At 39.1% G+C, this 55,137-nt stretch overlaps 1 protein-coding gene across 1 annotated transcript; it reads right to left on the bottom strand.

The window, feature by feature from the left end:
* Positions 1–21,451: 21,451 nt before the first annotated feature.
* Chmp4c (charged multivesicular body protein 4C) lies at positions 21,452–51,490 on the bottom strand. Its single transcript, XM_042680673.1, has 5 exons — positions 51,108–51,490; positions 29,916–30,093; positions 25,133–25,247; positions 22,980–23,136; positions 21,452–22,329 (listed from the first exon to the last, which is right to left on the bottom strand). The coding sequence occupies exons 1-5, from the start codon at positions 51,295–51,297 to the stop codon at positions 22,265–22,267; spliced, it is 705 nt and encodes a 234-aa protein (XP_042536607.1). The 5' UTR covers positions 51,298–51,490; the 3' UTR covers positions 21,452–22,264.
* Positions 51,491–55,137: the final 3,647 nt, after the last annotated feature.

Raw genomic sequence — 55,137 nt, 5'->3', positions numbered from 1 at the left:
TACTATCTAGGCAATAGTTACTCTGTGTCTTTGATATGACCTACTTTCATAAATCAATGAACATAATAGTAAAGGTAAAATAAGTTGAGTTTTAAATGCTGACATGTTTATCATCTCTAAATAAAAACTGCTTGTTCCAAATGTCAATACTATTTAAAAGACTTCTCATACCAAAGGGAAACTGTTGTAAAGAGCTATAATCACTTATGTAAAGTAACACAATAGCCTTGGTTTTAAGAGCCAATTCATTAATAATAAGATACTTGATCCAGATTTATTAATTTGTTATACTCGGTTATTTTCCCATGCTTTTCATCTTAAACCTCTACCTATAGATTTGGTCAGTTTGCCTTTCAGAACATTACCCTTTTTGTTAATATAACCCAGTCTTTGGAAAATAAAATGTTAGACAAAAAAGAGAAAGATTGAAACCATCTATACTGCAGTTTCCTAACTAGCTTGATTCCTGGCATTGCATCTTTATGTATATTTAAAGTTGTTCTTACACTGTATCATGGCTATTTTTCTTTCTTAAGAAGCCAAGTGATGCACTTTATGATCATTAAACTCTTTTGTGCCAAGTTTAATTGGTAGATTTCTTTAGTAAGTGGAATTAGCTGAATAAAATATGTAGTGCCTTTACTATTTCACTTTGTACAAACTTTTGTGAGGGTCTGTGAGCCAAGTTTGTGAACAAAAATGTCTATATTTCAGTTTTGTGTATAGTTATTGAATGTGCCTTGTTTTGTTTCTATAGTTATGTGAAGTTATGTGGTTATTTTCTGTTTATACTTTTTGCTTAATGATATTGGCATTGTAATTGTACTATCATTTGGGAATCCTGGTGGTATATTGAATTAAACTCTAAAAATAACCTTAGTAAGGAATACAATAACAATACTTTTTTTTCTTTACTATTTAGGAGTTTATAGTATCTGAATGAACATGTCACATTGTGGTTGTTTCAAATTACACTGACAAAAATGAGTACACCCAGTGGCTCTTGTTAACTTCCAGTCTTACAAAGGAGACTACTTGTTACCAAAGTATCCAAATTCTAAGTCTCTGTTAAAATGTATTAGTATGTTCTGAATCAGAACATTTTGAACAAAGTGTATTAGGAATGTATTTATTATCCTTACTCAGAAATGAATATAATAATCTGGTCTGTGTATTTATTTTAAATTATTCTAGGTGTTCCAGATAGCTTAAAAAGAACAATCACTGAATATCATTTGAGTCTAATGAAACAAAATGATCTTTGCCAGATTCCAGATATTATAGTGCTACATCTGTTTTAAAAGTACCCAAATACTTATAAAATGTGGCTTTTCAGAAGATCGTATTTAGAGGTCTGGATGGGCAGTGAAAAATTGTTAATTAGCTAACACATTATTTATATTTAGAATTTACCTTTTTTTTACTTTTATAATGTGTTTTCCTTCCAATATTCCATTCATTTAATAAATTATTTTTTCATGATAACAGTAGCTGTGTCACTCCAATGTGGAAAACCATTTCCTCCCTCTACGTTTTGCATTCTCTGTGTCCTCTACAATGCTTACTGGAGATTGAATTTTGTTAAGATTTGCTTTTCACAGGTGTGGGATGAGTCTGATTTACTTTCTAAGTTGACACTTTACATCCCTGATCTTCTTTTAAAACTTAGTAGCTGTGAGCAATATACTACAGATGAATTTAGTATTAAAATAACAACTTAAATGAAACAGAAAACCTTTAAATCTTGTACTTCAGCATTTAAGAATTAATTCACATATTGATAATATAGTCAAAAGTTAAATGTTTTGAAATGTGTTTCATCTGCCTACCACACCAAGAATAGCCACATAGAACATATTGATTGAGGAAACTTCCCCAGATAAGTTACATAGTTCAGTTCAATTGTCATATTCAAAGGAAAGAGTGCATTTAGATTTAAAAATAAGTCTTCTGGTTTTGAAATGGATTTTATTCCTTATAAAATTGTGAATTGTGCTAAAATGGATGTGTCCATCCTTTAGATATCCATAATACCTCAAATGAACCACTGCAGTAATCTTTCAACTGATTTTCTGAAGGCCTCTTGCCTTTACCACAGTACAATTCATTCACTATGGTAGTAGGTTTTGAACATCTTAAGTCACATCTTGTTTTCTCCTCTTTCCCTAAAGCTTTTAAAGAATTCCCATCATGCTGTAAGTAGGATAAAATTCAGACTTCTAAAGCTGTGGCAGTGGCTCAAGTGGTAATGTGTCTGCTTAGCAAGTGCAAGTCTCAGTCCAAACCCTAGTATCACTGAAAACAAGACTGTCTTACCTGACATCCAAACATGGTTTCACTTCTACCAATTGCTCTGATTGTGATACCAACCCACATGGCTGCTTTAGGCTCTGCTCTGTCAAGCTCTTCTGCTTTCCAGCCCTGCCACATCCCTTGACTAGAAAGCTGTTTCCAGACTCTACACTGGTGGCTTCTTCAAGTCATAAGATTACTCCTCTACTGGCAACCTACAGTGGTCCTCAATCACTTAATGGGCTGGTATGGCTCAAGTAGTTTAACCTGTGGTCAAACTTAAGTTCCACCAAAAATTAAAATTGAAAATTCACTGAACCTCAAATTGCTTATTTATATCGTATGTCTGTATCAGAACCGTCACTCCAGGCTTTATGCTTTTTGCTCAGCCTTTTTGCTCCCAGTCCAGCTTTCTTCAATTGGAAACAGTCTCTCAGACTTTTCTGCCCTTGCTACCTTAGAACCAGGATCCTCAGCCTCCTGTATAGCTAGGATTACATGCACAAATCACTGATGCGTAGATTGTTATTTATTTTTGTTTGTTTCCCAATCCCTTTGAAAAGCAAGGCCCTGTCTATTTTCCTCTAATCTGTGCCTTTCTCCTAGCCATTCTTAGAAGATAATATCACATAGTATGTGCTCAACATTTATGGAATTGCTAAGATTATAAAAGCATGAACTGAAGGTTTATTAGAGAAATTAGAATTCAATCAACTACAAAAGATATTTGGAAAGAAAATGTAAGTATTGGGGATTGATATTCTGAACTGTTGTACTAGTAACTGAGGTAGAGATAAAGATGAAGGACATTTAAGACCACAGGAAAGATCCAGTTTGGGATATGCTGAATTTGGAATATTGTGAGCAAACCAGGTGAGACTTCAGTGCACAGTGGTAATATAGTAGTCCAAAATTCAATGAAAAGGTCTTAATAGAACCGAGCTCAGAATAATAAAGAGGTATTCCTTCTCTTTATTTTCTTTTTTCTTCTCTTGCCCATTGTACAGTGGTAAAACACACACATTAAGAAGTCTTACTTGTTAGCAGGACTAAAAATCAAGAAAAGAAATGCCTGATTCCACATGTGTCAAAGTGACAAGCATCGTGGAAATATGCCTAATGGGCTCAACTGTCTTACGCAGTTAACTTGCTTTTCACTCAATGAGTAATTTATTGTCACAGAAGATTGTGGCAATCACACAGTAATAGCATAATACAACAAGTTTCACCTATGTTCTTTGCTTATTTTAGTAGTATATTGTTTTTAGAGCTAAATTTAAGAGACATAGTAGACAACAAAATGGAAAGTTTGTTCTCACTAGTAATCAAAGAAAAACAACCACAACTTCAAGAAAGCTGTCTGTTCAATTGCAGGAAATTTATTTAATGGTGTTTGTAGTGTAATAAATGATCTCAGTGAATTGCTGGTGGAACTGTGTAAGTTTATTTATTTAATTTATTCTTGTCATTCATGGGCTTGAACCCTGGTCCTGGACACTATCCCTCAGCTCTTCAGCCCAAGGCGAGTGCTCTTATCACTTGAGCCACAGCGCCACTTCCGGTTTTCTGATGGTTTATTGGAGATAAGAGTCTCTCAGACTTTCCTGCCCCAGCTGGCTTTGAACTGCGATTCTCAGATTTCAGCCTCCTGAGTAGCTAGTATTGCACGTATGAGCCACCGATGTCCAACATGAGTTGGTTTATAAATGGGAAGTGGACCTGGCCCTCGTGACTCACTCCACAAATCCTAGTTACTCAGCAGCTGAGATCTGAGGATCATGGTTCAAAGTCAGTCCAGACAGGAAAGTATGTGAGACTCTTATTGCCACTAAACTACCAACAAAGCCAGAAGTAGAGCTAGTGCTCAAAGTGGTAGAGGACTAGCCTTGATCAAAAGAAGTCAGGGACAGTGCCCAGACCCTGAGTTCAAGCCCTGGGACCAGTATACACATATACGCATGCGCACACACACACACACAAGGAATGAGGTGGGGAGAATTCAGTCATAATTAAGAAAATTGAGGGGAGGGGTGGGTTGGCAAGATGGAGAAAAACAAAATAACATTTCTGGAGCTAATCTGGCAATATAAACTACTAGCTGCTCCTAATGCTCCCATCCCTCAACCCAGCAATTGCACTTCCACAAACACAGATATACATGAGGTGTATAACGATTTGTGACAAAGGATATGCAATATACTTACCATAAATACCTCAACATTCAGTTTCTAGGAATAAATATTTTTTAATATTGTAAGGCATACAAAAAAGTAAACTCTTCATGAAGCAATATTGCAATATCACACCATCAGCTGAAATAAGCAGGTTACAAAACTAGCTTTAACTTTATAAGTGAAAGTGTTCCTTTGTAGAAGGAATAAATACAGTAGTAGCTATGGTTATCCCTACCTGATGAATTAGGAAAATGCTTTTCTTTTTTGTGAACCTGTTACAAGTATATTTTACTTTGTAATTTTGAGAAGTTGTTTTGCACTAAAAATTATTTTAGCTAATAATTAATATGTATATTGCCCACCTTCTGTTTAATTTACAGCAAATTCTTCAGCATGTCTCCTGTTAAAGGAAGAAAAGGACACCAAAATTACAGTATTGGACTGTGAGCATGTAATACGCAGAGCTCAGACTGCAACACAGTAATTACTTATAAATGGGTAGAACTTGATATCCAATCTCCTCCACTGACTAACTACCAGCATTATCGGTCATTCAGCAGTCTCTGTAAAGCTCAACTACAGTGTAAATAATTTCTTAAACTGATATTATAACCTTAATTAATCATGCCCTTCCATTCACTTTCCCTGTATTATAAATGGCAATGGCAAGGGACTCTCCAGTTTAGAAATGGATTGCATTGTAATTGCATTTTCAAGGAACACATTCAATAAATGGCAATGATTAAACTACTGTGCTTTTTGAGTCTAAAAAATACTGGAAATTCGTATAATGTTTCCAATAGGATAAAACAACTTTGAACTAGTAAGTAAGCATGAATAAAGCAATCGTTTTACTTGGACACAGCGCTTGAGGGAAGCAGTTGAGAGACCAAAGGAAGATGAGCCTTGTAACAACTCTAATGAGGAATTTTAAAGTGAACTAGCCCAAACCCAAAGGCTTGACATCTGCTAAAAACTCCTAGCTCTGATCACCCCATCTACATATGCGAGCCCGCCAAGTGCGACAGAAATGTGTGTGCCTTAAGGATTTGCACAAGTGAAGGACGAAGCTTCCCAAATCCTCCCAGGGTCTTCATGTTTACCTCAGCCAGCTGAGGCTGGTGGTCACTGCAACACACACACACACACACACACACACACACACACACACACACATACACACACACACACAGGATCATAAGCGTGCCACAGGTGTACTGTAAGTGTGGCAAAGTGTACCTCAGTGTACCTGTTCAAAGGAGTAAAGAAGCCCCTTCCCCTTCCTCCCTGTTAAATGTGCTGTTAGGCTGAGTGAGGCCACCCAGCTCTGAAGACTCTGTCTAGAGCGCAGAAATGAATTACCTGTCATTCTGTCAATTCTGTGCCTGTGTCTTCATACCGGCAGTAAGCTAGGCCACAGCCTGAGCAAGAGCTTAGGAGAGGTGCTACGAGGTTGGTCTTTCTGTTTGACCTACCTCTGTTAACCCCTATTCTGGTCCTGGGAATTGAAGTGAGGGCCTCAAGCGTGCTAGGTAAGCTCTTTACAACTTAAGCCATGCCTGCACCCCTTTTGTTTCTGCTTTAATTTTGAGGTGGAGTCTCCCTATCTTTGTCCATACTGCCTCTTCTTCCTGAGCAGCTAGAACTATAGGCATGCACTATCATACCTGGCTTCTTATTTATTCTTATTAGTCAAAGTAAAAGCTACACTTTTGCATAAAAGGAAATAAAATTTCCTATAGTAGCCGGGCGAGAGAAGACAAGAAATGTGAATTTTCCTTCAGATGAATTAAATAATGTCTGGTAAAGGAAGAGGAAGAGGAGGAGGAATGGAATGACGAGGAGGAGGAGGAGGAGGAGGTGGTAGTAGTGGCTACACCAGAATGAAAACTCAAGCAATGAGAGAGCAAAAAGGTGACCAGAGAACAAAGGTGGATGAGTGTGAGTCAGAAAAAAGAAGAGGGCACTCAGTCTGGAGGTTTATAATTCACATCAACAGCCATTTATTCGTTAAACACGTAGTGACTGGCATATTGTTTAGCAGGAACTTGAAGGAATTCCTTTTATATGTGAACAACTTTCCATTCAAAGTGAGACTTGCATTCTATGTGCTGAAGGATATAACATGTTTAAAACTCATTTTTCAGATTGTTGACAATTATTAAGGTCTGATATCAGTTACAGGGACAAATATTTATAAGATCTTGCTTGGAATACATTTTAAAAACCTGTTGGTGTTTACCTTTCCGACTTTGATGGCTACAAAATGATTCTTGTTTTTCTCCATTGCCTAGTAGATCAAGTGCTTTCTAAGCTTACCTTTGGCTAATTCTAATTAAAATTAGACTTTCATTCTTTACTAATTCTAGACACACTTTAAAATCAGACAGACCTACGTTTAATCTGAATTCCATTTCTTTCCGAGGAGGGACTCTCAGCTGGCATTTCTGAGGTAGGAAGAGCAGCCACCAAGCAGGCCTGTTGGAAGAATGTGGAAAGTTTTAGAACATGCTGGAGAGAGCACGCCCCATCGACTGTGGTGCAAAAAGTAGCAGCAATGGATGCCAAGCAGATGCTGGGGCCTGCCTGCTTTCTGTCCCCAACACCTTGTAATCTGTACACAGTCAAGCATTTAATCCGCAAACATGCCTAACCGTCTCTGTGAGGTCAGCCATGTGTTTCTCCCTGTCAGATGTCTATGCTTCACCCAGTGCCCGCTGGCTACACTTACAGAGATAAAACAGTTCAGTCACAGTCTGGAGCCAAGCAGAGAAATTCTCCTGCAATACTGAGTTACCCATATTCAGACCTCTGTAAGCTTACTCAGTGATGGCAGAATAGATATTTTCATGGTGACACTTTTTTTCTTTTTCTTTTCTTTCTTTCTTTTTTTTTTTTTGTTGGTCATGGGGCCTGTTCTCTGGGCCTGGGCGCTGTCCCTCAGCTCTTCAGCTCAAGGCTATCACACTCTACCACTTGAGCCACAATGCCACTTCCAGTTTTTTCTGCTTATGTGGTGCTGAGGAATTGAACCCAGGGCCTCATGCATGCAAGGCAAGCACTCTACCACTGAGCCACCTTCCCAGCCCCTCATGGCGACACATTTTGAACAACACCAACTTGAACAATAAATTGGAGTTTTCCCTATCACCTTTCTGATTCACTGAGCATACTGGCTCTTTTCTGCTCATGGGAGTGTTCTAAATACTTCCCTCCCTCCAAACTTTGACATAGGACATGCTCTCCACATTTTCTTCCTGGAGAAGAATCACACCAAAGTTTAGCCAAGCACTTCTCCACTTCCTACTTATGTGGCCTTTCCAATATATCATGTGTCATTCATGGAAACTCCCAGATTGTTTTATGTGAACTGAAAGTTAAATTGCAATTTCCCACCAAAGAACTCTTGATACTGTGGAAGGACACAAAGAACTAAATGAAGCTGACTTATTCATGATCAGGTATCGAATTATTTTAAATTTTACTTCTATATCCTTTTTGCTTTTGGTTCAACTCTAACCTTTAACTGTATCAAAAGAATGTGTATGTTGATTATGTGTTGTTGAGATATAACAACATGCTACGGACAGCTCTTGTTATTTTCAAGATACAAAATAATCACCATGACTAAAACCATATATCTTTGTACATGTGCTTTTCATTCGATTGCATAGAGAAGTTTTTGTTTTTTGTTTTTATTGGGGAGGAGTTGTTTTGTTTCTGTTTTCTTTTTATTTGGGGGTCTGGGTGTGTGCAGGTCCTGGGGCTTAAACTCAGGCCTAGGCACTGTCCCTGAGCACTCTACCATGTGCGACAAGCTCAACTTTCCGGCTTTAGAGTGGCTTATTGGAGATGAGTCTTATGAACCATGATCCTCAAATCTCAACCTCCTAAGTAGCTAGGATTACAGGTGTAAGGCACCAGCACCCAGTACAAGGAGTTTTTAACCTTAAAATATCTTAAAGTAAACATTTGAGCAACTTTATTCTACTCTTTTTTTCACTAGTTTTGATTAAAATTGAAGTGTATTCTCTAAGCAAGTCAACTACATTTTGCAACATGAAGTAATAATTCCCTTCCATGCAACCAACACTCAGGACATGTGGACATTTCCATCCTTACATGTGGAATTTCTGAGAAAATGGTGGCGATTAAAACATAAAATGTGTGCTAGATTTCGCTTCTGCCTACAGAAAGATCTCAGAAGCATTTTGGGAATGAAATCCTTTTTCTCAACACTTTGTAATCTGTAAACATACAAGCATCTAATCCCCAAATATCACTGGCCATTTCTGGGTGGTGGTCCATGTGCCAAGGACCAGGACACTGGTGACCCTAATTCTTCTCCTGTCTCCTCTATCAACCAGTCCTCCCTAGGAGCCCTAAACTCTGCACATGCTCTGTCTCTTCTCCGTATGTGAGGGGCTAGCTCCACAGCACCTGTTCTTTCCTCTTGTCAACTCACTCCTTATCACCTTCAGTCTAGGCCCAATTATCCCCAATTATCCCAGCACCATGTCAAGATATTCTCCACAGGACTCCGCATGGGGCTTCATAGACATCTAACACCTATGAACACACCGAAGCCAGTCTTGAAAATAACATTTTTAATTGAATATTTGGAACTCTTTGCCTCAGCCAATGAACACTTTATTATCCACTCACAAGGAATGAGGACCTAGAAACGTAATACCCAGCAGTACTTCAGAGAGCAGCCAAACCACACTGACACTCAGCACTCCATTGTACTCCATTTCTTGCACTGGGGTTCCACAGGTCTCCTGCAGAGTTCACCTCATTGGACTCAAACCTTAGGATGTTTATACCAGAAGGCGCCAGGCAAGTCTTCTGCTCCAGATTTTACAGATGAAACCTCAAGCCAGCATAGCTAAGAAGACAAGGAGTGACAGAGCATGATAGGAGACAAGGCTCTTTGGCTCCCTACTTATTCTTAGTTTCTTACAACTCTCTCTTGCTTTGTATTACAGATATATAAAGATTTCATGGATGGTGGGTTCTAGGCCTGATCTGTGAAGGATAGTTTCACCACAGCTGAAGGAGGGAGAGTTCTCAAACCACCACTGATTCCGGATTTGAGTTCTACCTTTGGGGCTACGTTAATAGTAAGCCACAAGACATGTTTGAAGGTTATCAAACCATTGGTCAACAACCTCCACCCTGAGCCCACGCACCTCCCTGCAGTCAGAACTGCAGCCTGAGCCAGCAGCTCTTACGCTCCACAGCCTCTAAAGGAAGGCCTTATCCTGAACCCACCAGAGCACCCTCAAGTGATACAGACGCACTATGGACAGGGATAGACTGTGTGAGGCTGGGACTTGAGGGTCAGTCAGCAGAACAGAATGCCTCCTCCATGTGAAAACCCCAGCAGACATAGACAGTGGGGTAAGACACTCTTCCCTCCTGCCTTGAAGCAAGCAGAACTCCTTCATGACAGTTTCTCTCCTCTCAAAGCCCCCTGTCTCCACAGTCCATACTCACTTCCGGTACCGGTCTCTGAAAACGGATCTTCACTCCTGCTCTTCCGCTTCAGCAGCCCAGGGACCCAAAGGTTCTTCCTCTTCTCTGTGTCACAATGAAACGTGCTGGGAGTGAGAGCAATCAGTCAAGTAGTTGCTCGTTGGCAATGGTGTGACTTCAGTGAGTTACAAGCACCCACCTGGTGCAGATCCACAGCAGGACAGCATGGTTAACTCGTGCCATTCATAACGGGATTGTGTCCTTTCCCACTGGGAACAAATAAGATGAACTTCTACTTCGGATCAGTCTGCAGAGATTCCTTCCAAATTCGGGGCAGGACAGACTTCCAACACTCAGAATATGAGGTAGACGAATAAAAAGGAGAAGAGGGGGCTGGGAAGGTGGCTCAGTGGTAGAGCACTTGCCTTGCATGCCTGAGGCCCTGGGTTCGATTCCTCCGCACCACATAAGCAAAAAGAAAAAAGTCGGAAGTGGCGCTGTGGCTCAAGTGGTAGAGCGCTAGCCTTGAGCTGAAGAGCTGAGGGACAGCGCCCAGGCCCAGAGTTCAGGCCCCACGACCGGACCAAAAAAAAAGGAGAAGAGGGAGCGCATACACTCAAGAATTCAAGGTATATCAGACAAAATTAAGAACAATGAGAGAAGGGGTGAGTAGAGAAGAGGTGGGTGAGAGCGTTGAATGGGTGACGCTGATCAAGATGCATTGTATTCATAAACCGCTTGGTTAAGGGACGACTCCTTTGTACAACTACTTAAAGATAATTTTTTTAAACAAATTTAGAAAATGAATGGAAAAGTAGTAGATAAAAGTACATGTGCCTATAGAACACACTTATCCTTGGTCACAGGCCCGGGGAATAAAAAGTTAAATAATTGCAGGAAGTGGATGGTTGCTTGGGAACGTGTAAAATGATACTTTTAAACTCCTCACCCTCTTTAGGGCAAGTTTCTCTCAGGACACCAGTACTACTTCACTCCACATATTTGTTTCAGCAACTCCTTCACCCAACTATATAAAGCGAGAAGACTCTAGTTTTCCACATATTATTGAGTGCATACTAATTGCAGTGTGAGAAGAGGCCATGAGCCAGGGCATACACATGGCCTTTAGAGCTGGAAAAGGCCAGTAAACAGATCCTCCCCTTCCCCCACCCAGAATGCAGTCCTATCCATCCCTTGATTTGAGGCCCCTGAGATCCAGTGTATTGGACTTACACCTACAGAAATGTATGATGGTGGCTCTGCGTCATTTTATGCTGCTCTTTTCAGTAATTGATTTCACACTAGTAGAAAATTAAATACACAATCCAATTTCTAGCCATTCAGAATCCAGACTGAATCTCGCTGAAGTTCCATTTCCTCATGTACCGAAGTAGGAAATAATAAATGCTCATCTAAGAGGAATCTTGCAAGAATACAAAGAAGAATGTGGACACTAGGACAATGCCTGGAACCACTGAAGTAAGGAAAGCTTTTCTCTGAATCAGTTACAGGGTGAGATACTACTGAAGAGTTGTCCACCAGTGAAGAAAAGAGCCATTCCCTCTGGGACTGTTAACAAGCCACTTCTAGTCTCCTGGGCATGCCTAAACAAGATCATTGTCTTCTATAAATTCCTGGAGAACATAGTAGATCTTCCAGTAGATCAAATCATCTCCCTGTTACCATATCCCGGGCTACCTGTACTGAGGAAAACGGGATCACTTGTTTTTCTTTTTTGTTAACTCTCCTATTGTTTGTCACCGGAAGTCTCCCTTTTGTAGTCTGCATGTTACAGTGGAAGAAGGAGGCAAAAGATGAGGTTTCCCACGACTGCAGACACTGACTCCATTAAAGCATATGGCCTGCTTTCTGGCCTCATTTACAAACAGCGATTCTCCTTCCCCCAAATTTCAATTAATAAAATCCAAACCATTATCAATTTCCCACAGGAGATAACTGCAGAGAAATTTTGTTGGTGCCACCTTAACATTTGCTATGGGTCTACCCTGCCGCCTAGTGGCAAAGATCAGTAATCTCATCCCATTCTGCCTGAGCCCAAAACTACCAAGGGAGTAGGCAGGAAGCTAGCAATTGAAATTGCTAACGTGTGAGCAAGTGACTGACTGGCTCGTTTTATGGGTTTGCCTGACCTAAACAAAATATATTCCAAGAGGATTTCTTAAAAGCATGATATCCTCATCTAAAATGCTACACTGGTTAAATCAGAATAGGCATCCCAACTTCCACTCCAATAGCCTAAATAGACATATATTTCTCTCATGGAAGAATATTTTAGTGAGCTCTCCCTTTTTTACCTCCATAAGATAAGAACATGGAACATCGAACCTTTATCTCAATTACTTTTGCAGATCTGTGACCAAAATATTTTCTGAGACAACTGGAAGGAGGAAATGTTTTCGCTCATGGTTTTAGAGACTGCAGTCTACAATCCCAGAGTCTTCGTTGCTTTGGGGCAGGAGCTGAGTCAGAGCATCCTGGTGAGGTAGCAGGGAAGGAAGAGGTTGCTCTCCTCATGGGGACAGGAAGCAGAGAGTGAGGGAAAGGCTTTGGGCCAGGAACGACCTTCAAATACACACCCCAGCGTCCTATTTCCTCTCGTTGTGCTCTACTTCTTTTTCCGTTTCCACTGAATCCTAAAGTTCCCACCGTCTTCCATGTTCCTATCACCTCCCAAAATAGTTCCACCAGGCATTCTACTCTAGCCTGAGAGAAGCAGTTCATATGTAAACCATCATGTCCAAACTATTGCTTTAGCAAGAATGTTTGAGCTTTAAAATATTTTCAGTTAATTCACTGCCATGTTTAACTTCTTTTCCAATAGGGAGCCAGCTATGCGGTGTTGGCATATGCCTGTTTTTAGCAGGTGTTAATAATTCTCTCCCAAAACTAATATATTACTCATTTCTTTTCCTCACATTCTTGGTTTTGTGTGTGTGTGTGTGTGTGTGTGTGTGTGTGTGTGTGTCTGTGTGTGTGAAAACCTTACTTTTGCTTTGGTTCTATTCCTTTTATTTTTCTCCAGCTAATTTTCTAAGAATGGTATATTTATAACTTTTATCACCTGATTGAAAGAATAAAATTCTTGTTGATCCCTATCTTCCTTCTGAGGGAAATTTTGATACTCTGAGAGAAGTGTCTTTAGTTGAAGAGTTTAAAAGATAAAGGTGGCTGCTTAGTTAGCCAGAAATAAGATATATTAACATATTACTAAAACTCACAATAGAACCTTCCTAGATTCTCTCTTTATATACATCCTCTTGTTTGGTTGCAATTCATACTAACTGGCTGTTCACCGGTTGTATTCTCCTCTGTTCTTCTCTCTGCAGTGCTAACTCCCTGTCTCTAGACTCTGGCTCTTCCACAGATCATCCTAAGTGAACACTTCAGTTTCAGTCTTCAAAACCAAGTTGAACCTCTTCTTTCCACCTGAATTTGTCCCTGCTCCAGACGTTGCTCTTCTCATAAAGAATGCCACACCTGTGCTAGGTGCCAGTGGCTCAGGCTTATAATCCTATTTATGAGACTGAGATCTGAGGGTTGTGGTTCAAAGCCAGCCCAGGCAGGAAAATCTGTGAGACTTTTATTTCCAGTTAATACCCAAAAAGGTGGCAGTGGTGCTATGGTTCAAGTGGTAGAGCAAAACACTCAGAACCTAAGTTCAAGCCCCAATATTGATGCGCGTGTGTGTGTGCACCCCCCCCCACACACACACAGAATGCCACCCGCCTCTGCTGCTGAACCACCTGGAATTCCAGGGGACACCTAGAATTTCCTCTCACCTTTGGCCTCCTAGAAATTCCACTCTCCCTTTGCCATGATGATACTGTATCCTCTTAGCTGGTCTCCTGATATTCCCTTTTCCCTTTTCCAATCTATTCTCTATTTGCGGAACAGACTGAACTTTATAAAATGTAAATAGGTCACCATTCAAAATATTTCATTGGCTGGAAAAGCTATATCATGCAAGGAAATTCAAAAAACAAACAGGAGTAGGTACTCATATCAGATGAAGTAGGCTTTAAAAATTTCATAAAGAGCCAAAGAGAGTCATTATATATTAATAATATGGTCATTTCTACAAGAAAATATAGAAATTGTAAATACATATACCCAATACAGAACTTCCACATACATAAAGCAAATATTTGACCTAATACACTAATGCTGAAGAATTTCAATATTCACTTTCTTCAATGGACAGATTATCCACACATAAAATCAACAGAGGAACATCAGAAATGAACCATACTACAGAATAAATGGACCTAACCCACATTTACAGAACATTTCACCCAACAGCTGTATAATATGCATTTGCCACCTTAGTGCTCAGAATATTCTCCAAGTCAATCCTCAATAAATCTAAAAGCATTGGAATCATGGCACGTATCTTCTCATACTACAATATATTAACACTCCAAGTTGACAGAAGATAAGAAAGTACAAACCAATGTTAAATGGCAGGCTCTTATATGACTAATAAATTAAAAGAAAAATTAAAAAGTCTACAAGTTAACTAACACGGCACCACACTGTTCCAGAATCTGTAGACAATAGCGCAGAACAGCAACAAAAAATATATGAAATCACTGTGGACAATAGTGTACTTTAAAAAAAATTAAAACAAATGACGATGCCCAAATGTATGCAACCTGTCAAAATTGAATCAAAAATGTTTCCAAAAATTAGGTATAGATATATGTTAAAATACTAAAGGGTGTATATGAAAAATTCACAGCCAGTATCATACTGTAGGGGGAAAAGGTGAACACTTTCCTTCTAAGATGAGGAATCAGACAGGCATGCACACTAACTACCAAGACTCTCATCTAATTAGTATTAGAAGATGAATGAAGCAAATTGGAAATTATGAAAGTTTAAATTATCTATGTTTTCTGTTTACAAGACTAATATGCCATCAAAATTGTCAGAGCATATGAATTCAGTAAAATAGTCGAAGACAAAAATCAGTATACAAAATCAATAGCACACCTAATTGCAGCAGTTCAAAACTATAATGCTAGCTACTTAGGAGTCAGTGATGAAGGACTGGAATTGGAGGCCAGGCCAGGATAAAAGTTCATGGATTCCATCTCAACCACTGTTTGAGCACAGTGGCTCACCTGTCATCTATGAAGAAACACACATAGGAAAATCTCAGCCCAGGCTGGTCTAGACATAAAGAGAGACTTTACCACAAAAAAACAATTCAAAAAGGGGCTGGGGGCATGGCTCAAGTAGTAGAATGCCTGCCATTCAGGTGCAAAGCCGTGCGTTCAATCCCCAGGGTTGGAGAGTGGGAGAGAAAATAGTAGCATTGTTTTCAAACTGTTTAAAAATCCCTCTCATAATAGCTACACAAAAATTAACATTTAAAAAGAAGTGATAAGCTGGGCGCTGGTGGCTCACGCCTGTAATCCTAGCTACTCAGGAGGCTGAGATCTGAGGATCGTGGTTCAAAGCCAGCCCTGGCAGGAGAGACAGTGAGACTCCTATCTCCAATAAACCACCAGAAAACCGGAAGTGGCGCTGTAGCTCAAATGGTAAAGTGCTTGCCTTGAGCTCAAGAGCTGAGGGACCCCGCCCAGGCCCAGAGTTCAAGCCCCACGACCGACCAAACAAAAACAACAACAACAACAAAAAAGAAGTGATAGAATTTTACCATTAATTAAGTAAATTACAATAAACAGAGGAAAAAATTAGAGAGGACACACACTAAAAAAAGGGTAACTTATCCTTTGTTTATGGATTGGAAGAACATTGTCAACATGTCCATGCTATTTAAGGTGATCTATAATTCAGTGTAGCTCTCTTCAAAACTCTAGTGACATTTTTTACAGATACTGAAAAATATCTTAATTTACATAAATACAAGCCAGGTACCAGTGGCTCACACCTATAATCCTAGTTACTCGTGAGGCTGAAATCTGAAGATCATGGTTTGAAGTCTGTAAGACTCTTATTTCCAATTAAGTACCAAAAAAGCAGAAAGTGGCGCTATGGCTCAAGTGGTAGAATGCTAGCTTTGTAAAAGCAGCTCAGGTACAGCATCCAGGCCCTGAATTCAAGCTCCAGGACTGGCACAAAAATAAAATTACATGAAAACAGGGCTGGGAAGGTGGCTCAGTGGGAGAGTGCTTGCCTCGCCTGCATGAGGCCCTCAGTTCAATTTCTCAGCACCATACAAATAGAAAAAGCCGGAAGTGGCGCTGTGGCTCAAGTGGTAGAATGCTAGCCTTGAGCTGAAGAGCTGAGGGACAGCGCCCAGGCACAGAGTTCAAGCCCCATGACTGACAAAAAAAAAAATCAGACATGAAAACACAAAAGATCGGGGCTGGGAAGGTGGCTCAGTGGTAGAGTGCTTGCCTTGCATGCCTGAGGCCCTGGGTTTGATTCCTTAGCACCACATAAGCAAAAAAGAAAAAAAAGCCAGAGGTGGCGCTGTGGCTCAAGTGGTAGAGTGCTAGCCTTGAGCTGAAGAGCTGAGGGACAGCGCCCAGGCACAGAGTTCAGGTCCCACAACCAGACCCAAAAAAAAAAGAAAAAAAAAAACACAAAAGATCCAGAATACTCAAGCCATCCTAAGGTGGAAAAAAATTACAAATGAACAAGCAACGCTAACATAAAAGAAAGAAAGAAAAAGCTTAGACGTAGCACAATGCCTGACTTCAGACACACCAAAGGTCTATAGTTATTAAATCAACATGGTAGAGGTCTAAAACTGACTCAACAGGCCAGAACAGTGAACCCAGAATTAAATCCTCACTCCCATCGTGCCAATAATATACTATAACATGGAGAAAAGATAGCGGTGCTGGCAAAATTGGATCGACATATGCAGGAGAATAGAACCAAATCCCTTTTTTCCACCACCAACAACAATCAACTCAAAATGGATCAAAGAGACAAACCCTAAAAATGAAACTATACAAGTGTTAGCAGAAGTCCTATCTGAGAGCTTTGTGAAAAATAAACTACATAGAAATTATGAAGCTGGAAAACATAATAATTGAAATGAAAGTTTCACTAGAAGGTATGATAAGATCAGGGAGCAGGCAGAGAAAGAATCAGTGGACTTGAAAATAAGACAAATAAGATTATGTAGTCTACCAGGAAGAAAGACAAAAATGAACAAAGCCTTAGAGACCTGCATAAGAAATATCAAATATCCCAACATATACATAATATTAGTCCCAGAAGGAGAAAGAGAGGGAGGGATAGAAAGGATGACTGAAGCTATAACGGCCAACAACATTCAAATTTAATGAAAAACATAAATATTACCAACTAAACAGCTATGTCTTTCATCTATAAGAAGAATGAACTCAAAGAGACATTATATTCGAAGTATCAAAAGATGGGTATGAGAGATGTACAAGAAACCATGTTGAAAAACGAACTTTACAATTTAGGTTGGGAGGGGGAGTAGTTATGGAGGAGGGAGGGAAGAGATAGTAGGGGGAAAACAAAGGAGGAGGCAACAATGCTTGATAGGAAATGTGCTCATTACCTTGCTCATGTCACTGTAACCCCTCTGTACAGTATTTTCACAATAAAAATGTATTTTTAAAAAAGATGGATGTAATGGAGCTAAATAATAGAGCGTGTGTCCAGCAGACGCAAGGCTCTGAGATCAACCCCCACAAGAAGAACATAATACTGACAAAGAGAATTTTTAAAGCAGGAGGAATGAAAAGACATCTTGTGCAAGACTTCCTCAATAAAAATTAACCATGAATAAAGGTTCAAGGTCTTGGCATTATTAGCAAGTTGGTGTCTAAGAGAACATTTCACATTGCCCCCATGTGGCAGAAAGGAGAAGTACTATGTTCTCAAATGTAAGAAGGCAAAAGAGGATAATGGTATGAATACTATGTACTCACATGGCATGAGACTTGGAAGGATAGGCCGTTCTCCAAGTCTCATTTTAAAGGTGATTAATCCTGCTTACAAGGGCAGATTCCTGATAACATAAGCACTTCCCCAAAGGCCCCAGCATCTCTTAACTATCACCAGAATTAAGTTTAACATGAATTTTGGAGAAATATACAGACATTCAAACCATAAACACAGCAAGTATTTAATATTGATTATGCAAGTAAGTTTCTATATGTGCTCTCAGTCATTCCCATAGAAGTGATGATTAAAGCTATACAGAGACTAGAAAAGGGAGGGGCAAAGAACTAAATCATGGAACATATGGGAAAGATTCATGTTTATGAGGCAAGAGAAAGAAAACAAGATATATATATATATATCATATATCATACACTCATGTGTATACTGAATATACAATATTACAGTACTTCTTCTTTATGTGTGGGAAATATGCTAAGAACCCCAATGGATACCTGAAGGTGTGGGTACAATCAAACCCTATATATTCACACCAGTTTTCCTATGCATATCTGCTTGTAATCAGGTTTCATTTTTGTTAGGCTCAATAAAAAATTAACAATAAGAACTAATAATGAAGTAGAACAATTATAACAATACAACATCCTATAATAAAATCACCATTGCTGCTACTCTTGCCCTTTGAGACCATCATGAAGTAAAATAATGGTTATTTGGATAAGAGAACTGTGATGCTGTGACAGTTGGCCTTAATAATTAAGATGACTAGTACAGGTAGCCTCTGTAGCCTGGATACACTGGATAAAGATGATTTATATCCCAAGAGAGACAGAGCAAGATAGCTCTGCTTTATCATGATACTAAGAACAGCATATAAGTTAAATATTAGGAATGATTTCTGAAATGTTCCCTTTAAGATTTCTGGACTATAGTTTACCTACAGACATAATTGAAGATGTGGAGAGCAAAATCAAAGAGAAGGTGGTGATATACTTCTGCAACAAAAAGAATCAACTACGTACATGCCATCCCTTCCACACTCCACAGAGCCCCAAAACTCAAGTTTTTCTGCTGCAGAGAAGAGACACTTCACCCTCCTGACATAAATAATTGAATAACATACTAGAAACAATCCAAAGAATCATTCCTAATCAGAACCATGTCTATTTGCACAGTATTTGTACATCTCTCTCTCTTCTAAATAAAACTTGGTTGCTTCGTCCTTCTTAACTCTTTTAATGTATACTGTCTTTTTCTTCTGAAAAAATAGCTCATGTCTTTTATATAGTGTAAGCAAGCTTTTAGTAAGCCAAGAAACAAGTGATATAAAGGGAAGCTGAAAGTGGCCACAGATTTTTTAGCTACTTAAACAACACTTTCTCCAACAGAAAGATTAATGCCTACCCCTCTGTACACTATTTTTACAATAAAAAAATAAAAAAGGAAAGCAAAAAAAGAAACATTAATGCCTGTCTTAAATTAAGGAATTAGGAGAAAGAAAATGAAGCGATAGGATAGAAATTGACTAACATTTCATCAATTCATCTCCTAGGGCTGTAATATAATGGTACCAAACCAAGTTATCTTTATTAGCCTGTCTTATTTGAGTCCCCTTCCCTTTTTTTCTTTGTACGGACTTGCTAATTTTGATGCATTATCCCATTTGTTTACTAAAACTCATACCCTGCTGATCTATAAGCTATTTCCAGCTCCTATTTTAACTAAAGAAGTCAGTGCTAAGACTCTCTTTGACAAGAAGGAAACAATGTTGCAGTGAGGATTAAATTTTCTCAGCTATTGAGTGGACATCGATATTTTTCATTGATGGGTTAGGTTTTAGGCGATCATCTTTTGTTGACTCTTCATTAGGTAGGATCTCCTTGATTTCAGCACTTTAAGTCCCTTCCCTTCCTGCTTTTGTTTAGGAGGGTCTAAATGGCTCGGTAGATACATGAGCCAACTTTTTATTTTGTTTCATCTATAGTACAAAATTACTTTCTAATGTTTTAGCATACTTCATTCATTATCTGCATCCTCCTTGATAATGAGGAGTTTGTCCAGGATTAATCAGCATAATTGTAAACAATCACGTGAGTGATTTCTCAATAGCTACCTGTTTAAAAAGCAAAACGAAACCTGAGATAAATCTCCAATCATACATTTTATTGAACAAAGTACATCTAAATTGTATTGCAATATGTAACCAATATCAAATTACTAATGAGGTATTATACATTCTTTTTATTGTACTAAGTCATTGAAATCTAAAGTGTATTTTACACTTAGATACACACATCAGATGTAAATTTGCTCTAGAAATCTTGATCTAGGACTGGGTGTAATGGTTCATGTTTGTAACTCCACCACTTGGGAGGCTGACACAGTAGGATCATGAGTTCAAAAACACCCTGGGCTTACATAGTTCCCCATCTCAAAAACATCACCAAACAATAAAAAGTCTTGGTCCATACATAGATTTCATAAATTTTACGGGAGCAAAGGAGATTCGCATACCCACATTGTTCAAATAATAAGGTTTTCTAGTAAATGAATCAAGACCCAATTTTTAAAACAGCATTTTGAAATTAAAAGAATGTAATCCTCCAAGTTATACTTCCTGTGTAGCTGGGATAACAGTTCCATGGTCACCATGTTCAGCCTTTCTTGCTTGATGGGGCGTCTCATGAACTGCCGCAAAGTTACCTCCTCTGCAGGACTTTTGCCTCCAACTTCCCGCAACCCAGCAAGAAAACGGGGCCGTCTGGGTTCCCCTTTCCTACGCCATTGATCTCCTTCGCTTAGGAATCACCATGCAGTCATTATCATCGAATATCTGAAAACGGTTGTTTTATATCAACTTTGTCCGGTTTCTGGTTATTTAAGAGCAGAGGTAAGTCTAATTCCAATTAGTCTGCCAGAGTCCAAAAGATATAAAATTTAATTGTGGTTCATTTAATAAATATTGATTGAATGCCTGCTGTACCTGAAAAATGGCAGAGAACTAGGAATGAACTATTGAACTACAAAATAAATGGTGTCTGCCCTCAGGTTACTGCAGCCTAGCAGAGAAAAACAACAATAGTTAAGTAATTGCTCAAGTGAATATGTAATATAAATCATGAAAAATGGTCTGAGAGGGAGCAGAGTGTGGTGAATAAAATATATAGTGGGGATATAATATATAATGGGAAGACATAACTTAGACCAGGAATCAAGAAAAGTTTCCCAAGAAAAAGGGCGTTTGAACCAGGATCTAAGGAATTAGAAAGCTGTGGAATTAGTGATTTGTAGAGCAGGAAGATTCCCAAGAAAACAAAACAGCATATGCAAACCACCTAATGGAATCATTAGAGGGTCATCAAGTCCACCCCTTAAACTGTGCAGTACTAAGACCAGCACTCAGGTAGTTTATGGCATTGTGCAAATGACAAGGCAGGGACTGGAACCCAGGACTCTCAGACTGAAATCTTTGAGACTAGTAGTCTTTGTATTCCACTATCACTAAATAAATGGATAGAATACCTGGGTGTTTTATATAACAACATTTGTAATTGTATGCTCATACATTATAGAGGGTGAATCATTTTATAATTTATTTTCCTTGAAAAAATAATCATGGCCAAAATTTTAAGATAAATGTTTAATTGCCAATCATTTTATATACATTACAGCGTGTATTCTGTGAAGTATTAAAAAATGTACAAGAGAACACAAAATAGTAGAGAATGAACAGGCACAGATGAAGCCAAAACAGCATCATAATGGCCTCAAAGTGGCAATACAGCTCCTAAGTGGCTCAATTACCCCCAGGAGAGTCTCACTCAGCGGTGGAAACCATTAGAGCTTTCAGACATTTTGGGAAGTGCATCTATTGCCCCATTCCAAGCTTAATTGGCATAATAAATGTCAATTAGAGCTGCTTTAAGATTTTAAACAGCAAAACTCAAGTGAAGCTATGCATGTATAGACTCATACAAGACTTCTCTACAAGAAGCCTCTTCTAAGAGAGGCTAAAGAGTCTGTTCCTGGGGTATTTACATTACCTGGGGTGATATGGACGCACTTGGCAAACTTACCTTCACATAGAAATTTTCCCAGCTATCCTTTAAGTATGCTGCATAAATGGCTTATAAATTGCTATATGTCTAATATATCAGCAGAATTCAATTCCTTTGCACAAATATATACAGAATATCAACTATGGACCAAAACCAGAAATTCCAAACACCCTGCCCCCCATCTGCATGCAAGGCTCCTCTCCCATCCTACTAGGAAGTCCTTTCCTAACTTTTCCTTCTGAAGCTTAAAAAACAATATTAACTGAGGATGAATATAAAATAAAGTCACTGTTTACTTTTAAATTTGGCAAAACTAAACATTTTTTTATGAATAATTGGTTCATTTTGGTATCCAAAGGAGAAGAAAAAAAAATCCATTGTAGTTTAAGTAGCCCAAGCTGCTAACTGTTTGAACTCATCATCGTCCTCTTCTGCTCTCTTAGACGAGGCTGAAACATAAAAGTGATGTTTAAAAATTAGTCATTAGTATCACTCATAGTTTCACCATGAAAAAAAGCAGGTATGAATTACATACAAAAATACATTTATGAAAGTTGGCACCAGTGGCTCACACCTGTAATCCTAGGTATTCATGAAGCTGAGACCTGAGGATTGAGGTTCAAAGCCAGTCTAGGCAAGAAAGTCTATAAGATTCTTTTTTTTTGGGGGGGGAGGCCGGTCGTGGGGCCTGAACTCTGGGCCTGGGTGCTGTCCCTCAGCTCTTCAGCTCAAGGCTAGCACTCTACCACTTGAGCCACAGCGCCACTTCCGGCTTTTTTCTTTTTGCTTATGTGGTGCTGAGGAATCGAACCCAGGGCCTTGAGCATGCAAGGCAAGCGCTCTACCACTGAGCCGCCTTCCCAGCCCTATAAGATTCTTATTTCCAATCAGCCAGCAAAAAGCTGGCTAGAGATGTGGCTCAAGTGGTAGAATGCTAGCCTTGAACATAATAGCTCAGAGACAGCACCCAGGCCCTGAATCAAGCCCCAATACCTGCTCCAAAACAAATTTATTTAGTAAGTGAAATATAAGTAAAGTGATCGGCTTGGTTATATTGAAGGAATTATGGGAACCTAGGTAATGGTGCTGGGTAGCAGACCTGCTTGGGATGATGGATGTGCAGAGGAGGGCATACTGTGCTTTCTAGCTGGCTGTGCTGGAAGAGAAGAGGAAGGCACATTTGGAAGCTGGATATTTGTCATCTTCTGATTTAATTCCTCTTGCTCCAATTCTTCAAGCTCTGCCATCAACTCATCCTGAACACAGGAGAAAGAAAGAATTACAGAGCTAACGTTTCAAGAAGTGGGTTTCCCTAAACACAATAATGAGAACATCTGCTACCCAATTGATATGTGAGAACCCAGTGAAATGGAATATTTATTTTAAAACTAAGTCTTTGTTGCAACACTGAGCAATGATTAAAAATGAATATTTGAGGTTGTGCAAATTTGTTGTAGTTAATCTTATAATACTTCAGTAAACAGCCATTCAAGTAATTTGTGCTAGCTGAATATATAATCTCCTCAGTTTCTGAGAAATTTACACCTTGCCTGTCATTATTGCATTACATTCTTTTCTCTTCTCCTGATGAGAACCCATGAAACTAATTGTAGAAAATAAATATTTTTATTGGATTAATACTACTAAAATTAAAAAAAACATCCAAGCACAGCAAAACTACGGTGCATACAAAAAAAGATTTAGAGATATTGTGGTTCCTTTGTAAATCATCAAAGTCAATATAAATTGTACTTGTTTGGGTTCATCAAACACTTCTTTCGTTTCATAAATTGTGTTTGTTTGGGTTCATCAAACTCATCTTTCCAACAATGATCCCAGGGTTAAACCTTAAACAATTCCCTATCCAAACACAGTATCCAAACAACAGTTACTTGAGAACTTCCAATACCAGGTCTGAGCTAATGTAAGCAGTTCATATCTACTGAGCTCTGTGAGTCCTTGGGTGGAGATCAACTCCCCTCAGAAAGAGATTGGGTATCAAAACTGAATTGATTGTAGATGGATCGTAACAAAGAAAAATTACCTGGCCTTACAGGCCATACAAAAACAAGCCATGAGGCCAGGCCCTGGCTCATGCCTGTGATCCTAGCTCCTCAGGAGGCTGAGATCTGAAGATCACTGTTCAAAGCCAACCTGGGCAGGAAAGTCTGTGATACTCTTATCTCCACTTAACTACCCTCCAACAAAGCCAGAAGTGGAGTTCTGGCTCAAGTGGTAGATCCTTATTCTTAAGCAAAAGAAGCTTAGGGACAGCTCCCAGCCCCTAAGTTCAAGCCCCAGGACCACTGTGCTGCATGCACATACACACACACACACACACACACACACACACACACACACACACACACACACACACGCACACACACACACACACACACACACACACACACACCAGGACCACTGTGCTGCATGCACATACACACACACACACACACACACACCAAAAATGAAGAAAAGAAAAAAAAAACTGGCCATAGGATGATTTGGCTGGCACATTCTATTTTTGCCAAACTCTGGTCCATACCATTTTAAATAGGTGATAACTGTCATTTTGTAGGATTACATGGAGTCACACTTTATTTGCTGGATGTATTTTGTTTACTATCACATAAAAGCAGAAACTTGGATTCTTTGCTGTGTTACTGGAACATTTGGAAGGGTTTCTAAACACGTCCTGCTCCTACTCATGTGTGCTTTGAGTACCAGTGAAATTCACAGTGCAAACACCACCATTTAATTACAGTCTGCCTGTACTATTAGACTGATTAATCTAAATGGAATATGTGTGTTAATAATAACACTCCAAGCCTATCTTGTTTCACAGTCTGCATAATAAACAGAGGCAGTCTACCCTCTAATTTAGCAGACACAGAGAATGATATGTATTCCTTGCAGGGACACAGCCTGCTTTCCTTGTCCAGATGTGTGAACACAAGATGCCTCATAATGGGGCCATTTACACTCTAAACACCAAAAGTCACTAACTTCATATAGTCACATGCTGTTTTTTTTTCTTAATAGCTGAAAACTTAATTAGAAGGCTGTTTACCAAACTCTATTAATCTTTTCTTTAAATCAGAGCTATCCCTCCTATGGGAAGTTTGTTCTCAACAAATAGCGTTCATGCAAGAAGTAATTAAGAGACCTGCCTATTGTATAGGACAGGAGCTACCTTTTATTGCAGGGACAATACTTCCTGAGAGATACTGTCCCTTTTATATCATCACCCACCTCATCAAAGCCATCGCCAAATTGAACCCGTTCTGAGAATGCTTCTGAGATTTCTTGGGCGATATCCTGTTGCTCAGTGATGTCTTGCATCAAGTCATCTATTTTGTTCAGATCCCTGGGAAATAATATTTTTTGAAAATGTTTTAGATTTTCATGTACAATAATGAATCTAGATATAATGTCATAAAAAAAAAGAATCATCTTAACATAGTCACTTAGTGATTTCTGTACCACAATAAAAAATCCTGATAATAGTATTTATCAACTTTGATTATAATTTGCATTTCAAAAAACTTAACCCTGAACATGCACACATATTTTAAATATTAAGTAAGTACCCATTACCTTTGAGAGTCACTCACTACATGATAAATTATTTTTTCATATTCATAGACTCACTTGAAATTTTGTCTAGTAGAACATAAGTAAAATTTAGATATATTCTGCTGTACATCAACTCTGCAGGGGATTTGCCTGGATCTCTAAGGACCACCATGACTCATGACTAAGATTAACTTTTTTGGGGGGTGTTAGTCATGGGACTTGAACTCAGGACCTAGGCACTTGTCCCTGAGCTCTTTTGCTCAAGGCTAACACGCTACCCCTTTGAGCTACGGCATCACTTCCTTTGACTGCACTCAAAGAAGCAGCAACTTCAGCAAAAGATGCAGGAAGCCACACAGCCAGGATAGACAGCTACTTCAAAGTCCATTTCTAAGCCGACCTCTGAACTGTTTCTTTAATAACTTGAATCATTCCTTCAACTCTGGACCAAAGTGATTGCGTTTTTTTTAAAAAACGGACTATGTCCCTTGTTATTAAATGATCTAACAATTGAAAAACCTGAGCCTAGGAGAACTAAAATTTTCTAACCTCAGACTATATAAACTAGAGAAGCTTAGTACTTTAACATATTTTTATGTGCTAATAAGAAATAATGCTTTGGCTAGACACTATTGGCTCATGCCTGTAATCCTAGCTACTCAGGAGGCTCAAATCTAAAGGGTTTAATGCCAACTCAAGCAAAAAGTTCCTGAGATTCTTACCTCTAATTAATCAGCACAAAGGCAGAAGTAGAGCCATGACTCATGTGGTAGAATGTTAGCCATGAGCAAAAAAGCTCCCAGATAGTGCCCAGGTACTGAGCTGAGTTCAAGCCACAAGATAAGCACACATATAAAATAATAATAAAAATGCTTTTACCATTCTCCACTACACTCTATCTCCAATCCTTATTATGTTATAATAAATACATTTATTACAAAAAGCATAGGACATTTGTGTAAAATATGTTTGTAGATGGAAGTGCCAAAGGAACACAATGATATGATGTTGCTATGCTATGGGAAAGGCTGGCATGGCAATACATTTTGGTACCCAGTTTACAGTCACAAGAGAAGATTTTGAGTTTGATAATGAATCTAATGATCTCTCAGTTGCCCTAATGGCCGCTGATTATTAGTGAGCTACCAAGGCAAGAAAATGTTATCAAGTTTGCTTTCACTGCCCATCTTTTTCCATCCCACAATAAAATTTGCCTCCCATGCCTCAGGCATCACTCTTGTGTTCCCTTGGTCAGGATTCCATGATCAATATACCATATCAGGAAGGACCAGTCCCAGGCATTTATTTCCCACTGCAAAAGTAAGCCAAACTACTGCCAATTCCACTACCTCAAGGAATATTGATTATTGAGTGATTACTTTTTGTTCCAGGAACAAAGTGAGAATTCAATAATCAAAGTATCAAAGCTATCAGCACAACTATGTTTATTGAAGCATTATTCACCATAGCTAAGATATGGAACCAATCCAGATGCCCCTCAGTAGATGAATGGATCAAGAAAATGTATACACACACACACACACACACACACACACACACAATGGAATTCTATGCCTCCAACAGAAAGAATGACACCACCCCATTTGTTAGGAAGTAGAAAGACTTGGAAAAAAGTATAATAAGTGAAGTGAGCCAGACCCAAAGAAACATAGGTCCCATGGTTTCCCTTACTTGCAATAACTAGTTTACATCTAGGATAATCTTACCAGACAAGCAGGAAAAGTCAAAAGCTATGTACATATGACCATATAAGATGATACTAAGTGAAATGAATCCCAAGATAGGGACACAAGAGGTGTTTTTCTTTGTCACTGTTGTTTTTTTATCAACTATGTGATTTTTTTTTGCTTCTTTTGTATGTTCTTCCCCCATGGTATAACCCCTGTTTTCACTGTATTTGATTCCTGTGTCCTGCATCATATATATACATTTTTCTAATATGGGGAGAGAAAGGGAAATAACAAAATGCTAAAACAAGGATACAGGTTGACTCATTTTAACAATGAGACCTACAAGACTTTATGTTGAAAAAGAACTTTGCAAATTTGCGGGGGAGTGGAGGCAGGGAGGAGTTGGGGAGGGATAGTAGGAGAAAAACAAAGGCAGGAAAACAATGCTTGATAGGAAATGTACCTTCCTCATGTAACTGTAACCTTCTGTACAGTATCTTTATAAAAAATATTTTTAAAAAGTAATCAAAGAATCTCAATGAGGAAGTGGTGCTGTGGCTCAAGTGGTAGAGCGCTTGCCTTGAGCTGGAGAGCTGAGGGATAGCGTCCAAGCCCCATGATCCACAAAAAACAAAACCAAGAATCACAATGATTATCTCGATTATCTCCATATGAACTTAAGTACCACTTGTTATTTCCAAGTTATAAACAGAGAAACCAAATCAGGGTAAGCAATTTATCCATGGTATAATCAGCTGTGCAACTAAGATTATAAACTAAAAAATGTATATATTCTTACTGGAGGCTAACGGGAGGAAATAGGAAAGTAGACAAATGAAGGGAGGAAGGGGGAAAATGCAGCCATAATGAAGTAAGGAGGTCAGGTCTGGCTGGCACCATAGCCACATGGTGGATGATAGGGTCTGGCACCTTGTCTTCAAGCTGGGAGAAGGAGATACCCCGCCCATCACCTGCCTCCCAGGTGATGGGCATGCCCAGATCCCTGGAGGCAGGGGCAGGCACTTGGTTGATAGGTTACTGACTCTGTCAGTCTAGTGTCTGGGACTGGGAATTTCCTGTGGACCTACTCCCTGTAACGGCCTATTTAGGCCCAGACCAGCACAGGTGCCATTACGCCATGCCACATGTGTCTCCGTGATCATGTCCTGTGTCCTTTCGCCTGGCTGGTCTTCAGTCATCGTGGTATCCCAATTCAGCTCTCCATCGGAGCTGAATTGGTTTGTTGGTATTGTTTTTGTTCTTTCTCTCTAACCTGTTTCCGAGCTGTGTGATGTGTATTTGGGGACTGCAGGCCTTTGTAATAATGGCTGCCTGCGGCCTGCTAACTGTATAATAAAGACTCCAATATTCCATCTTCCAAAACGTGGCTTCTGGGATAATTCACCTTACAACAATAACATTCAATATATCCTGTGAATATCCTGTGAAACTAGGAAAATGAGGGGAAGAACTGAGTTGGGAGAGATGGGAAAAATGATGAAAGGGGTAATATCAATTAAGATGCATTGTACTTATAAGCTGATTTGTTTAATGATAACCACTTTGTACAACTACTTAAAGATAATATAAATATAATTTTAAAAGCTATGAAATATAATTATTATTTTGTGTAAGTGATTCACAAATATTAGCTAGAATGGGCTAGGGAACTTAGTTAAGAAAACAAAAATGGTTAAGAGTTTGACTCAAGAGGTAGAATGCTTGCCCTGGGTTCAATCCCTAGTACCAGAAGAAAAAAAAAACACTTGCCTAAAAACAAAAAGTACAAGCCTTATTTTTTAAATTTAATTATTATTATCTTTTTTTTTTGTCTGTCATGGGGCTTGTCCCTCAGCTCCTCAGCTCAAGGTGAGCACTCTACCACTTGAGCCATAGCATCACTTCCAGTTTTCTGAGTGGTTATTTGGAGATAAGAGTCTCACAGACTTTCCTGTCCCAGCTGGCTTTGAACCTCGATCCTCAGATCTCAGCCTCCTTAATAGCTAAGATTACAGCGGAGCCACTGGCGCCTGGCCAAACCCTATTCTTTTTTTTTTATTATTATGAAAATACTGTACAGAGGGGTTACAATTACATGGGCAAGATAATGAGTACATTTCTTACCAAGCATTGTAGCCTCCTCCTTTGTTTCCCCTTCCTATCCCTTCCCATCCTCCCCCCTACCCCCTACCCAATCCTCCCCCCCCACCAAAATTGTAAAGTTCGTTTTCGACATAATGACTTGTACATCTCATTGTTGCAATGGGTCCACCTGTATCCCTATTTAAACGATTTGTTTTTTCCCTTCCCCTCCACAAATTATATGGACATCAAATACAGAGAAAGCAGACCAAACCCTATTCTTGAGCAAGGAATCTGGGCATCTACGTTCCCTTTAGCATCTCTCTAGATGATTCTAAAAAGTCTACCACTGTACTCTGGCTCCAAAATCTTCCCAGATGTTGGCATTAAAGTCTTATTAAAATTATAGAATTAAATTATTTACAAATAGAGTTCAGACAATCATAAGGGAATTGAAGGCAAAAATGAACACATTTTCATTTCCTGTTTTTTCTTCCTCTCTCCCATATTCTTCCTTCCACTTTCTCTCCCTTCCTTCTTTCTTGCTTTTTGTCACTTTCCATCAATAGATTTTTTTTAAAAAGCCTCAAGTGAGTGAGACATGTCTTGCCCAAACCACCACATAATTTCAGTTTCTTCCCCATACTGCCGGCAGCCACCAGTCAAAGGAGAGCGCCATCACTCACATGTTTTCATGAACTGCCTTCATGGCTTTTGCTGCGTAGCTCATGTTCCTCAGCACCTCGGTGTTGGTGTGGGAGTTTTCCAGGGCTTCTCTCTGGAACTCAATGGTGGACAAGGTGCCATCAAGCTGAGTGAGCTGCTTCTCAAACCTCTTCTTTCTCTTCAGTGCCTGTAATGCAGCTAAATAAGGAAGAGGCCACATTTGTAACAGAAAAAGATCAAGACTCTTACTTGAGAGACATTTACTCAGACTAACCAGGGGTTGGAATTGCTGTGTCTTAAGACAAAGCAAAGGGTCCATTAACCCTGAGAAACAACTCTCACCTCTCATCACCACACTAAATGTTCCCTTGAATATTTTGTTATTCCCACTTCCAAAGATCTGGCAGCTATAAGAAGAATGGGAAGTTAATTTTCATATTCCACAAAATATGCCACAGAAGATGGTTCTGTGCATACTTAATTTTGGAAAAAGAATAGTACAAAAAAGGAGTAAAAACTATGCAAAACAGGAGGGCAGTACCTTCATGGCCTGTTACTGTAAAGGCAAGTTTATTGAAACCCAGGGCATTGCAGTAGCTTATTTAAAGTTAGGCAGCTAGTGGCAGCCATAAGCAGAACCTGGAGTTCTGAGCTGTATGTCTTCATCTGAAATGCTTATAAAATGACCATTAAGGTTAAATACAACCATAAGGTCCCTGAGCCCCAATTCATCTGGAGTCACACTTAAGAACTACATGGTACACGGTAAGAGAAAAGAGCATCACCTTTAGAGCAAGAAGATCCATATAATTCTCACATTCATTTTAACATGACAACCTTACTTGCTTCTCTCTGAAGGCACAGAACTACTAAAAAAGTCCCTCTGGCTCTATCACCTTGGAAGACATCTCTCCACAAAAAAAAAAAACAAAAAAAAAACCTAAAATGTCCATTTGGACAAAGCTTTAAGAAAAGTGCAAGTAAGCACAGCAGTAGAAGGATGCAAGCATAATAACAAGTAATAACTGAATGGATTTGGCAAAAAAACTCAATGGTTTATAGATTCAGGAGAAAAATTGCCCCAAGAGATTTCTGAGAGCTGTCTCCTTCTTACTCTAAATTATTTATATTATTTCTAACTAACTCATTAATCCCAATGATTTTCATTGGTATACCAAGACCCATAACTATTGTATGTTGTGAGTGGATTTTACTAATAATCAAGATAGCTCTTTTTCCTCCCTCACTGACTACCAGAGAATTGGCCACCATCATGAGCAACATGGTAATAATCTAGACTAGGAAGCACACGACCTACAGAATTCCTGCAGAGGAAATGACCCGAGGTTAGGAGGAAAGGACACTGTCTCATTGGCTTTCAGCAGTGAGTATGTCAAAAGTTTAAAAGAAGTATTCTCACATCTTTGTAGATAATCTGTTCTGTTTCTCCTCTGGAAATATTGAAGATTTTGGGTTTTTTGCCTTAAATTAGGAAATTTCACTAGGACATGTATCTTTTTTTTTTTTTTTTGCTTTTATTCAAGTAAACACTGAGTGAGTACTTTTATCCTGAAGATTCAAATTCCTTTAACCTGGGAAAATAACATTCGATTATTTATTCTATTCTTTCTCCATTATTTCTTTTTTTCTCTTTTAAAACATTTTATTGTAAAGGTCATGTACAGAGGCGTTATAGTTACATAAGTGAAGTAATAAGTACATTTCTTATAAAGTGTCACCCTTCCCCATTTTCTCCTAGTTTTTCTCCTCCTGACCGCCTTCTTCCTCAAGTTCTATAGTTCATTTCCAGCACAGTGTCTAGTGAATGTCACTGCTGAGTTGGTTCACCCTTTGACCCACCATTTCTGTGCTTTTCTTTCCCCTCCCCAAACAAGAAAAATGTATATACAAGACAAAGGGTACAGAAATCAAAAACAGTGACAAAAGGGGGATAAATTGAAGGGGGAAAATAACTGCAAACAGTGCAATAATAAGCCTCTTGCTTCCATTTCTTAGAGTTCATTTGATCAGCATCATTTCATATGCTCATATGCGCATAGCTGCTGTTTCTCCATTATTTCTGTTTACCTTCTTTCAAAATCCCTATTCGTGTTTATTTAACTATCCATACCAAAACCCTCTCCATAACCATCTTTTCTGTTTTCTTTCATCTAAAAAATCCCCATATGACCTAGGGAGTGAGGATGAAAGATGAATGGAGAGGGTGAATGAGAATGAATAAACTTAAAGTGTTTTATATACATATTCAAAACAAAACAATAAAACTAGCTGAAGTTGTTTTAAGAAGAAAAGATAAGAAGTCTGATCAAGGAGTGAAGGAGATGGCTACACTGTCCATGTGAATGGAAATGTTACAAGAACTCTCTCTTGCATAACTAATGTATGCTAATAAAAAATCCTTAAAAGATAGACAATTATCTATTGAGGGGGCTCTATCTTCTATTAATTTATTTCTGTTGTTTTGATCTCTGCTCTGAAAGAATATCTTAACTTCATTTTCTAGATCACTAATTCAGTCTTCAACACTGTTCATGGAATTGTTTCTTAACCCTGTACATGATTTTTGAGATTATGGCTTTAATGTGTAAGAACTTTCTCCTGAGTTCTAGTTACTGCATTTTATGGCAGGATTCTTATCTCACAAGTGTAATAGTCTTTAATCTCGCACAGCTGCTAGCATGTTTCATTTTTAATATGTTTTACTTCTGACATTCTCTGCTATTGGGTTCCACTATTTCACTTGTCGTGATGTTTCTTTTCCTTGCAATTGCCTTTCTTCAAAGTTCTTCTGACCTTCTATGATAGGTTCATAGCTATAAAATGAAAGACTAGAGTAGCTATTGTAAGTAACTTGGTATCCTGTTGTTATATGGGCCAGTTTCCACTGAAGCTTTCCTCCTGGCATAGCGGGCTGCTGCATCTGGCTCTGTGTGAGAAGTAGAGTCAAATCCCAATAGACAGGCTCTCTTCCATGAGAGCCAGTACATCACTGGTCATTCCCACACCTGCTGAACAGGCTTTCCCTTGGATATGGAATAATTTCACCTCCCTTGTGAATGATGACTTTCATCTCCACCAGCCTCACCCACTTGGAAGTGCAGAGTTACCTCAGACGCTGATCTCGATCTCTCTTTAGATACAATTTGAGTCTTTGTTAAAAAATATTCGTATTTTAATTATGCAATAGTTTTTGTTTGTTTAACTAAATGTGATTCTTTTCTTGAGAAAGGGATCAAAGCATTTTTTAATCAACTGGTTCCAAGTCTTTTTGACAATATCACCTTCAAGGGATGTGCACCACATTAATGACGGAAGTATAGAGGATTCCTTCACCACAGGGAGAAGGGTCAGCTTGCTCTCCATGCTGTTTCTCTTCCTGTGAATTCATAGCTACTGTTATATCTGTCACATTATGCTGTACCTACTATAAAATCCATTCCAACACACATCTCTTGTGCATAATTGCAAGTCCTTTAAGCAAAGATGAAGTGTCTTACAGCCCAGTTTCCTCATCACCCTGGTCCAGTTCCTGGCACATACTCAACAAGATACATTTTTAAAGCCCTAACATTTATTAAGCATCTTCTACAAGTTAAATTGTGAATGTTTTATGTATTCCATGCATTATGTGATTTATGTCATTAAACTCTCACAGAAACCTAGATACTATCAGTTATTGTACAGAGGAGGAAATGAATGAATGAATATTAAACCAATAAATGTATGTATTATATTGTGCACAGAAAATATACATAGTATATAGGTATAACTGCATGTACAATAGAAAGAGTAGGAATGATCTACAAAGCCAGAGTACAAGCCATTCTTCTAAGACTTAATAGATGGGTGGTGCTCTTAGGCAAGTCACTCCCTTGCTTTGAGTTTCAGTTCACTGCTCTGGAAAAGAGGATTATAACAAATTGGGGGGAAATACTAAAATTAGTGACAATTTATGAAGATTTTATATAGTCTCTACATTTTATTTTAGCAATTAAATAAATAACAAGTATCATAAATAATTTTTAGCAAGTATCATCAATAACAATAACATATAGCATTCTGAGTGAGACTGCATATTTTATTTTGGACAACAAACAAAAACAAATTATCCATTTTTCCAGTGATACATCTTCATCAATGTACCCAAAAATGTATTATCAGTTGTAGCTCCTCACTATTTTACCAGTCAGGTTCAGTGTATGTAATTATTTAGCACTCAGCAGTACCCGCTGACCCAAAAGCATTGTTTTTCTTCAAGAATTTTAAGTTTTCCAGTGAGAAATATATTTCCTAGTAGAAGTTAAGTAAAGACTACTTTTTTGAAAATCAAGAAATACAGCTTGTTATAAAAGAAGCTTCAAAGCCTAGACCTATATTTAATCCTACAACCTAATAACCTTGGCATGTAATAACTTTTGATGTATGACTTATTTCTTCTTCCTGGTTTTCTCTCACCTGAAAAATAACCACCACACCTAGAAGACAATAGAACATTGTTCTCTGGAGTTGTTTCTTTTCAAACCTTGGCTTTGCAGCCTGGAAAATGGGAGTAAAACATGTTTGAAGTATAAAGGGTGGTGTCTGGCACATCCTAAGTGAAATGGAATATTAGAGACTTTCATTATTGTTATTTCCATTATAGATTATCAGAACCCCAAGAAGAGAATTACAAGATGTAACATCAGGCTGATGAATGTTATCAGTTATCAAAACTGGTTTGGACCCAGTTTTGAATGCCTATGTTAACACATGGTTTCTACCTTCCAAAATATTTGAAATGTAAAAATTCACCAACCACTTGTTTGTGGATCACATTATAATTCCCATTTTGCAAAACTGTCTGCCAAGCAGGTTACAAAGGTCAGTGAAGCAGAGAGATGATCAGGGAAAAGATCTCTGTTTTCTCTCATGAGTTGGACAGAAATGTTTCTCTACAATAACAATAAAGAAAGAAAAGAGAAGAAGGCCAAGGTAACAAGAAATGGCCTCAGTCTCAGGGAGAGAATGAAATAGGGCCAGTGACCCAGGAGCGTAAGTCTGAGCTCATGGAAGCAACATCATAGGCTCTAGTGCACAACTACTAGCAGACCTGCAGGCCCATGCTCCTAGGTGTCTGTCTTTGAAAGAAAAAAAGAATCTGGATTTGTATGCAAAAGGCCCCAGTTTATTTTTCTTTCCTTTTTCTTATGAGAGTAAAACCAATGACTTCTGCACAGCTGAATCTGACCCTAAGACACATGACATTTGCTGTGAATTCCTGGCATATCAAGCTTCTCTCAAAGATTAAAACAATGCTCTCTCATTCTAAATCAACAAGAAGTATGCACATGTCTCTGTAGCTGTTTCTTACATGGGACAATGATGCCACTGACAGACCTTGTGTTGGCTGCCCCTTGACTTTGTTTCCTAGTGAATAATTTTGGAGAGGAGCAGCTGCATTTCTCACATACAAACCACAAATGCTGAAAATCAAGCATTGCTCCTGATTTGGCAAGCCAAAGCACTTTTAGAACCAGGAAACTGAACCTATTTAGAAGGTCTAATTCAATTTTCCAAACCCCTGCCAATTCTTTTAAGCACTGGTGAGACTTGGACAACCTTCTTCCTAAAACAAAGAATACTATTGTATCCTTTTCAGGTAGAGAAACAGGGAGGGTTTTTGTCTCCTCCCATAATAGTATGTTCTTTCAGCAATGGAGTTACAGGAACACCATCCTTTATATGGCCCTGTTAACAGGATAGGTGAAGAGACCTTACTGCAGGCTATTGAGGATTGAGACTGACGTGCAAGAACTTTTCACTCAACCTTAAATTAAACTCCAGTATGCTGTCAAAGGAAGAAAGCTTTCCATCATCTACACCAAATACCTTAACTTTAAGATATCAGAAAAGAGTTTCAGCTTCATTGCTCATATAATATGTAGAATATCTTGTTTTTTAATGTCATTCTGTTGCTCTTCACTCATCCAAGGTATGTTAATGTATACATTGTTAATCCATGAGTTGACAAACAGGAAGAACTCTTAAAGAACCATCACATCTAGTGAATATAGATGTGAACTATGAAACTGAATACCACAGTTCTCCTCAAAAATGGATGACCACTAGACAAGGACTTCATGATGAAGCCCTGGGAGCAAAGCCTGGTTATAAGAATGATTAAGAGATGAATGCCATACATAATTGATTGTGTCATCTTTTGCTTTTAACTGGGAAGTCTTGAATCATGTGTTACTGGAAGAACTTCAGTGGAAACCTTGCTCTTAGTCATATACAGATCATCTCATGAAGCAATACCTTCTGTTGTAGCACATGGTTTGAATCTCAGAAGGCACAATCTAAACAAGCATCTTTATAAGCATTTCATAAATAGTTTCGTTCAAAGTCACATGTTATATTGGAAACAGCTGAAGAAAAAATGGCAGTTACAGTCATCTTGGGCTAGGTCATCCCATTCTGAATGTCCCTGGACTTCTACACTCACCAAATATATTCTTTATTCGGTCGTGTCACTCATTTAACAAGCATATACTGAAGAGCTACCATATGTCCAGCATTAGAAACAAAGTGACACTCTCAGAAAGGCAAAACATGAAATCAACATTCAATTGCACATGCATCATTGTACAAATATTAATTAGGACCAGAGGTTTGGCTCAGTGGTAAAGGGCTTACTACACATGCTTGAGTTCCTGGGTTTGAGTCCCAGCACTCCAAAAATAAAAATGTTTTATAAGTACCTATTATGTTATCAGCATTTTTGCTCAGGGATATTAATAGTCATAAAATATATCTTCATCTCAGATAATAGAGGAGATGTATTGGAGAATAATAAGAGGAACATAAAAAGTATGGGGAATATTCAGAGAAATGTTAAAGTTCTCTGGAGGGTAAGGAAAGCTTCCCAGATCAGGCAATGTCAATAGAACCTAGTGACTATCTACACATACATTCAACACACCAATCAATAAAATATACCACCTTTCCCTACTGCAAATCTCATACCCACATGAAGTTTCTGGCTGAGATATATTAGCAACCAGAAACTATAAACCTCAAGAAAAACAGAGCAAATCATACCAGCTTGCCATACCAGTTGGGTTTTATATATAACCTCCATATTTTCAAGGGTCTTACCAATATTAAATGTCAGAAGGAGGGTAAACAGGAAGCTAAAAAAAGACTAGAACACAACAGTGATATACGAAATATATAGGTGGCCAGACAGATGCCTGAGAAAACAGTAAAGGGAAAAGAGCCTGGAGAAAGTAAATAGGTGTTCTGAGAAAAGAGCTTTTGGAGGTGGGATACTGCTATAAGCCAGTCAGACTGAATTTTACGTTTAGAACACTTTGCTTTGTGTTCAGTTAATATTGTAAAGAAGAAAAAGACAAGGTGACCAGAGCCCTTTCCCTTCTTGGAAGAGACTGCAAAAAGGCACAGGAAATTAAGGTTAATTTCCTGATTTTCCCATCCTCATTCTCTCTTCTGAAGAGCTTGCTATTACTTTTGAAGATGAGTAAGTTTTTCCTTCCAGGGTGTCATGCAAGGGAATATTAGAGGAGATAAATCTAAAAGAGGAAGCTCATGACCCCAACATGCTATCAAGCTTGAATTATCAAAAAGGAAGAAATTTTAGCACAGACTTATTTAAGTACCAGTGAAATTCTCATCCCCTGCAATTAATTGCTTCAGAGGTCAATTTCTAAGTAAGTGGAAGTAATCTGCTATTAGAACAACATACCAATATGTTAATTAAAATCTACTTGATATTCTTTGTAAAAACTCAATTAATTGTTTGACACAGAGCAGAATGCATAATGGATTGAACAAATGAGTTGTCTCATTTGCTACTGATGTTATCCATAACCTCACAAATTAGTAACCTTTTTGGATGTGCTATCATTTAGAATGTAGGGGGAAAGTGAAAATGAAACCAACAAATATTAACAGAAACAGCTGGCTAGACTTAATTTTAAATGGAAGACATATACTTAGAGTGTGTTTGATATGTATTTTATACATTTATATGCCTATCTGGTATGGTTCTATTTTCTACTTGTAAAAATATATTTTTTATAAAAGGCAACAATATTTAGTTTTAAATTTTTATTATCTTTTTTTTTGGCTGGTCATAGGGCTTGAACTCTGGACCTACATACTGTCCCTCAGCTCTTCAGCTCAAGGCTAGCACTCTACTACTTGAGCCACAGCACCACTTCTGGTTTCTGATGGTTTATGGGAGATAAGAGTCTCCTAGACGTTCCTGCCTGGGCTGGCTTTGAACCACAATCCTCAGATCTCAGCCTCCTGAGTAGCCAGGGTTACAGGCATGAGCCACTAGCTAATTTTTTATTATATTTAAGCATTTGTACAAAGGCATTTCACTTCAATATGTCAATTTATGAGTACAATGTATCTTGATCAATGTCATTTTTTCCCATCATTCTCCCCCTTCTCTCCCAACCTCACTCATCCCTTCAATTTTCCTGGTTACATTTTCACATGTGTATTCTGAATACTTTGACTGTATTTGTACCCTTCCAAGGCAGTATCTGGTAGTCGTATGTTTGGGACATGCTGATGTCTCACCGCCTGAAGTTATGGACCGACAAACTATACCCCTAAAAACCCATTTCCCATGATTCTATGACTATTTGCTTAAGAACTTATGGTAAACAAATCTTGAAATGACTCAAGATAACTATTAATATTGGACACTCTTTAGAACTGTTACTTTGAAATTGATGACACACTATATTTTTTCTTTAAAGTAGAGTAGCTTTCATAAATAACAATTTTCAAGCTGCTCACAGCATGATAAAAATGTGTATTCTTGCTTACATCCTCTTTTAAATCATGTTCAAATTAGGATCACGTATGTAGAGCTTTCTTGTTTTCCTTTTTTCTTCAATTAACACAATAGGACTGAGTTAGGATAACCTTTCTGTTCAAGATCTCAGGTTCCATTTACTCTCCCTCTATATGTATTAAAAGCCCAGAGAGCACTAATCACTGAGCAAAGTCTGCTGAACAACATTACTGCTGCAGCAAATAAGACACACCTATTATAACTACAGAGCAGACAGCATTTGGGGGAAAACCACACACACACACACACACACACACACACACACACACACACACACATACACACACATACACACACACAGACTGCACTAGGTATTATTTAAATATAACATTAAATATCCAAATTGCTTACCAAATACTTGCTTCATAACTTTCTTCCTCTAAGTTTCTGCATAAGTCTAAATGTGCATATTTTATTTCATTTAAGTTAATGATTGATACTAAATTTTAATTTTTAAATTGAGAGCTTTACTTCTAACTCAGGATTGCTGACTTTTCATAGAAAAAGATAGATCTGCTTCTCTTTGCTTGTAATTTTCAACTAACAGTTCTTGCCTGCCTGCTTGCATCTCTGGGTGTGTTTTCTTTTGTGGGGAGTGATTACTATGTTGTGTTGGTATTTTAAGTCTCTAGATTGCTAGATGGAGAAAGAGATGAGGGAGGATGGCAGCAGGAGCTTCTGCCATCCTAACAAGATTATCCGTCTTCTCACCAGACATACCCACAAGTTAGGAATGCCAGAAAAGAGCTTAGCTGCAGCTGACAGAGTTAATAATACATTACAGAAACTCCTATTGCCTTAAAGCATGACCTTATCCGCATCTGAAGGGGTCCCAGATACTTCTTGACAGGCAATTCTATATGTACATCAGTTGTCTGACAAAAGGAATTAAATACCTATTACAAGAAAATTCATTATTGAGTAAATAGCTTACCATAGCCTATCCATTGCATTTAAGCCAGACTCTTGTTTTGTTTCTTCTCCTTCTTCAAATGTTTGAACCAACTGTGTGCTTAACCAAATTATACACAGAATAAGTAGAAGAAAAAATACCAATGTGTAAGCATACAGTTAAAGTACTAAGCTGGTTAAGTGATTTTCTAAATGAGAAAGTGAAAATGAATCTTCAATATTGTTTATTATTTTAAGTATCTATAATAATTTTGCTCTTGGGGCTGGGAAGGTGGCTCAGTGGTAGAATGCTTGTCTTGCATGCATAAGGCCCTGAGTTCGATTCCTCAGCACCACATAAGCAGAAAAAGCCAGAAGTGGTGCTGTGGCTCACATGGTAGAGTGCTAGCCTTGAGCCAAAGAGTTGAGGCCCAGGGTACCCAGGCCCAGAGTTCAGGCCCCATGACTGACAAAATAATAATAATAATAATAATAATAATAATAATAATAATAATTTTGCCCTTAAAGTACTACATACACATGTATTTAAGCTTGTTATAAAATGAGCACTAAAATTGAAACATACATGGAAGTCAGAAATGTGACCTCCAAAGCAAAGAAACTCTAAATACTATTAGATACTTTGCCCTATGTATCATTAGCTAAGTCATATATACTTTTCTGTTCTATTGAAGATCATCTGAAGTAAACAGCTCTAAATGCTGTGAAACACACTAAACACACTAAAACTACTAAGTACACGGAATCAACTAACAGTACTCTTCTGTACAGTTTCTCAAAAGCATACAAATCCTGTAACTTTGTGACAGTCATGGTGTCAGTAGTGTTCTACTTTTACCTTAATTTGGCTGATTCAATAAACTGAAAAATAGTACCAATCAAGGAAAATTAATTTATTTTCTTAAAGTTAGTATTTCCCAAAATTCAGAGCTTTCTAATGTTTGTGAATTTAAATGAACAATGGTAATAATGGATGTTCCAGTATTTATAACATTGATCCAAATTCATGAAGATAGGGAAACAAAAGGTAAATGTAGTGTTATACGACATAAGAAACTTCTACAAGTAGCCAGAGCACATCAGCACATAAGTAAGGTATCTGTGCCATACATATCTGAAAGAATGATTCTAGACTAGAAATATTCTATACTCTGAGTTTGTTTCTGAGATGTTAGAAAAAATGATGATTACTAGAGATCAACATGAGTTTCCAAAGAGAAAATACCACACTAATGTCATATGCTTCTTTTATTTGAATGTAGACCCAAAGAAAATTCATAAACCATCTATTGGCCTTCTATCCTAAGGTACAGTAAAATCATCCAGAAAGATCTAAGTACTACTATCTTGAAATTTAGCCTCAATTTCTTTTAACAGAATCTCTTTTAACAGAACAGTGTGGTATGTCCATCTGACAATACTAGCAGTTCTTAAGCCAGCATTCTTGAAGCCATGAACCCCAGGCATGAGAATACAATTCGATTTAAGGAATATTATTCACAAGGTACAGGGGGCATTCTTGATGAAGAGAGGAAAAAATGAATAATTAATATGATGTGGGTTAGAAATGTAGGTTAGGTATACTCATAGATGATGAATAACTAGACTCATTGAGTATATTGAGTGTCAATCTGTCAAACTGGAGGTCATGCCTTGGCTGAACCCTAGATGAAGCATTGTTGCTGTCATGCAGAGGCTCTCTTGGAATGTATTCTCTAGTGATATGCTGTAAGACTCTCCCCTTGTTTCTGTCACATTGAATATCTTAACAAATATATCTACAACAGAAATGGCTGATTGTGTCTGATTCAATTTTTTAAACAGCTCATATAACTGGTGGCATTGGTGGCTCACGTCTGTAATCCTAGCTACTTGGGTGGCTGAGACCTGAGGATTTTGATTCAAAGCCAGCCCAGGCAAGAAAGTCCATGAGACTCTTATTTTCAAATAACCACTAAAAAGCCAGAAGTTAGACTGTGGCTCAAGTGGTAAGAGTACTAACCTTGAGCAAAAAAGGATCAGAAACAGTATGTAGGCCCTGAGTTCAAGCCCCAAGACTTACAGAAAGAAAAAAAAAACAGATAACTTGGAATTAAAAACCTTTAATTCTGTAATTGAAAATAAGATGATGATCAATGGGAAGAAATAAGTACTATTTTCAAACTTAACAAACTAGTTTAAATGCAAGAGTGTAGTACTACAAAATAAATTGTTGGCTGGGTATGTGGGATTCATGTCTATAATCCCAGCTAGTTGGGAGGTACAGATAGGGAAAATTTACAAGACTAGGAGGATTTAGTCTAACCCAACCTTGGTCAAAAGTTACCAAAGCCCCTTCTGAACTATAGCTAAGTGTGGTAACACACACCTGTGATCCCACCTATATAAAAAGGTATAAACAGGTGCATCATAGTCAGAGGCTGGCCCTGGGCAAAAACATGAGGTCTTATTTAAAATATAACTAAAGCAAAAAAGGGTTAGAGGTGAGCCTCAAATGGTAGAGTGTCTGCCTAGCAAGCACAAGGAATTCAAAACCAGTACTGTGGAAAAAAATTAAAATAATAGTTTTCAGAGTAGAATTAGTACTAAAAAATGTATCAATAAATATAAATGTGAGAAAATTAATCTGATTGAGAGGGTTTTTTTGGGGGAGGGGAGTAGGTCCAGTCATGGGGCCTGAACTCTGGGCCTGGGCGCTGTCCCTCAGCTCTTCAGCTCAGGGCTAGCGCTCTACCACTTGAACCACAGTGCCACTTCTGGCTTTTTTCTTTTTGCTTATGTGGTGCTGAGGAATCAAACCCAGGGCCTCAAGCATACAAGGCAAGCGCTCTACCACTGAGCTACCTTCCCAGCCCCTGATTGAGAGTTTTAACTCTAAATGCAGTGAAGAAAAAGTAAGTGATCAAGGCCTGTAAACATTTGTGCAGACTGAGGCTGTAGATAACAAAGCCAGAACAGTCTGTGCTTGTCAGTGTGACTGAAGCTGGAAGTTTGCATAGGATCCTTGCCAGGGAACAGAGGGAAAGGAAGGCATAGGAACCTAGAAGTTTCATAGCAACAGCTTACACCAGTGAAGTTCCAAGGCTAATACATAGATTTTTAAGCTCCCCTATAGAGGATGAACACCCAAGCAGGGTCTGAGGTAAGGGAAAAGAAACTGGTGGTAAAAGTTGAAAAAAGGATCCTAATTCCATTGATCTATTTCTCCATAGTAGAGAAAGGCAATTGATTAGAGAGTAGAATCTGGCCTAGATAGTGATTAATGTTCCAAGTATAAAATTCATTTCTCTCTCTACACATGAGAATACTAAATATGGTACACAGTAATCAGATCAACAAAGACAAACAGAACAATATATGCTGATGCCTGGTTGTCATCTGAATACCAAATAACTCTGAGCTCCTCTGTAATCAGTGTGAGTTATGAACCTTACAAACAGGTACAATTCACAATAGCCAAATAGGGACTCAACCTAGATGCTCATCAGAAGATGAATGAATAAAGAAAATACAGAATATATACTGTGTTGTAACCATGATAAGATACCTGGGAAAAACTATTTGAAGGAGGAAGGTGTGATTTTGGAGGGTTCAGTTCATAATCTGCAGCCTCCATTATTTTGAGCTTGAGATGAAGCAAGACAGCAAATCAAGTGGATCATGAGGAATAGAGAGTGACTCCTCTCATGGCAGCCAGGAAGAAGAAAGAGGACACTGCAGGCAAGATACAACCCCCAAGGGCACTTACAAATGGACACACTTCTCCAACTAGGTCCCACTTCCTAAGTTTCCATCATCTTCCAATAGTCCATCAAATTATGAACTCATGAAAGGATTCATCCATTATGAGTTTGGAGTTCTAAATGACAGACTCACTTTCCCAAAACACTATGTCTGAACAGTGCTTCACTGTAGACTAAGTCTTCAATACAAAGATGTTTGGGGGATATTGCAGATCACAAGTACAACATATACACACAGCAGTTTTGGTCAGTCATAAATAGGAATGAAAGTCTGTCATTCACAGGAAAATGTGTTGAACTAGAAGACATCATTAAGTGAAGTAAGCTTAAGTTAAATGAAATATTTTCTCTCATATGTGGAAACTAAGAAAGATGACAAAGAGGCCAGGCGCCTGTAATTCTAGCTACTCAGGAGGCTGAGATCTGAGGTTCAAGGTTCAAAGTCAGCCCAGTCAGGAAAGTCTATGAGACGCTTATCTCCAATAAGCAACGCAAAAGAAGCCAGAAGTGGCGCTGTGGCTCAAATGGTAGAGCCCCAGCCTTGAGCATAGAAAGGCTCAGGAACAAGGCCCAGTCCCTGAGTTTAAGCCCCAGGACTGGCAAAAAAATAAAAAAGAAAGAAAGAAAAAGGAAAAAAAAGTTGAAGGATCCTGGAAGAAGTAAGAGAAGGGAACAGTGGACATACATGATATATGCATCTATAAAATTATTGCAATGGAGAGCTGGGAAGGTGGCTCAGTGGTAGAGCACTTGCCTTGCATGCCTGAGGCCCTGGGTTCGATTCCTCAGCACCACATAAGCAAAAAGAAAAAAGCTGGAAGTGGCGCTGTGGCTCAAGTTGTAGAGCACTAGCCTTGAGCTGAATTACTGAGGGACAGCGCCCAGGCCCAGAGTTCAGGCCCCACGACCGGACCCAAAAAAAAAAAAAAAAAAGTGTCAATAATAAAATCACAACCCTAAGAACCATATGAACTCTAAAAAATTAACTCAGGTAAGTTAAGGAATAGGTTCAATCTTCCAGAAGTTCTTCAAATATTTGTTCAGGAATTAACAGAGCACTGTTGATTTGATAGTCCTCAATTGGAAATCTGAATGATGACAGACAGAAAAGGGAGAAATAATGAGAAGGAATAGGGAAGAAAATAGAGTAGAGATTAGTCTCTCCAATTTAATGGTTTGTTTCATAACGGATCATAGGCTTCAAGTGGAGTGGGGGTAAGAATCATTGAGCTGCTTGTTCAAAGTTCAGAACTGTGGATCTTGCCACACAACTTAGTGATTAGAATAGGCATTTTAATAGCCATTAGAAAGGAATTGTAATGCAGGGGATCTGGGAGTCACATTCCATGAAACTCTTTTCAGAAAGGAGGTCACCAGGTAAGCTGTATTCCCCAGGAGACTTCAATCAGGATCCTGCAATCAGGATCTCATTTTACCTGAGCCATTCGTTTGCCCTTACTGGTTTGGCACTCTACCAGCAGTCACTGCTGTAGTTCTTGGGACACAAATGTCCTTCTGAACTGTTCCTGGTGCAAGAGGAGGAATTCAGCTGGGACAACTATGATATAAAGCAAAATCACGAGCCTACAGAGGATCTCCCACTGAAATAAGAGTGGAACTGTGACTGTGCACACAATCTCCCTCATATGTTAACATCATGTACTTCTAAAACCAAATTCCTCCTTCTCAACTCTCAGCCTAAGTGTGATGCTTTATTTGTGCAGAGGATGTTCTGCCTTAGAGACTATTCCCGGCAGTCCTGCGTTCCATGTCTAATTCCAACATGGAACCAGGATAGACAGACACCTGATAAAGAGAGAGAATGGTCGTGGTACCAAATTTCACAGAAATCAGGAATAGTAATAATGAAGGGGCATTTAGCAAATACGCTTTGTTTCTCTCTGTCAGCTCACATCACATGTACAACAGGCCGAGGCCCACTTGATAACCCTGATTTGGATTCCCATAATTACATATTTGGAATTGCTGCTGCAAATTATATGTTTGTATAAGGTCAGCAGCAGGCAGGATGAGGATGAGGGGAGAAAGAGGCATACAAAGCAGAAAGTATAAGGCAAGTCTCACTGTCAGATCACACAAGTATGTCAAAAGCATCTCACCAGCCTCACAATATGTTAGTGAAATGAGCTCCCTTCCCATAGCTTAGTCCACTTTTTCCCTTCTCCACAGCTTAGCATGCTCCCTTCCTAGGCCCATGTAGTAAACGCAGTAAATAATAAATTTCCAGCCCCCTTTACCTTGGGATGGCACTTCTCTGGGGCAGCTATCACCATATAAGGCAATATGAGCCCCTTAGAATGACCTTCAGGTCTGGGAAGTTGCAGGACCCCTTATTTATTATTTGGACAGCAGCCATAAATCCTAGTCCACCATGATGAAGTCCCTGGCCCACACATCCACACCAGGGTCTCCACCTCTTAGCTCCTTATAGCCCTTCCAAAACCTCCTAAGTCACATAGGTCACCTCAGACAATAGCAGGTGCTTCTGCTTCTTCTCACTTCTCTCTTGTGAGAAGGAGTCTTGTCAGCCCCCTTTCGTGGCAATAAACCTTTCTTTGTTCTCTGCACCTGGATATCTGCGTGGTTCTCTGGCAAAATCTAATAATCTTTTATTTAATCTTTCACAATGAATGGGCCCCACTGAGCAAATCTTAGATTTCCTATAAAGGTGTGATAGGGAAAGGTTGAGAAAAGAAAGACCTAAACAAGTGTCTTCCATGAAGTCTTTGTGGGAGAGATGCATCTCATCAATGTAATCCCAGGAAAGCAAAGTTTGGGCCATTTAATAGGCCAATTACAAATCTGTGTGTGTGTGTGTGTGTGTGTGTGTGTGTGTGTGTGTGTGTGTGTGTGTGGTGTGTGTGTGTGTGTGTGTGTATACATGGATATGCCATGTGTGACTCTTTATAAAACACCACGTTCTTTTCACAATACTGTCACTCATCTTCACAATGCTGAGGATCTGTGTTATCACTTCTATTATACAGACAAGAAAATTGAAAATTAGACAGTCCAAGTGACTGGTCACCAAGCAGCTAAGTGAATCAGAACTAGACATTAGACCTTGAACTGAATCCCAGGCTCTTATATAAGAATTACATTGGAATAGCCATTACAGTAAAACGCTTGTGGCCATCTACCAAAGATATTATTGAGAAAGACCTCAAAACTGTAGCCTCTTAGGCACATTGTCAAACTCATGCAGCAGGAAAGGTTCACAGTGTGCTAAGATATTCTTCAGCGCCTAAGGCCACCAGCCTGGCAAATCAAGAGTCCAACTCTGCATGCAACTAGTAATTGTCCACAGGTCCCATGATGTAAAAAGGGTCAGGAAGCATTGGGAAAGTAAGACAAAAGTAGAAAAAAAAAAACTCAAATGATGTATAAGCTTACTGCTCCACAAAACAGACAGAATGTCCAATAGACACATGAAGAAATGCTCAAGCTCTCTAGCCATAAAAGAAATGCAAATCAAAACAACATTGAGATTCCACCTCACCCCAGTTACAATGGCTATAATCAAGAAATCTAATAACAACAGATGCTGAAGGGGATGTGGCCAAAAGGGAACCCTACTGCATTGTTGGTGGGAGTGTAAACTTGTTCACCCACTTTGGAAAGCAGTACGGAAGTTCCTCAGAAGACTCCACATAGAGCTCCCTTATTACCCAGCAATCCCACTTTTGGTCATTTACCCAAATGATCACAAACAAGGCCATTCCAAAGCTACCAGCACAACTATGTTTAACACAGCATTTTTCACCATAGCTAAGATATGGAAACCAACCCAGATGCCCCTCAGTAGATGAATGGATCAAGAAAATGTGGTATAGCCGGGCACTGGTGGCTCACGCCTGTAATCCTAGCTACTCAGGAGGCTGAGATCTGAGGATCACGGTTCAAAGCCAGCCCGGGCAGGAAAGTCCGTAAGACTCTCCAATAAACCACCAGAAAACCGGAAGTGGCGCTGTAGCTCAAGTGGTAGAGTGCTCGCCTTGAGCTGAAGAGCTGAGGGACAGCGCCCAGGCCCAGAGTTCAAGCCCCATGACCGACCAAAAAAAAAAAAAAGAAAATGTGGTATATATATATATATAGAGAGAGAGAGAGAGAGACACATATATGTGTGTGTGTGTGTGTGTGTGTCTCTGTGTGTGTGTGTGTGTGTGTGTGTATACATACATACAATGACTATGCCCCCATCAGAAAGAATTACACCGCCCCATTTGTTAGGAAATGGAAAGTCTTGGAAAAAATTATATGAAAGTAGGAAGTTACAGCAAATAATGTATATTTAAAACTATCTCTGGGCCAGTTGCCAGTAGCTCATGCTGTAATCCTAGCTACTCAGGAGGCTGAGATCTGAGGATCCTGGTTCAAAGCCAGCCTGGGCAAGAAGATCCATAAGATTCTTATCTCCAATTAACCACCAAAAGTGGCACTGTAGCTCAAGTGGGTTGAATGAGTGCTTGCTTTGAGCTGAAGAGCTCAGGGACAGCACCTGGGCCCAGAGTTCAAGTCTCATGAACAACAAAAATAAAAATAACTATCTCTGGTCCCCCTAAATTTTTAACTAAATTATAAACCTTGCTGCAACTATTTCTTTTTTAATACCAAAAGGGCCCTGGATATCAAAATAGCAGCTGTTGGAAAGCCAGTTTGTTTGTGTAAACTAGCATTCTCTTTGATAGAAGATAACTATAACCCATTAAGAGGCTTAAGGTAAGAATTAGCTACTCCCGTAAGACTTGACTACAAATAATAATGTACCCAAGTTTCAGACTAAATTCTGCAGTCACATTATGAAACCAATACACAATGGCAAACAGGTACAACAACTTGCCAATCTGTTATATGGGATCAACAGCATTCCAGCTCTATGCCTTTCAGGTGATCCACTATACCTTTGAAAGGCTGAGGCAGTCAGGACACTCTAGAGTATCGGCTATCCTACAGGAGGTGTGCTCAGTTAGCAATCTATCTGAACCAATGACCAAACACAGCAATGATAACAAACTTCAGATGCCAGGCTAATGTTAAATTAGTTAAGTACCTAGTAGGTGTTTTATTTTAAATCATCTATTCATACATGGGAGGTAAGAACTTTTCATTAAACTATGTCAGCTAATTCCATGTGTTTAATTCCAATGAGAGCAGGGCGCTGATGGCTACTTGAGATTGAGATCTGAGGATCACGGTTCAAAGCTAGCCTGGGCAGGACAGTCTGTGAGATGCTTTTCTCCAATTAACCACAGAAAACTGGAAGTGGCGCTGTGGCTCAAGTGGTAGAGTGCTAGCCTTGAGCTGAGGACAGGGCCCAGGCCGAGTTCAAGCCTCACGAGCAACAAAATAAATAAATAATTCCAATGAGATCCATCTTTTAACATTTATGCTCATTTTAAAGTAACATATCTTACCCGTAGAATGTCTTCTGAAGGCATAGAATGCTGTGAAAACTTGTTATTGTACAGAAACAGATCATTGAAGAACGTAGTTTGCAGGGTACACCTTTCGATGTTATGTCAGCTATCCATTAACTAGTATTCCTGACAACATGTGAGCTGACCAACTAAAACTTTAACTGCATGTGTATATTGTGTCATACTGGTGATAATGTATATCATAACAATTTCTAGCAATGGCATTGTATACCATTGGAACAATTTAGTAAGGAGAACATTGGGCTTCATTTTACTACTTGTATGAAAATATTCTCAGTGGCTAATAGAAGACATTAACTTAAGTGTATATGAAGTTATCTGGTATATAAAATTATATTGACAGTGCTTGCAGTGTAGAGGCCTGTGACTGAATCCTTCACGTAGTTTATATTATAGATGGCCTCACGCTACCCAGCCTCTGCTCACTACCCAGGCTACTTGAATACCAAGCTTGAACTAACACACAGTGAAGCTCCCCAAAATACATAACAAAGAATGAATGACTTTTCTAACACCAGTTAATTATTTGTTCTTGATACTTGTATCAATAACTTCCCTGATTTAAGGAAGTTAGTATTGTCTATCTTTAAGTTTTTAATCTTTATTTTAAAAAGTCAGCTTGGTATATACGTACATGCACTGCCAACTGAAGAACATGTCAAATAAAACCCCATATAACTTCACATTTTATTCGTGAAGAAAAAAAATCTAAAGTTTTACCAGCTCCTAAAGCTGATGTTCAACTTTATTCATATTTTTGAACCAATATGAGCTCAGACAAAGCTGTATGTACATCCAAATAAGTGCAAAAGGGAAATGCTTGACAGACCCTAGGCAAATGTCAGCATGTCCAACCTAAGCTGGAGGAACAGTGAAGAATGGCCAGTGACTTTTTCACAAGCCACGGTGGCATAGTCTTTGTTTAAAAATTGCCTTTTAATGACCTCCCAAAATATTTTCGGACATAAAAGTAAAAATAGAAAGCAGTACTTAGCTTTAAAACAGGCTAAAATGTAACCAAAAGTTATATGCAATCACAGAGAAAAATAAAACTTAGCTTTTCCATTGACAGTGTTTACTACTGACAAAGATTTAAGGCTTTCAAGGTCAACTCCATAAGACATGATTCCTCTTTTGCAGAAAATAATGACAGCCTCTTTTAGGATGAGCTAGATCTTCTTAAGCTTCATTGTGACTAAAGAAGCTGGACTTGAGGGTGCAAATGTTCAGGGTTTGGTGGTAAGGAGAATCCTGTGCTGCCACTTCTATTTCTGGGTCTGTCATTGACCTGGTATTACAAGAGCAAATCACCTCATTTTCTCACTGGGTTTTAATATATGCTATGGGTGTCCTTTGGATCTATTTCTATAAATGGAGTAATATGCTGAAGAAACCAAGTAACTCTAGCAAAGAATAAAGAGTTCAAGGTGCAGCAGAAGCACCAAGAATCATTACTGACTCAAAGTCTCTCATGTGTGCTAAAAGCCAGTGATAAGCAACTTAATATTTAATTCCTTGTTTTTGATTTTAAAGAACTTCAACTGCACAATCAACAACTAAACAGCCAAGGAACAAGATACAAAAAAATAGATGACTATATTAGCGTATTCTACGCAGGGAATTCACATGCAAGGTAATTGTGTGATTTGGCACATAAACATACAAAAAAATTGATGGTTAGTGCCAGGATCAAGAGGATGAACTATGATCCAGGAGCAAACTCTAGAAAACTCAGTAATTAAGAAAAATTCCATCTACTGGACTATTTTTAGAATTCAAAATAAACGGAAAACTAAATCCATGACGGCCCAAATACATCACATTTAAAAAGAATCTAAATAAACAAATTCCATCTAGAGCCAGAGACTAAAAAATAAAATAAAATAAAATCAGTAATGCTGATTCTGCCTGCATTTGAAATCTCGATGTGGGATTTTCATCATGGATTTCTCAAAATCATTTTGAGTCGTTTAAATACTACATGAAAAGAATGCCCATCTTTATGATTGACCTTTTGGGGACTGCCTTTTATCTTGCCAGCCCAGGGAAGGAAGCTCCTGGCTCAGCTCACCCCAATCACCCAGGCCTGGGGAGGGGTCAACGGGCTCCTAGGAGCCTGCCTGGCTGCCTGGCTGCGTGCCAGGGTCCCCTCGCAAGGCCTGGGGAGGTGGGTGACAAGGCCTCTGGGGCTTCGGCCCAGCCTACCTCGCTTGTCCTTCGTGCCGTGCTTTTTGGCCAGGGCCAGTTCTCTCTGGATTCGAGTCTCCAGGTACTCTTGTTTCTTCCCCAGCATCTCCTCCGTTTCCCGAAGCCGGGCCAGGGCCTCCTGGGGGCTGAGAGCAGTTCGGCTCTTGGAGGAGCCTCTCCCTTTAAACAACTTGCCCAACTTGCTCATGGCTGTGAAGTTGGGGTGTACGGGGCAGGGGGGGGGCGGGAAGAGGGCGATCCGGAACTCTGCAGGCCACAGGTGAGCAGGGGAGCGAGAGACTTGGTGGCGGGCTCAGACCGAAAAGGAAGCGCTCCTGGGAATCAACAAGTTGGCGGGCACAGGTGACACAGTCCCCTGGGCATTTCCTGGCCGCCTCCCGGCCCCGCCCCTCGGCGCGGCTCCCCGGCCACCCCGCGGGGCGGGCACCCCATGGTCCGCCCGGGGCCAGCCGGCGCCACGCGCCCCTCCGGGAATTCAGGGCGCCGAGAAAAGTTGCCCCAACAGGGCTGTGTCTCCAGTTGCGGCTTGATCCCTACTGGGGAAGCTGTGAGAAGCTCAGAGACAAGCAAACCAATATTCCAGGGGCACTTGGAAGGGTTCTTGCCTACCTGGATATATCCAGGGGTGTGTGTGTGTGTGTGTGTGTGTGTGTGTGTGTGTGTGTGTGTGTGTGTGTGTGTGTGTGTGTGTGTGTGTGTGTGTGTGTGTGTGTGTGTGTGTGTGTGTGTGTGTAGCAAACCAATATGCCTACCTGGATATATCCAGGGTGTGTTTGTGTGTATGTGTGTGTGTGTGTGTGTGTGTGTGTGTGTGTGTGTGTGTGTGAAGCAAACCAATATGCCTACCTGGATATATCCAGGGTGTGTTTGTGTGTATGTGTGTGTGTGTGTGTGTGTGTGTGTGTGAAGCAAACCAATATGCCTACCTGGATATATCCAGGGTGTGTTTGTGTGTGTGTGTGTGTGAAGCAAACCAATATGCCTACCTGGATATATCCAGGGTGTGTTTGTGTGTGTGTGTGTGTGAAGCAAACCAATATGCCTACCTGGATATATCCAGGGTGTGTGTGTGTGTGTGTGTGTGTGGTATTTGTGACTTCCGGGACACTTGCTGGCACATGAAGGAGAGTGGACAAGCAAGGAGCTGCTAGCTCAGTCTGCTTGACTGGTCTGGTCCCTGCCTCAGTATATCTAGGCAGGCTGATGTGTGTGTCTGACTGCCTGTTGCTACCAGTGAGTCTAGATCATCTTTATGTGACTCCAAGGAGATGCTAGCCAATCAGAGCTTCTCAGTGTATGTGGTGGTTGGCTTTACTTCTGTAATTACAAATCTGAAACTTTCTGCATGATTGCCAGGGTAAGAAACAAAAACAAAAAAAAATCTTTAGACTTGGGGGTGTGGCTCAAATGGTGGACTGCCTGCCTAGCAAGTGTAAGGTCCTGAGTCCAAATTTTCATAGGGTGGGGAGGGATAAGAAAATTCAACTGGGTGCTACTCCTGTGTTTGGATCTTTGTCAAATGCCTTTATAGAGACACCTAATTTAACAATGTGGAGAATAATCTTTAAAAAAAAAGAAATTCTTTTGATCATGCTCATTATCTCAGTCCTACTCTTAGAGCAGCAAGCCGACTTTGGTCAGGCAAAAGGACAGCAATACATAATGATTATGAATAATGCCACACAACTGAAAACCTTCCAAAAAGGAGTGACCTGTGCAATTTAGTCTATGGTTCAGTTTACAAAAACTAACATGGTACACTGCACAGCACAGCCCTTTTTGCGCAACATTATAACAGCATCAGAATCTATTTGTGCTCATTACCAGTCCACTGCCAAAGGGGAAAAGAACATCCATTACCATGACAAATTCATCTTGATATCTAAGATCAATAACCCAATTTTATCTGATATTATAACAAATTAGCCAGTTTTATCTAACACTGTACATTCAACATCAAATTTCACTAAAGGATTTGAACATTTTCTAGGAGCTGAGACTCATGAACCATGCATATGAACTTACCATTTCCCAACAGCCACAACCAGCCACTTCCCATCATTTCCTACTGGTGGTTGCTATGGTTTGAATATGAAATGTCCACCCTAGGCTCAGTGTTAGAATTCTTGGTCCCCCAGTGGAGCTATTCAGGGAGGTTTTAGAAACTATAGAACACGGAGGCATGGAGGCAGTAAGTCACCAGGGCTGGTTTTTTAGAGGTGTCTGGTCCTCCCCTGTCACCATCATTGATTCATGGTAGCCATGCTACCAATACTATATTCTACCACAGGCCCAATTGCATGGGGCCCAGCAACCATGGGCCAAGCCCTCTGAAACCATAACTGGAATAATTCTGCCTCCCTTACATTACTTATGTCAAGGCATTTGAGTCACAGCAACAATAAAACTGACTAATATAGCCACCCAAAGCACAAATGGTCTGCAACACATGCTTTGCTCTTCCTTTGTGAATAGTAGCATTTTAAAAAATGATTATTATCTAAAAATTTCATGGATTTATTTGGGGACTTGTTTTCTTAATTGCATTTTATCCTGCTACAGTTCCTCTTGCTGGCAATCGATGTAAACTTTATGGAGTGTGCTCTATGTATAAAGGGCTAGACATGGAATCATCTTTCCTTCTAGGGATAGTAGTTACAGTTGGAATCTTTTGAATGTCCACCGTGTGGCAAGCATGCTGTCTGCATCATCAACAATCTCTACATGAACTCTACAAAATTGGTGTTTTTATTTTTTTTTATTTCAATAGATTTTATTTTTGTGCTGATAAGATTCTGATTAACTAAGTTATAATTACATAAAGACACCTATGTGAAAACATTTCTAGATTACACTTTTCTGGATAAATGATATTTCTATTCTAATTTGACCAACCAAGTATCAATTAGTAACTCTGTCATATTCACACAGGCAGTGAAAATGGAAGATATTTCTATTTTAAAGTCTGTGGTCTTGATGAGCATGATGATACATGCCTGGAATCTTAGCAAAAGAATCATGAGTTCAAGGCCAGCCTAGACTACATAGGGAGACCCTGACTCAGTAAAGGAACCTGGCTCAAACAATCAACAACAAAAACCTTCTTACTAGTTACCCAACCTTGTACACCCTAGGTTGAGAAGAAATTCATTAAATATTTGTTGAATTGAATCATTTGGGGTAAAGGGATTATAATGATGCATTAAATTTAGTAGATCTACAAGTATTACTGAATTTGTGATGGAGTACATTTAACTTGTCCATTATGTTAGAACTGTCTTTTGAAGTTTGGTAATTTACACTTTTTTGAAGGATGGGGCGTACTTTGAACAAGAGAAGTGGAAGTTGAAATAAGTAACTGTGGAACGATTCTTTCATCTATGTATTCATTTATCATATTCTTATTTCTTTTTTTGGGGGGGGGGTCCGGTCTTGGGGCCTGAACTCTGGGCCTGGGCGCTGTCCCTCAGCTCTTCAGCTCAAGGCTAGCGCTCTACCACTTGAGCCACAGTGCCACTTCCAGCTTTTTTCTTTTTGCTTATGTGGTGCTGAAGAAATCAAACCCAGGGCCTCATGCATGCAAAACAAGCGCTCTACCACTGAGCCACCTTCCCAGCCCCTCATATTCTTATTTCTGTCCCCAGCACTGAGGGTAGTAAGAGGGGATATGATTTAGAAGATTGAAATAGTTCTCTATTTCAACAGGACTTAAGCTTTGTGGAGAACTTACAAGTTAAATCAATTATTTCTAAAACAATGGGTTTTTGTAAGTTGAAATTCTAATAAGTTTTAAAAACAAATATGGGAACTCTTAAGAATAAAATTGGGGAACCTAGTCTTATCTTGTGATCAAAGAAGACTAGCCTGAAAAAAATATTAAAGTGCCATTTAAGTTGTAATTTGAACAATAAGTAGAAGTTAACAAAGTCTACAAAAGAAATTTGTGTTTTGATGTGAGAAAGTGCACATTCCTTCCTTTATGCATTTATTTATCATTATCTGAGTAAATTTTATATAGTCAACATGG

This window comes from Dipodomys spectabilis, unplaced genomic scaffold (genome assembly GCF_019054845.1).
Source record: "Dipodomys spectabilis isolate Male_0828 unplaced genomic scaffold, ASM1905484v1 ptg000063l, whole genome shotgun sequence".
Lineage (NCBI taxonomy): Eukaryota > Metazoa > Chordata > Mammalia > Rodentia > Heteromyidae > Dipodomys > Dipodomys spectabilis.
The sequence above is the reverse complement of the archived record's forward strand: the minus strand, read 5'-3'. Positions and strand labels throughout refer to the sequence as shown.

Coding starts and splice junctions, on each gene's coding strand:
- Chmp4c (XM_042680673.1), bottom strand. CDS start 51,297: ATGAGCAAGTTGGGCAAGTTGTTTAAAGGGAGAGGCTCCTCCAAGAGC. Junction 30,094..51,107: donor CGGCACGAAGGACAAGCGAG/GTAGGCTGGGCC, acceptor TTCCTTATTTAG/CTGCATTACAGGCACTGAAG. Junction 25,248..29,915: donor AAGGCAGTTCATGAAAACAT/GTGAGTGATGGC, acceptor ATTATTTCCCAG/GGATCTGAACAAAATAGATG.